Source organism: Balaenoptera borealis (genome assembly GCF_965194805.1).
Source record: "Balaenoptera borealis genome assembly, chromosome: 1".
In the NCBI taxonomy this organism is placed as follows: Eukaryota; Metazoa; Chordata; class Mammalia; order Artiodactyla; family Balaenopteridae; genus Balaenoptera; species Balaenoptera borealis.
Window position 1 is genome coordinate 78,751,482 of NC_138860.1, and position 72,089 is coordinate 78,823,570.

At 37.5% G+C, this 72,089-nt stretch overlaps 1 protein-coding gene and 1 pseudogene across 2 annotated transcripts; one reads left to right on the plus strand and one right to left on the minus strand.

Annotated features, from left to right (window-relative positions):
* The first annotated feature begins 25,178 nt into the window (after nucleotides 1-25,178).
* Nucleotides 25,179-26,683, plus strand: LOC309634209 (olfactory receptor 10J1-like; annotated as a pseudogene). Its single transcript has one exon. The product of its transcript is annotated as an olfactory receptor 10J1-like (transcript).
* Nucleotides 26,684-26,753: 70 nt separating this feature from the next.
* Nucleotides 26,754-34,812, minus strand: LOC309634217 (mucosal pentraxin-like). Its single transcript, XM_082404161.1, has 2 exons — nucleotides 31,826-34,812; nucleotides 26,754-29,277 (listed from the first exon to the last, which is right to left on the minus strand). The coding sequence occupies exons 1-2, from the start codon at nucleotides 31,887-31,889 to the stop codon at nucleotides 28,688-28,690; spliced, it is 654 nt and encodes a 217-aa protein (XP_082260287.1). The 5' UTR covers nucleotides 31,890-34,812; the 3' UTR covers nucleotides 26,754-28,687.
* Between the last annotated feature and the right edge of the window lie 37,277 nt (nucleotides 34,813-72,089).

The window sequence follows — 72,089 nt, forward strand, 5'->3', positions numbered from 1 at the left end:
CACTGTAGCTACATGTGATAAATATTTTTTGAGTGGCTATTGGGAGATGGTTAGGAGACAGTAAAATGCAATGATAGATTAGCCTAGAGAAGGAGCAGTGGAAATAAAGACAAGTTGATTGGTTTGAGATGTATATTGGAGATAGTATTATCAGGACTTGCTGATAGATTAGAGGGTGAGGAAAACATGAAATATGATTCCTAAGTTTCTGGCTCTAATCACTGGGTAGGTGGTTATACCATTTATTACATGGGAAGGTCTGAGGAAGTTCCAGATTTAGGAAGGAAAATCAAGTCTTTAGTTTGGAGATGTTGTAGTTTGAAGTGTCTCTGTGATATTTAAGTGTTTATGCTAAATGGGCAGATACAAGAGTTGGGAGACCAGAATAAATGTCTGGACTAGAAACATAAATTTGTAAGTCATTGGCATATGTTTAAAACCATTGGAATAAGATGAGGTCAGCTAAAGAGAGAGGAAGAGCAGCTAGAAAACAGAGAAGGTCTCATGACAGAGCCATAAGGAATTCCAATATTTAGAGGATGGGTAGAAGGGGAAGATCTAGAAAAGAGACTAGAGGAAACAGCCAGTAATGTAGGAGGAATCTCAGGGAGTTGTGTCACTGAAGCTGAAAAGAGTACGGCTCTAGTGGAAATCATTGATTATATTGAATCTTATTGAGAGGTGAAGTAAGATAAGAGAATAAAATTATTCTTTGGACTTAGCAATATGGAAACTTTGGGGACCTTAGCAATGGCAGTTTCAGTGGATTAGTATGTGTGGAAGTCAGGTTGAAGTAGGTAGAAAAGTAAATAGGAAGTGAGAAAGTAGAGATAGCATGTGTAGACAGTTTTCTGAGTTTTGCGGTGGGATGGTAATATAGGAAGATGTGGGTCAAGAGAGGGTTTGTATTTTATAGAAGATGCTAGATCATATTTGTTAGCAGGTAGGAATAATGCAGTAAGCAGAGACAGAGAATGAGGGAAGACAAGGTTAAATAGTTAAAAGAGTTAAGTCCTTGAATAGGCAAAAAGGGAGAAATGATTTTCACTCATTCAACTCAACAGTTCTTGAACATAACACAGGTGTTTTTGCTACAACATCAGATGCATTGATTTTAAAAAGTCCTTGCATTCTGAAAAAACACACTAAAAATAACAAGTCTTTTGGGAAAAAAATATTGTGGCAGATCATGCAAAACCTATAACCAGAGCACTAACAAAAACATTAGCGTTTCTACTAAATAAATTAAATGGTTAAAAAGATAATGTTATACTCATGTAAGGTGTTACTAATAGGGGAAACTGGGTGTGTGGTGTATGAGAACTCTCTGTACTATGTTGTCAATTTTTCCATAAATCTAACACTGTTCCAAAAAATAAAGTCTATTTAAAAAAAGATATGTTAAATTTCTAATTAAATGAATAAAATCAATGATAGACATAGGGTTTGATCTTCTTCAGAGATAAAGGTAGGTTGATAGAAGAAGATCACAAGGAGAAAATGCACAAAAGCCAGAGAAAAGCATTTAAAAACACTCTCAAGACAGACATGCGGTAAAACTAAGCCAAGAAGAAAAGCTTAAAGTGAATGGTTATTGAGTAGGGTACCGTATTGCTTGCTGAGTTCCATTGTGCTAGTAAGATCAGTGTTCAGCTACTATTCCTTCATAATAAAAGAACATTAACATTCTCAGAAAAATCTTGTATGAACTCACTTCCACATTATATTAACATATATTGGTTTACCAATAGTATGTGGAATATTTGCATTTCGGAATCATCCATTGTATCACAGAAACTGTAGTGTATTTCTTGACTTGTTCAGCAGCTGCTACATGAATAGCAATATACTGAGTACTGTGTGGGGTACAAAGATGCATAAAAGGGAGATCCTGTAACCACATTTGACTTTATCAAAATCTTGATTTCCATAGGCAGAAATAATAAAGGAAAAATTGTAATGTACTTCTTTCAAAACAGTTGAAAGAAGAATTGTACTTCTTTCAAAACAGTTGTGTCAGGACTTCCCTGGTGGTCCAATAAAAATAATAAATGTGTAGCAGCAACAATAATAATTGTTAGCACTTACTCTATATCAGAGTGCTTTATGCCATTTAATACTCGCAAGTATTTAATACCTATGAAGTAGGTACCCTTAGCATTCTTGTTTTCCATGAAGTAGAGAGATCATACAACTAGTGAATGATAGAGCCAGGATTTGAAGCTTAGAGGTTTGAATAGCTAGGTTCTTAAAAATGGGAAAGGAAGGCATTCAGTGGGGTGCCCCAACACCTTTCCCACAACATTTGGGATTATCGAATCATTCCCTCCACCTCCAACAACTTGAGAATTCATGGCCATCTTTTGCTTAAGGTTTATGAAGCATTATTCTGGAAGAGTATCTAATGCTGCTAGAGCTTACAGGAAAAGTCCAGAAAGAAGTGATGGACCTGAGAGGTGGGGTGCTAGGAGTTACCTTGTATTTCGTCAGCATTCTGTGTGGCAAGGCTAAGCAAATGTCCCACGGGTTAGGTGAACAAAACAGAAAGTGGTAGGGGCATGCCATCTTTCCTATCTTCCCCCAAAGAGTCACTCTTTGGGTGATGGGCACTCCAATAAGAAGAGACTGTGGAGTGGGCTGCCTCCAATCAGAGCTGAAGTAAATGAGCCTTAGATGGATAGGCTGGAACTGTGCAAAAAATGGAACATAGGTGCCTCTGAAAAGCCTAGAGGTACTCCTACAAAAGCACCTAACTGACAAATGAGAAAGAACAATCAACAATGCTAAAGAAATCTTGGCAACTAACAAAAAGTGTAAATTACCACAACTGTACCTCCACTTATAAGGTGATATTCATTTCAGGAATAGCAGTGACAACAAAACAAGGAGTTGACAGCTAATACACAGTGGATATTGCTTTTTATTCTCCATTCTCTCTTCTCACCTCCCAGGAAGGAAGTGGCTGATGTTGGGAAGAGAAAGGGGTATGTGGTGACTACACTTCACCTCCCAACACATATCAAGCCACTGGAGCCATAAGCCTACTCTATGCTTGGGGGAAGGTAGAAGGATAGGGGGTGATGGAGACTGGAGAGAATTTCAAATAAAATATAAATTTTTGGAAATAACAGGATTGTGTTTAATAACTCTAACGAGACAGTTTTAATAACACAAAGTAATTAAAGTTTATGAGGTACTTCTCTGGCAGTCCAGTGGTTAATGCTACATGCTTCCACTACAGGGGGCACGGGTTTGATCCCTGGTTGGGGAACTAAGATCTCACATGCCGTGCGGTGTGGCCAAAAAAAAAAAAAAAAAGTTTATGAAATTGATTTAAGGGAGTCTGCTGCCCAACAGGAATGAGGCCACAGTAGGAGTTATAGAAAAAAAAAAAAAAAAAAAAAAAATTTCCTGTTTATACCGCACAAGTTGAGACTTCTTTCAAAACAGTTGTGTTGGGACTTCCCTGGTGGTCCAGCAGTTAAGACTCCATGCTCCCAATGCAGGGGACCCCGGGTTCGATCCCTGGTCAGGGAACTAGATCCCACATGCATGCTGCAACTAAAAGGTCTTATGAGCCACAACTAAGACCCAGGGTAGCCAAATAAATAAATAAATAAATAAATATATTTTTTAAAAGTTGTGTCTATGAAATGGAAAGATTGGACTACATTAATTCTAAGGTCTTCTGCAGGTCTAACATCTAAGCATTTTTTGGCAATTAGGATTGTAAGAGTTCAATAAGATAAGTTACTGGAATGGTGTGGCCCTGTGGTGGTTCACAGAGAGAAGTGACTCCTGCTGCCTGGTTGATGAGTCATTCATTCTCCTATCTGGTCTGCTAGGTTGATAGTTCAGGATATATAGTAAGTAACAGGAAGTGGTGGTAGATTTGAAAGTGGAAGTCAAAGAAAGAAAGGAATTGAAAGCAGAATACTGTAAAGATTGTGGGATTGATGATAACCATGGGACATTTGTTAGAAGTGACTTGGGGGAGAGAAGGTATTTTCAGTTTCCTATCAGTTTTTATCCTAAGTCCCAAAGTAGAGAAAAATCAAAATTTAAAATAGGGAAGGACTATGTAACAATTTAAACGGGAAAAATTTTTGAAAAAAAATAGATACATGTATAGGTATAACTGAATCACTTTGCTATACACCTGAAACTATCACAACATTGTTAATCAATTATACTCCAATATAAAATAAAAAGTTAAAAATAAAATAAAATAGGAAAGGACTTTAGAAATAATCCATTTAAATTCCTTTATTTTAAAGATTGAGAAACCTGAACACCAGAACATGGCTTGTGCAAGTTTTCTATCTGAGCTATTAATCAGTGAGTGGCAAATACAGAGCTAAATCATGGGGATTTGTTTGTTTGTCTGTTTGTTTGTTTTGACTGAAGGTTTAGGACTGAAGAAAGGATGAGAGACTAAGTGCTCTCAAGGACTAGTAATCCAATGGGCAGAGAAAGACAATAATGAAATGAATAAAGAAATGAACAAAAACATACCAGGTAGTAACAAGGCAGAGAGTTAAATCAGTGATGTGATTGAGTGAGTGGGTGGTTAATTTAGATATTTAGGTTAATCACATACTGAAATAACAGTACAGTAGAATCTCTCTTAACAATCTCAAGTTCACTGACTGACTAGATTAAATGGCATTCACCATCCCCTCTGTAAAACAGATTGACAAATGCATACCACATGCTAAATGACCACCCCTGGTAAGCTTCTCTGTAGTAGAAACACCAGGAGATAGTAGTGGTATCACAAAATCAAGGCTGGAGAAAATTTCGAGATGGAGAGTGATTAGCACTGTTGAATGCATCAGAGTTATCAAGCAGGAGAAGAACCAAGAGCAGCCCAGTGAATCTGGTAATGAGAAAAACGTTGGTGTAGCTCCCACCATCCAGTGTCTGTCTCAGCCATGCAAGCCCCAAATCTCAGTGGTCAACTCACTAAAGCTGACCAGTCTCTGAGACATTATTCAAACTCACAAGATAACTCAAAATGCTAATTCATTCATTTTTTGATGGTGAATATTCTAGACCAGTCACCTCCATGTGGCTTTTGCTTGTGGATATAAGTAATTTAGTATATTAAAATGCATGTCATGGGAATTCCCTGGTGGTCCAGTGGTTAGGACTCTAGGATTTCACTGTCGAGGACACAGGTTCAATCCCTGGTTGGGGAACTAAAATCCCACAAGCAGCACAGTGTGGCAAAAAAACAATTAAAATTTTAAAAAATAAAGTGCATGTCAGAAGGTTACTTATTGTGCCCATATTACTCCATTCTTATCAAAGCATGAATCACAGTATATAAGAATTTTATATTTTCTTGTCTTGCTCCTCATCACATACTATATGTGTTTGATTGATTGCTCTTTACCTGGTGCTTAGCATGATACAGAGCATGTTTAGATTTTCCATAAATACGTATTAGAGATATAAATGAGCAATTAACTCATTGATTATTTCTATTGTGATGTTGCAACCTGATAAATCTTCCTCTCCTTTCTTAGAGATAATTGCTTTAAAAAATCATCTCTTGAAGGGGAGATGATAAAGGGGACCTTTAAGGTCACGGAGGAGTAAGATGTGGAGATCACCTTCCTCCCCATAAATAAATCAAAAATACATCTACATGTAGAAGAACTCTTACAGAACACCTACTGAACGCTGGCAGAAGACCTCAGACTTCCCAAAAGGCAAGAAAATCCCCACTTCCCTGGGTAGGGCAAAAGAAAAAAGAAAACACAGAGACAAAAGAATAGGGATGGGACCCGTACCTCTGGGAGGGAGCTGTGAACAAGGAAAAGTTTCCACACACTAGGGAGCCCCTTCACTGGCGGAGACAGGGGCGAGGGGGGAAGCTTTGGAGCCACACAGGAGAGCGCAGCAACAGGGGTGCAGAGGGCAAAGCAGAGCAAATCCTGCACAAAGGATAGGTGCTGACCAGCACTCACCAGTCTGAGAGGCTTGTCTACTCAACCGCCCAGGTGGATCGGGGCTGAGAGCTGAGGCTCAGGCTTCGGAGGTCAGACCCCAGGGAAAGGACTGGTGTTGGCTGTATGAAGACAGCCTGAAGGGGGCAAGTACGCCACAGTTAGCCAGGACGGAGTCCGGGAAAAAGTCTGGACTTGCCAGAGAGGTAAGAGACCTTTGTTTCAGGGTGTGCAAGGGGAGGGGATTTCTTCCCAGTGTGCCCACAGAAGGCAGAGCACTGCCTAAGTGACCTTCAGAGACAGCAGTGAGCAGTGGCTATTAGCTCGGACCACAGAGAGGGGCATGAAACACTAAGGCTACTGCTGCTGCCACCAAGAATCCTGTGTGCAAGTGCAGGTCACTATCCACACACCCCCAGGAGCTTGTGCAGCACGCCACTGCTGGGGTCCCAAGATCCAGAGACAACTTTCCTGGGAGAACACCTGGCACACCTCAGGCTATAGCAATGCACGCCAGCCTCTGCCACCTCAGGCTCACCCCACATTCCAATTATGAATACCATACCCCTCCCCCTGGCCTGAGTGAGCAAGAGAGCCCTAATCAGCCACTGCTTTAACCCCCTCCTGTCTGGGCAGGGAACAGATGCCTGAGGGAGACCTACACGCAGAGGCAGGGCCAAAACCAAAGCTGAACCCCAGGAGCTGTGCGAACAAAGAAGAGAAAGGGAAATTTCTCCATGCAGCCTCAGGAGCAGCAGATTAAATCCCCACAATCAACCTGATAAACCCTGCATCAGAAGAATACCTGAATAGACAATGAATGTTCCCAAAATTGAGGCAGTGGACTTTGGGAGCAACTGTAGACTTAGGGTTTGCCTTCTGCACCTAATTTGTTTCTGGTTTTATGTTTATCTTAGTATAGTATTTAGTGCTTATTATCATTGGTGGATTTGTTTATTTGTTTGTTTGCTCTCTTCCTTTTATATATATTTCCTTTTTCTCTTTTTTGTGAGTGGGTATGTGTATGCTTCTTTGTGTGATTTTGTCTGTATAGCTTTGCTTTTACCATTTGTCCTAGGGTACTGTCTGTTCATTTTTTTGTTTTTGTTTTTGTTTTTCTTCTCTCTTCCTTTTCTTCTGAGCTGTGTGGTTGGCAGGGTCTTGGTGGTCCAGCCGGGTGTTGGGCCTGAGCCTCTGAGGTGGGAGTGCTGAGTCTAGGATACAGGACCACCAGAAACCTCCTGGCCCCAAGTAATATCAATCAGCGAGAGCTCTCCCAGAGATATTCGTCTCAACACTAAGACCCAGCTCCACCCAACAGCCAGCAAGCTCCAGTGCTGGACGCCCCATGACAAACAACAAGCAAGACAGGAACACAAACCCACCCATTAGCAGAGAGGCTGCCTAAAGTCATACTAAGTTCACAGACACTCCAAAACACACCACCGGACACGGCCCTGCCCACCAGAAGGACAGGTTACAGTGCCACCCACCAGAACACACACACCACTCCCCTCCACCAGGAAGCCTACACAAGCCACTGAACCAACCTCGCCCATTGGGGGAAGACACCAAAAATAAAGGAAACTACAAACCTGCAGCTTGCAAAAAGAAGACCCCAAACACAGTAAGTTAAATAAAATGAAAAAACAGAGAAATATGCATCAGATAAAGGAACAAGGTAAAAACCCACCAGACCAAACAAATGAAGAGGAAATAAGCAGTCAACCTGAAAAAGAATTCAGAGTAATGATAGTAAATATGATCCAAAATCTTGGAAATAAAATGGAGAAAATACAAGAAACATTTAACAAAGACCTAGAAGAACTAAAGAGCAAACAAAACATGATGAACCACACAATAAATGAAATTAAAAATACTCTAGAAGGAATCAATATCAGAATAATGGAGGCAGAAGAACAGATAAGTGACCTGGAAGATAAAATAGTGGAAATAACTGCTGCAGAGCAGAATAAAGAAAAAAGAATGAAAAGAATTGAGGACAGTCTTGGAGACCTCTGGGACATTAAGCGTACCAATATTCAAATTATAGGAGTCCCAGATGAAGAGAAAAAAAGTGTCTGAGAGAATATTTGAAGAGATTATAATTGAAAACTTCCCTCACATGGGAAAAGAAATAGTCAATCAAGTCGAGGAAGCAGAGAAAGTCCCATACATGATAAATCCAAGGAGAAACATGCCAAGACACATATTAATCAAATTATCAAAAATTAAATTCAAAGAAAAATATTAAAAGCAGCAAGGGAAAAGCAACAAATAACATACAAAGGAAACCCAATAAGGTTAACAGCTGATCTTTCAGCAGAAACTTTGCAAGCCAGAAGGGAGTGGCAGGACATATTTAAAGTGATGAAAGGGAAAAACCTACAACCAAGACTACACTACCCAGCAAGGATCTCATTCAGATTCGATGGAGAAATTAAAATCTTTACAGAAAAGCAAAAGCTAAGAGAATTCAGCATCACCAAACCAGCTTTACAACAAATGCTAAAGGAACTTCTCTAGGCAGGAAACACAAGAGAAGGAAAAGATCTACAATAACAAACCCAAAACAATTAAGAAAATGGTAATAGGAACATACATATCGATAACTACCTTAAATGTAAATGGATTAAATGCTCCAACCAAAAGACATAGACTGGCTAAATAGATACAAAAACAGGACCCGTATATATGCTGTCTACAAGAGACTGGCTTCAGACCTCAGGACACATAAAGACTGAAAGTGAGGGGATGGAAAAAGATATTCCAGGCAAAAGGAAATCAAAAGAAAGCTGGAGTAGCAATACTCATATCAGACAAAATAGACTTTAAAATAAAGACTATTACAAGAGACAAAGAAGGACACTACATAATGATCAAGGGATCAATCCAAGAAGAAGATATAACAATTATAAATATTTATTCACCCAACATAGGAGCACCTCAACACATAAGGTAAATGCTAACAGCCATAAAAGGGGAAATTGACAGTAGCACAATAATACTAGGGGACTTTAAAACCCCACTTTCTACAATGGACAGATTATCCAAAATTAAAATAAATAAGGAAACACAAGCTTTAAAAGACACATTAGACCAGATAGACTTAATTGATATTTATAGGACAGTCCACCCAAAAACAACAGAATATACTTTCTTCTCGAGTGCTCATGGAATGTTCTCCAGGTTACATCATATCTTGGGTCACAAATCAAGCCTCGGTAAATTTAAGAAAATTGACATCATATCAAGTATCTTTTATGAGCACAACGTTATGAGACTAGATATTAATTACAGGAAAAATCTGTAAAATATACAAACACATGGGGGCTAAACAATATGCTACTAAATAACCAAGAGATCACTGAAGAAATCACAGAGGAAATCAAAAAATACCTAGAAACAGATGGCAATGAAAACACAATGACCCAAAACCTATGGAATACAGCAAAAGCAGTTCTAAGAGGGAAGTTTATAGCAATAAAATCCTTCCTTAAGAAACAGGAAACATCTCAAATAAACAACCTAACCTTACACCTAAAGCAATCAGAGAAAGAAGAACAAAAAAACCCCAAAGTTAGCAGAAGGAAAGAAATCACAAAGATCAGATCAGAAATAAATGAAAAAGAAATGAAGGAAACAATAGCAAAGATCAATAAAACTAAAAGCTGTTTCTTTAAGATAAACAAAATGATAAAACTTTAGCCAGACTCATCAAGAAGAAAAGGGAGAAGACTCAAATAAACAGAATTAGAAATGAAAAAGAAGTAACAACTGACACAGCAGAAATACAAAGGATCATGAGAGACTACTACAAACAATTATATGCCAAAAAAATGGACAACCTGGAAGAAATAGACAAATTCTTAGAAAAGTACAAACTTCCAACACTGAACCAAGAAGAAATAAAAAATATGAACAGACCAATCACAACACTGAAATTGAAACTGTGATTAAAAATCTTTCAATAAACAAAAGCCCTGGACTATGTGGTTTCACAGGTGAATTCCATCAAACATTTAGAGAAGAGCTAACACCTATCCTTCTCAAATTCTTCCAAAATATAGCAGAAGGAGGAACACTCCCAAACTCATTCTACGAGGCCAACATCACCCTGATACCAAGGCCAGACAAAGATATTACAAAAAAAGAAAACTACAGACCAATATCACTGATGAACATAGATGCAAAAATCCTCAACAAAATACTAACAAACAGAATCCAACAGCACACTAAAAGGATCATACACCATGATCAAGTGGGGTTTATCCCAGGAATGCAAGGATTCTTCAATATACACAAATCAATCAATGTGATACACCATATTAACAAATTGAAGGAGAAAAACCATATGATCATCTCAATAGATGCAGAAAAACCTTTAGGCAAAACCCAACAACGATTTATTATAAAAATTCTCCATAAAGTGGGCATAGAGGGAACTTACTTCAACATAGTAAAGCCCATATATGACAAACCCACAGCCAACATTGTTCTCAATGGTGAAAAACTGAAACCATTTCCTCTAAGATCAGGAACAAGACAAGGTTGCCCACTCTCACCACTATTATTCAACATAGTTTTGGAAATTTTAGCCACAGAAATCAGAGAAAAAATAAATAAATAAAAGGAATCCGAATCAGAAAAGAAGAAGTAAAACTGTCACTATTTGCAGATGACATGATACTATACATAGAGAATCCTAAAGATGCTACCAGAAAACTACTAGAGCTAATCAATGAATTTGGTATAGTGGCAGGATACAAAATTAATGCACAAAAATCTCTTACATTCTTATACACTAATGATGAAAAATCTGAAAGAGAAATTAAGGAAACACTCCTGTTTACCATTGTAACAAAAATAATAAAATACCTAGGAATAAACCTTCCTAAGGAGACAAAACACCTGTATGCAGAAAACTGTAAGACACTGATGAAAGAATTTAAAGATGATACAAGCAGATGCAGAGATATACCATGCTCTTGGATTGGAAGAATCAACATTGTGAAAATGATTATACTACCCAAAGCAATCTACAGATTCAGTGCAATCCCTATCAAGCTACCAATGGGATTTTTCACAGAACTAGAACAAAAAATTTTACAATTTGTATGGAAACACAAAAAACGCCAAATAACCAAAGCAATCTGGAGAAAGAAAAACAGAGCTGGATGAATGAGGTTCCCTGGCTTCATTCAGACTGTACTACAAAGCTACAGTAATCAAGACAGTATGGTACTGACACAAAAACAGAAATATTGATCAATGGAACAGGATAGAAAGCCCAGAGATAAACTCATGCACATATGGTCACCTTATCTTTGACAAAGGAGGCAATAATACACAATGGAGAAAAGACAGCTTGTTCAATAAGTGGTGTGGGGAAACCTGGACATGTAAAAAAATGAAATTAGAACACCTCCTAACACCATACACAAAAATAAACTCAAAATGGATTAAAGACCTACATGTAAGACCAGACACTATAACATCTTAGAGGAAAACATAGGCAGAACACTCTTTGACATCAATCACAGCAAGATTCTTTGTGACCCACCTCCTAGAGAAATGGAAATAAAAGAAAAATAAACCAATGGGACTTAATGAAACTTAAAAGCTTTTGCACAGCAAAGGAAACCATAAACAAGACCAAAAGACAACCCTCAGAATGGGAGAAAATATTTGCAAATGAAGCAACTGACAAAGGATTAATCTCCAAAATATACCAGCAGCTCATGCAGCTCAGTATCAAAAAAACAAACAACCCAATCCAAAAATGGGCAGAAGACCTAAATAGACATTTCTCCAAAGAAGGTATGCAGATATCCAACAAACACATGAAAGGATGCTCAACATCACTAATCATTAGAGAAATGCAAATCAAAACCACAATGAGGTATCACTTCACACCAGTCAGAATGGCCATCATCAAAAAATCTACAAACAATAAATGCTAGAGAGGGTGTGGAGAAAAGGGAACCCTCTTGCACTGTTGGTGGGAATGTAAATTGATACAGCTACTCTGGAGAATAGTATGGAGGTTCCTTTAAAAACTAAAAATAGAACTACCATACAACCCAGCAATCCCAGTACTGGGCATATACCCTGAGAAACCATCATTCAAAAAAAGACATGTACCACAACGTTCACTACAGCACTATTTACAATAGCCAGGACATGGATGCAACCTAAGTGTCCATCGACAGATGAATGGATAAAGAAGATGTGGCACATATATACAATGGAATATGACTCGGCCATAAAAAGAAAGGAAATTTAGTTATTTGTAGTGAGGTGGATAGACGTAGAGTCTGTCATACAGAGTGAAGTAAGTCAGAAAGAGAAAAACAAATACCGTATGCTAAAACATATATAAGGAATCTAAAAAAAAAATGGTTCTGATGAACCTAGGGGCAGGACAGGAATAAAGACACAGAGGTAGAGAATGGACTTGAAGACACAGGGAGGGGGAAGGGTAAGCTGGGACAAAGTGAAAGAGTAACATTGACATATATACACTACCGAATATAAAATAGATAGCTAGTGGGAAGCAGCTGCCTAGCACAGGGAGATCAGCTCCGTGCTTTGTTACCACCTAGTGGGGTGGGATAGGGAGGGTGAGAAGGAGGCACAAGAGGGAGGGGATATGGGGATATATGTATACATATAACTGATTCACTTTGTTTTACAGCAGAAACTTGCACAACATTGTAAAGCAATTATACTCCAATAAAGATGATAAAAAAAAATGCATACTGAAGACATCCTTGATAACTCTTTATCTCCAATTGTTTATCTTTCATGGGAATCACCAATCTTTGCATGTCTTTTTCATACTCATCAATGAATTCCTATGGTAATTATATCACAGAATATTTTCATTTATAACTGATGTCCTACCAGCCCTATTGAGATATGTAAAATATGTGCAAGATAGGGTCTTCTAATACTCTTTCTGTATTCTAACCACAGGATATTTAACTATAAATTTAATTAACTTGAAATTCAGTATAATAAAGTCAATAAATGAAGAAGAAGATGAAATTCCTGGTTCTGCCTAATTCTGATCATGTCACATGTCACATAGCTGAAGAAAGGGGGTCTTCCTTTGACCTACCTTTACAGTCTGTTTGTGAACAAACAGACCTTTCAGGAACTACAAGCAATTTGACTCTCTATGGCACATCCATGGCTATGTACTTGGCTTTATGGATTATTTTGAAATGTGTTACTCAGAATGTGTTGCCAGAATGAAAGGAAAATGAAAAAATGGCACAGATTCTTTAATTGTGAGTCACTCTCTTTTCCTCTGGATGCCATCATTTACCCCTCATTTCTAGAACTTTATTTTTTCCTGCTTAGAGAATCATTTCTGAATGATTGCAGGCACCACTCCAACCCCCTCCTATATTTCTACCATCTTACATCTCTGCTAATTATAAGATATAGGCTTGCTGGAATATGACTATTTGTAGTCACATATCATCAACCAATCGAAAGTGAATAGTCTTTTTTCACTGGTTGGAATGGAATACACACTAGACTCAGAAATAGAGAACCCAGTTTGAATTCCAGTTATACTCAATTCTATTCAATATCTTTCACTCTTGCCCTAATTGATGAAATAAACTTTCATACCAAAAAAAAAAAAAAAAATCCATAGAAGAAATGACATGATTAGAAAAGCATTGCTTGCATCACCTAATAAAAAACTGATTCAGCCAAAAGTCGTTAAAAGATGAAATGATGAAAGGTTGATGGGATCAACTTGAATAGAGCATTAGGCTGTTTCTCCCTGAAACACTGATCAATTTAGCATTGCTGAGAGTAGTATAATCAAACAATATGTGCCTCCTGATGAGGGTTGACAGATAAAATATGGGATGCCTAGTAAAATTTGATTTTCAGATAAACAATAATTTTTAATATAAGTATGACCCATACAATATTTGGGATATCCTTATCCTTAAAATGTTATTTGTTAGTTATTTAGTATTCAAATTTAGATAGGTGTCTTGTATATGTATGTGTTAAACCTGATAATCCTACTTGATGTAATGCAAAAGTTTAATATATATATATAGTGTAGTTTAACATAGTTATATATATGGCTTATATATAACTTATATATATATATGGTTATATATAGCTTATAGCATATATATATATTTAGTATAGTTTAATAAATTGAACTTGCATCTAATTAAGCCTTTGGAACTGACTTCCAATCTGCAGGAAACACAGGATATAGACGAACAAATTTAATGGTACAATGAGTAAGTAGATATCCAGAAGATGAAACTTTGACCTGGTTTTTAAACATATCAATGAAATGAAAAAACAAAGACGGGTGGGTGGGGGTGGGGAGAACAGCAGAATGCTCTAGACCAAAGATGCTCAAATGAGGATGATTTTGCCCCTGGGGGATATTTGGCAATATTTAGGGACATTTTTGGTTTTCTCTAATGTAGTGGGGGGAGAGGAAATGATGCTACTAGCACCTAGTAGTTAGAGGTCAGGGGTGCTGCTAAACATCTTGTAACACACGCAACAATCTCCCTCCTCACTCCCCTCTCACCTTCCACACACACGACAAAGAATTGTTAGGCCCAAAATGTCAACAGTGCTGCTGTTGAGAAACTCTGATCTAGTCTAAAAAAACTTTAAAGATTTACCAACCACATGTAAAGCACAACGATCATGTGAATCTTGAAACCATACTATAATATGGAGCACTTCTATGATAGAAGGCAAGATAGCTATTTAAGAAGAATAATGTAGAAAAATTTTTTATTGATATGGGAAAGGTTCACAATACATTGCTAAGAGAAAAAACAGACTGGATATAAAGAAGTTTGTTTAACATACCCTCATGTTGCTAAAAAGGAGAAAGTGTTACAAAAATAAAAACCATCCCATTTTTGCCATAAACATAAGTGTGTGTGTGTAAACAGATATGAATGCATAGAAAAATGATCAGAAAACCAGTCATCAAAATGTTTATAGTGTTGATATTTCTAAGTTGGAGATCAGAAGTGATTGGTGTCTTATTTTTCCTTTCCTGTTTTTTCTATAATGAACATATATTACTTTTTTTAATCAGAGGGAAAATAGAATAATTTTAGAAAGAAAATTATTAGTCAAAGTTCAATATCCTTATGGCCATTCCCTTTTACATGGTAGAGCTAAAATGGTTTCTCAAACATCTCCCAAGGGTACAGAGACCATCTTGATGGAGAGGTCATGCTGAGCCAGAAACTCAACTTACTGGAGTGGAAAGGTACTGCTGTTTCATACTCTCTCCAGAATAAGCTGAGAATGAACCAAAGGGAGCACGAGGGATGGGTCTGAGAGTATCTTCTGTCCTTTCCAAACACAGGAGATGGACCTCTCTAAATGGGAGAATTAGGCTGAGATGTATGTCAGTGAGACATAAGGAAATAGGCTGTAGGTTGAAACTGGACAAGAGAAGCCCTGGCTCCTATAAACACTCTGCTTGCTCTGATCTTATTTGAATAACTTTCAGGAAGTTGGCTGCTCTCTAATCCTGAAAAAACAAAATTTAGGGTCTTCTCTTTGTAAACTTATCCAGTATATTTATGGTTGGCTAAAACTCAATGCAGTATTAGTTTGTGAAACCTCCAAAATCCCCCAAAGTGAGTAAGCAAATGAAAGCATCTCTCTCATCTACTACCCAAGTTCCTAACAAAGTCCTTGAGATAAGCTCTAGGGTTCTCTCATCCTTACCTTCTAAGTACCCTGGAGGGATTTTGAAACAGATGGTCCCAGGAGACTTGGGGTACAGGGATTTGCTCCTCTTGGGGAAAATAAATATCCAAAGCTCCTGAAATTTGGAGTTTAACAGACTGCATTTTTTTTCCTGGGCCACTTCCCAAGCCAAAGGAACAAATGCCCCCAGCCTAAGGAATATAGCGATAATTTGAGGTTCTCTTTGATACTAGAAGAGCTGAGTTTTTCTTGATTTGTGGGTTTTAGCTTTCCTTTTAAATGCCTCTTGAATACATGGTGTTTTCACCTGCTTCCTCTGAATAGAGTCAGCCTTCAATGTCTTTTAAAGATCACTATCTGGAAAGTGGCTCCTCCCTCTTATTGCTAAGGTCAGGCACAGCGAGCGGCTGTTGGCAGAACTAAATGAAAATGGAATGCTATGGTATTTTCCAAGACATTACTGTTTTCCCTCTATGGTTTGCAGTATTTTTTGGTTATATTGATTCTCTTGTTCATTAATATTACATTTTTTCATGCTCATCTTGCTGTGGTAATGGATTCAAGGACATGAAATTTAGCTGAGACATTATAATGATCTCGAAATATTTTAATTATTATCAGGTTGAAAAGGAAATAGAAGGTGGGATAATGTGGGGATATGGCAAGTTGCAGGGAGAGAGAAATTGAGTCAATAGGAAGTAACATTTTCTAAAAATTAGGGCCACTCAAAAATAGAATTGATGATCATATATGGATCTATGTAATGAGATAGTATGCACCATTAGAAATGAAAAGAGTGAGACAGATTTACAGTACCATTATGGAAAGTATTCAAGATATAATATTAACAGAAAAAAGCTAGTTGTAAATTGGTATGTGCAGTCTAATTCCATTTGTGTAAAGTTGAAATGATACAGAAATATACATAATTGTACAAAGAAATTTTCTAGACAGAAATAAACAAATTAAAACAAACAAACAAACATAAATCATGTTTACCTCTGGACCAGAGAATGCAAAGTACAGAAAGAGAAAACTAACTTTTCCGGTTATACCCTTCTATACAGATGGCTTTTTTTCCCCCCTGAAGCATTTTTATAATATGAAAAGCCTAGTTTTATTTTTTTAATTTATTTATTATTTATTTATTATTTTATTATTTTTGGCTGTGTTGGGTCTTCGTTTCTGTGCGTGGGCTTTCTCTGGTTGTGGAAAGCGGGGACCACTCTTCATCGCGGTGCGCGGGCCTCTCACTATCGCGGCCTCTCTTGTTGCGGAGCACAGGCTCCAGACGCGCAGGCTCAGTAGTTGTGGCTCACGGGCCCAGTTGCTCCGCGGCATGTGGGATCCTCCCAGACCAGGGCTCGAACCCGTGTCCCCTGCATTGGCAGGCAGACTCTCAACCACTGCGCCACCAGGGAAGCCCTAGTTTTATTTTTTTAAGTAAACTTAGTTTCTTTTAAAAAAAACAAGGGAATGCTAACTTGTAAGATAATGAAATTCCAATCATTGGAAGCACTGAAGCAGAGTTTAGGGGCTATTTTTGAGGAGTGCTGTGCTTTCAAAATTACCTCCTAAATCTAAGGTCCTATGATTCAGTTACATTTAAAGGACGTAAAGCTACCACAAACATGAATTTTTTCCACCTTGCTTCCAATTGGAAGCAAAGGCTTGGATAATGAAACGAATAAGATTAACCCCTTGCCTAGGACTGGTTGTCAGGTCTAAGCAGAAAATGATGCCGTGGGCTTCCCTGGTGGCGCAGTGGTTGAGAATCTGCCTGCTAATGCAGGGACACGGGTTCGAGCCCTGGTCTGGGAGGATCCCACATGCCGCGGAGCAACTAGGCCCGTGAGCCACAACTACTGAGCCTGCGCGTCTGGAGCCTGTGCTCCGCAACAAGAGAGGCTGCGATAGTGAGACCTGCGCACCGCGATGAAGAGTGGCCCCCGCTCGCCACAACTAGAGAAAGCCCTCGCACAGAAACGAAGACCCAACACAGCCAAAAATAAATTAATTAATTAATTAAAAAAAAAAAAAAAAAAAAAGAAAATGATGCCTCTAGAAGGAAACACTTTTACTTTTTTTAGCATGGAGAGAGATTTTTGGCTAAAGATCCAGAATCCAAGGAAACAGAAAGTGGTGTAAAGTGTTGCTTTTTTTCACTGACGTGAATTCCACACAAGGAGGCTGCCATTTTGTGTCAGTTATCATTTGTGTCAGTTATCATGCTCTTACCATCCTAGCGTTACCAGTTATCAGTTCTTTGCCATCTTAAGGAGTCCCCGTTTTCCTGAGGGAGTGAAGGGGGAGGAGATGGAATTGCAGGAATGCATAAGCTCCATTCAATCTTTTCTCTTCTATAGCCTAGCTTTTTTTTTTTTTTTTTTTCATTCCCCTTCATATAGGTAGGATTGATTTTTCCAGTTACATAAGCTTTGAATTTTGTCTTGTTCAGTAATACATGATGAATCTCAGTTAAACAGAAGCGGTTAAAGATTAGTCAATCACCACATCTCAGAGGAAGAGGAACACATATTTTGCTCTACATTTTCTCTATATTTTGAAAATATTTTATATTTTTCTGCTTTGCAACATCTGCCCTCATTCAGCTACTTGCATCCCAATATAGTAATAGTCAGAAATGGTTCTGTCTTTATTTAAAATTTTAATATTTTGTTCATCTTGGATTGTTGCATTCATTTTTTTTTTAATACTGCATTAAATCTAATTCATCTTGATTACTGAGTTTTTTTGTTTTTGTTTTTTTGGTTTTTTTTGGTTCTCCCTTAAATCCTGCACCCAAGGTGAGGCCTCACTAGCCACATTCTATTTCCAGCCACTCTTCAGAAAGTTTTTCTTTTTACCAACTAACATCTTTCTTTAAAAACTGAAGATAATTTCCTCTGAATCTGGCCCTTGGGTACTCAAATTTCTATAAAATGCCTGTTCAGAGACTTTAAGTTAGTTGCACATTATATTGTCAACTTTTTCTTCTCCAAGGTAAATTAACCCATTACTTTCACCTTTTCTCCTCAATCCTCTGCAGCCTCATTAGAAAGTTCCATTTTGGAAAAGAATTTAACAGTTTTGTTTTTGTGTTTAGAAGAGAATAATTAAGAAGAAAATCTTGAATATATAGAAAGCATAAAAAGAAAATTAATTTAAGATAATTCATTACCCAGAAAAAAATATTTTTAGCATTTTGGTATATTTACTTCCAGGCTTTTTCAAAGGCATGTGTGCCATTGAATGTGTTTCCTTTCTTTGTTAATTCCTTTTTTCCTTTTCTTTATTTTTACCAAATTATGATCTATTTATCTATCTATGTATTATCTATCTAATGTATTTATCTATATCAGCCCTTTTAGACATATAATGGCTGCATAGTTGCCAGCAGATGGATATAATTTGTTTAATCATTCCTGTATCCATTTACATTATTTTTGGTATTCATTATTATAAATAATATCATAAAAATTTCTTATATATATATCCTGATACATATCTCTGATTATTTCCTTAAAATAAATACTTGGAAGTAGAAATATCAAGCCAAGGAAAATGGACATGTATTGTCACTAATATGCTAATATTTCATATACTTATTTAGACAGGTCCAAATTTTTCCAGTTTTCACAATGTTTTTTAGTTTTTCCAAGTTTTTCCTAATATAATCTCATTCCCAGAATGAGGAAAATGCATTAATTCTTTTTAATAAAAGCAAAGCAAAACAAAAAATGTTTATTCTTCCTCATCAGCTTTGTAGTCATAATGCTTCTCAGGCAGTTGTGGTGCAGAACAAATTACACTGGCTTTAAAATTTAAAAAGTGGATCAAGGACTTAATAATTTTGGACAAATCACCTAATCCTAGGTGTCTTTAGGTTCCCCATCTGCAAAATGGAGATAATTCTTACCTAACATATGGGATAGTTATGCTGTTACATAATATAGATAAAAACTCTTTATAAACTAAAAAGTGCCATAAAGGGCTATTATTGTTGTTGTTGTTATTATTATTAAACTTTTTTTATTAATGAGAACTTTCTGATCTTCAGTAACTCCCCAGTAGGGAATAGAGGGGGATGTGCAAACTGGTTTCCCCAAAGATACCTGTTTATAATTCTGAAGGAATCAGAGAAGAGTGTTCAGAGTCTAGTAGTGAGTCAAACTACCTGTGAAAATCCAAATCTAAGCACAAGGTAGAAAACACACAGAAATACACACCGTCCATGAGAACAGTTATGGTGTGGAACTAAGCAATTGAACTACACTACAGAGAGCTTGGATTGATCGGTTGTATTTAGTCCTGAGATTTTCTGGGCAAGAGGAGACTTGAGGTAAGTACTGACAAAAAAATAGAGGAATGTGGCTTGTTAAAAAATAATGTGTATGTGTGTGGGAGACAGGGGCAGTCAAATTGGAAGCTATTCAATGATTTGTGAAAAGCATTCATGAATGGTGCAAACAAGTGGAACAGAGAGAAAGCAAAAACTTATGTCTTGTTGGATCAGAGAGCATTGTCTTCTTTGGCAATTTAGCAGGGAAGATGTCTGAGAAGATGATAAAACTGTGCCTTAAAGAAAAGTAGAAGAGTTGTGGGCATAGTTGGAAAATTTATTTTAGGTAAAAAATCTGAAACTGTAATCCATGAGAAAATTATTTCCAAATTTAACTATGGATTTCCTATTTCTTTAGCCTCAGTTTTCCCCAACACTAATGTCCTAAAACACCAGAAAACATTTTCCACACTTGACATAGCCTTCCTTCCTTCTATCTTATCCCATCCCTATTCATTCTTTTGTATAAATCCCCATACATGAAATTGTTTCCTGATTGTGTTTTTCTTTTTTTTTTTTTGAATTTTTGAATTTTATTATTTTATACAGCAGGTTCTTATTAGTTATCCATTTTATACATATTAGTGTATATATGTCAATCCCAATCTCCCAATTCATCACACCACCACCCCATAACACCACTTTCCACCATTTGGTGTCCATACATTTGTTCTGTACATCCGTGTCTCAATTTCTGCCCTGCAAACCAGTTCATCTGTACCATTTTTCTAGGTTCCACATATATGCGTTAATATACGATATTTGTTTTTCTCTTTCTGACTTACTTCACTCTGTATGACAGTCTCTAGATCCATCCATGTCTCTACAAATGACCCAATTTCATTCCTTTCTGTAGCTGAGTAATATTCCATTGTATATATGTACCACATCTTTATCCATTCGTCTGTCAATGGGCATTTAGGTTGCTTCCATGACCTGGCTATGGTAAATAGTGCTGCAATGAACATTGGGGTGCATGTGTCTTTTTGAATTATGGTTTTTTCTGGGTATATGCCCAGTAGTGGGATTGCTGGGTTATATGGTAGTTCTATTTTTAGTTTTTTAAGGAACCTCCATACTATTCTCCATAATAGCTGTATCAATTTACATTCCCACCAACAGTGCAAGAGGATTCACTGTTCTCCACACCCTCTCCAGCATTTGTTGTTTGTAGATTTTCTGATGATGCCCATTCAAACTGGTGTGAGTTGATACCCCATTGTGGTTTTGATTTGCATTTCTCTAATAATTAGTGATGTTGAGCAGCTTTTCATGTGCTTCTTGACAATCTGTATGTCTTCTTTGGAGAAATGTCTATTTAGGTCTTCTGCCCATTTTTGGATTGGGTTGTTTCTTTTTTTTAATATTGAGCTGCATGAGCTGTTTATATATTTTGGAGATTAATCCTTTGTCCGTTGATTCGTTTGCAAATATTTTCTCCCATTCTGAGGGTTGTCTTTTCATCTTGTTTGTAGTTTCCTTTGCTTGGCAAAACCTTTTTAAGTTTCATTAGGTCCCATATGTTTATTTTTGTTTTTATTTCCATTACTCTAGGAGGTGGATCAAAGAAGATCTTGCTGTGATTTATGTCAAAGAGTGTTCTTCCTATGTTTTCCTCTAAGAGTTTTATAGTGTCTCATCTTACATTTAGGTCTCGAATCCATTTTGAGTTTAATTTTGTGTATGGTGTTAGGGAGTGTTCTAATTTCATTCTTTTACATGTAGCTGTCCAGTTTTCCCAGCACCACTTATTGAAGAGGCTGTCTTTTCTCCATTGTATATTCTTGCCTCCTTTGTCATAGATTAGGTGACCATAGGTGCGTGAATTTATATCTGGGCTTTCTATCCTGTTTCATTGATCTATATTTCTGTTTTTGTGACAGTACCATACTGTCTTGATTACTGTAGCTTTGTAGTATTGTCTGAAGTCAGGGAGTATGATTTCCCCAGCTCCATTTTTTCCCTCAAGACTGCTTTGGCTATTCGGGGTCTTTTGTGTCTCCATACATATTTGAAGATTTTTTGATCTAGCTCTGTAAAAAATGCCATTAGAAATTTGATAGAGATTGCATTGAATCTGTAGATTGCTTTGGGTAGTATAGTCATTTTCACAATATTGATTCTTCCAATCCAAGAACATGGTATATCTCTCCATCTGTTGGTATCATCTTTAATTTCTTTCATCATTGTCTTAAAGTTTTCTGCATACAGGTCTTTTGTCTCCTTAGTTAGGTTTAATCCTAGGTATTTTATTCTTTTTGTTACAATGGTAAACAGGAGTGTTTCCTTAATTTCTCTTTCAGATATTTCATCATTAGTGTATAGGAATGTAAGAGATTTCTGTGCATTAATTTTGTATCCTGCAACTTTACCAAATTCATTGGTTAGCTCTAGTAGTTTTCTAGTGGCATCTTTAGGATTCTCTATGTATGGTATCATGTTATCTGCAAACAGTGACAGTTTTACTTCTTTTCCAATTTGTATTATTTTTATTTCTTTTCCTTCTCTGATGGCCGTGGCTAGGACTTCCAAAACTATGTTGAATAATAGTGGTGAGAGTGGACATCCTTGTCTTGTTCCTGATTTTAGAGGAAATGCTTTCAGTTTTTCACCATTGAAATGATGTTTGCTGTGGGTTTGTCATATATAGCCTTTATTATGTTGAGGTAGGTTCCCTCTATGCCCACTTTCTGGAGAGTTTTTATCATAAATTGATGTTGAATTTTGTTGAAAACTTTTTCTTCATCCATTGAAATGATCACATGGTTTTTATTCTTCAATTTGTTAATATGGTGTATCACATTGATTGATTTGCATATATTGAAGAATCCTTGCATCCCTGGGATATATCCCACTTGATCATGGTGTATGATCTTTTTAATGTGTTGTTGGATTCTGTTTGCTACTATTTTGTTGAGGATTTTTGCATCTATATTCATCAGTGATATGGGTCTGTAATTTTCTTTTTTGTAGTGTCTTTGTCTGGTCTTGGTATCAGGGTGATGTTGGCCTCATAGAATGAGTTTGGGAGTGTTCCTTCCTCTGCAATTTTTTGGAAGAGTTTGAGGAGGATGTGTGTTAGCTCTTCTCTAAATGTTTGATAGAATTCACCTGTGAAGCCATCTGGTCCTGGACTTTTGTTTGTTGGAAGATTTTAAATCACAGTTTCACTTTCATTACTTGTGATTGGTCTCTTCATGTTTTCTATTTCTTCCTGGTTCAGTCTTGGAAGGTTATACCTTTCTAAGAATTTGTTCATTTCTTCCAGGCTGTCCATTTTATTTGCATAGAGTTGCTTGTAGTAGTCTCTTAGGATGCTTTGTATTTCTGTGTTGTCTGTTGTAACTTCTCCTTTTTCATTTCTAATTTTATTGATTTCAGTCCTCTCCATCTTTTTCTTGATGAATCTGGCTAATGGTTTATCAATTTTCTTTATCTTCTCAAAGAACCAGCTTTTAGTTCTATTGATCTTTGCTATTGTTTTCTTTGTTTCTATTTCTGCTCTGATCTTTATGCTTCCTTTCCCTCTGCTAACTTTGGGTTTTGTTTGTTCTTCTTTCTCTAGTTCCTTTAGGTGTAAGGTTAGGTTATTTATTTGAGATTTTTTCTTCTTTCTTGAGGTAGGCTTGTATTGCTATAAACTTCCCTCTTAGAACTGCTTTTGCTGCATCCCATAGGTTTTGGATTGTCGTCTTTTTGTTGTCATTTGTCTCTAGGTATTTTTTGATTTCTCCAGCGATCTCTTGGTTATTTAGTAATGTATTGTTTAGCCTCCATGTGTTTGTGTTTTTTACTTTTTTTTCCTGTAATTGATTTCTAATCTCATAGTGTTGTGGTCAGAAAAGATGCTTGATATGATTTCAGTTTTCTTAAATTTACTGAGGCTTGATTTGTGACCCAAGATGTGATCTATCCTAAAGAATGTTCCATGAGCGCTTGAGAAGAAAGTGTAATCTGCTGTTTTTGGATGGAATGTCCTATCAATATCAATTAAATCTATCTGGTCTATTGTGTCATTTAAAGCTTCTGTTTCCTTATTAATTTTCTCTTTGGGTGATCTGTCCATTGCTGTAGGTTAGGTGTTAACCTCCCCCACTATTATTGTGTTACTATCGATTTCCTCTTTTACAGCTGTTAGCATTTGCGTTATGTATTGAGGTGCTCCTATGTTGGGTGCATATATATTTATAATTGTTATATCTTCTGCTTGGATTGATCCCTTGATCATTATGTAGTGTCCTTCCTTGTCTCTTGTAACATTCTTTATTTTAAAGTCTATTTTATCTGATATGAGTATTGCTACTCCAGCTTTCTTTTGATTTCCATTTGCATGGAATATCTTTTTCCATCCCCTCACTTTCAGTCTGTATATATCCCTAGGTCTGAAGTGGGTCTCTTGTAGACAGCATATATATGGGTCTTGTTTTTCTATCCTTTCAGCGAGCCTGTGTCTTTTGGTTGGAGCATTTAATCCATTCATGTTTAAGGTAATTATCGATATGTATGTTCCCATTACCATTTTCTTAATCGTTTTCGGTTTGTTTTTTAGGTCCTTTTCTTCTCTTGTGTTTCCCACTTAGAGAAGTTCCTTTAGCATTTGTTGTAAAGCTGGTTTGGTGGTGCTGAATTCTCTTAGCTTTTGTTTGTCTGTAAAGCTTTTGATTTCCCCATCGAATCTGAATGAGACCCTTGCTAGGTAGAGTAATCTTGGTTGTAGGTTCTTCCCTTTCATCACTTTAAATATGTCATGCCACTCCCTTCTGGCTTGTAGAATTTCTACTGAGAAATCAGCTGTTAACCTTATGGGAGTTCCCTTGTATGTTATTTGTCATTTTTCCTTTGTTGCTTTCAATAATTTTTGTTTGTCTTTAATTTTTGTCAGTTTGATTGCTGTGTGTCTCTGTGTGTTTCTCCTTGGGGTTATCCTGCCTGGGACTCTGTGTTTCCTGGATTTGTGTGGCTATTTCCTTTCCCATGTTAGGGAAGTTTTTGACTATAATCTCTTCAAATATTTTCTCGGGTCCTTTCTCTCTCTCTTCTCCTTCTGGGACCCCTATAATGAGAATGTTGTTGCATTTAATGTTGTCCCAGAGGTCTCTTAGGCTGTCTTCATTTCTTTTCATTCTTTTTTCTTTATTCTCTTCCACCATTCGGTCTTCCAACTCACTTATCTGTTCTTCTGCCTTGGTTATTCTGCTATTCTGCTATTGCTTCCTTGTAGTGTATTTTTCATTTCAGTTATTGTATTGTTCATCTCTGTTTGTTTGTTCTTTAATTCTTCTAGCTCTTTGTTAAACATTTCTTGCATCTTCTCGATCTTTGCCTCCATTCTTTTTCTGAGGTCCTGGATCATCTCCACTATCATTATTCTGAATTCTTTTTATGGAAGCTTGCCTATCTCCACTTCATTTAGTTGTTTTTCTGCAGTTTTGCCTTGTTCCTTCATCTGGTACATAGCCCTCTGCCTTTTCATCTTGTCTATCTTTCTGTGAATGTGGTTTTTGTTCCACAGCCTGCAGGATTGTATTTTTTCTTGCTTCTCTTGATTGTGTTTTTCTATCTTTTACTTATAGGTGAACAATAGTCCTCATTAACTGGACATCCATCTGGAGCAGATCCTTATTATTTCCTTCTCCTAGAATTCCCCTGCTCAAAGCACTGGACACTGATGTGTTCTGACTGCTTGGCCTAAGTCTCCAGCTTTTGGACATGGAATTTGTCAATGAAGACTGAGAACCATGCAGTGGTGGGTGAATTTATTTTATAGGGTTTTACCAGCTTTCATGAACACAGCTCATCCTATTTGTGGTATTTCTTACCTTATACCTTTTAACCTTGGCTGGCAATGTCATCATTGTGACAATTATCAGTATTGATCGCCACCTTCACACACCCATGTACTTTTTTTTTACTATGCTTTCCACTTCAGAGACCTCGTACACATTGGTCATTGTACTCAGATGTTCTCCAGCCTTGTAAGCCTGAGCCAACACATCTCCTTGGCTGGCTGTGCCACCCAGATGTTCTTTTTTATCACTTTGGCCATCAACAAGTGCTTTCTACTCACAGCAATGGGATATGACTGCTATGTGGCCATCTGCAACCCCTTGAGGTACACAGTCATCATGAACAAGAGGGCGTGTGCCCAGCTGGTATGGGGGCCCTGCAGCATTGGGCTACTTGTGGCCACAATTCAGACTTCCTCTGTGTTCAGGCTGCCCTTTTGTGACAGAGAGACGGCCCATTATTTTTGTTACATCCGCCCAGTTATGAAACTCTCCTATGCTGACACCACTATACGTGACATAATTAATTTCCTTGTCAGCTCACTCATTATTGTGGTGCCCATGGTTTTGGTCTTCATCTCCTATGTCCTCATCATCTCTACGATCCTCAAGATCACCTCTGCTGAGGGCCGGAAGAAGGCTTGTACCATTTGCACCTCCCACCTCACTGTGGTCATTCTCCACTACGGCTGTGCCTCCACTCCCTACCCCAAGCCCAAGTCAGAGATCATGAGGGATCAGGACCAGCTGATTTCAATGACTTACACCGTTTTTACTCCTCTCCTTAATCCTGTGGTGTATACTCTAAGGAACAAAGAGGTCAAGGATGCCCTTCACCGTGCTGTTGGCAAAAACCTCTTGCCTAGGATCTTTGGTAGCTTGATATATACCCTATCATACTGTGGGTATTTTTGTAATCACAAGAAAAATTGATCCTATCATTCTTCCTCTACTCAGAGAGAGTTGCACAATTTGGTGGTAAGCCTGCATTAAAGAACTGAGTTTCCCTGACTTGAATTCTGTTTTTACCATCATTCTCCCATACCCTCTATTCATTTGGGGGGTTACCACCAGGCACATGGTCAGATGCTCCTCACAAAGTGGAAAGTCGGTAGGGAATAATAAGCAAGAGGGTGACTGATTGTTTCCACTTTGTTAATGCCAGAAAAGTGGGCTGCATAACGCCTGTTTGAGGTGCTGGGTTGAAAGATCAACCTAAATGTCAGGTAGATATTGAGCTCTAAAACTTCAGAGATAGCATGGTCGGTGGGCAAGATTTGTGGAAAGCACAGTCAAAACCACCTTTCCGACTTATCACTTTCTCCTTTGGGCAATGACAAGAGTAACAGACTCTGACATTTCAGAAGAAATATTACCAGATTAAAACATTCTCACCTGCCTTGGAGACCCATGAAATTTTTTTTTTTCTCAATTTTGCTGAAGCTCACATTAGGACTGTTTCCTTGGTGAGTTTTGTATATTTACATGTTAGTAAGTAACTTGTCACACCCAGCAACTGAATTTCACTGCAGTTATACATGCTTTCTCTGGGAGTAATGCATATGCCATAATGTATTCACAAGTGTAGGGCTAGCTTTCCGAAGATCTATTTTGAAATTAAATTTATTAAGGAAATTTCCTGGTCCAGTGGTTAGGACTCCACAATTCCACTGCCGGTGGGCTGCGTTTGAACCCTGGTCAGGGAACCAAGATCCCACAAGCTGCATGACCCAGCCAAAAAAAAAAAAAAAGGAATTAAATTTATTAATACCACCTCCCAACTAACTCTGACTGTCTCAGATCTGGAAATTAGCCTGTGATTTTCATTCATCTCTATGCGGAGCCTGAGGTGATGCCTGTGTCTTGCCTTTGCCCTCTTCATTTCTATTTACATTGATGAACTCATTTTCTGTTAACCGTTGGGTACCTCAAACTCTGAGTTTAAACACTTGCCTAAACAAGAGTCTGGGAGTCTCCCAATTCTTACTGTTATTGCCTTCTGAAGGGGAAAATTGTATTGATTTGTGAGAAACGTTTAAGGCTTTAGGATGATTTGTCCTGGCATTCAAAAGAGGCAGAACTTGCCAAATGTCTTCTAGTCCATAAAGGGCTGACGTTAAAAGAAAAAAAGAAAGTAGTCCATGTCTCCCACCCACTATCCTTCTTCTGCTTGAGGACAGTCCAAGTGTCCCCACTGAGGATGCATTGAAATTGCCTGTCAAACAAAGGACTTGGGACTCCCTAATGGTACCAGGGTCAAGAAGGGAAATCTTCATGCTTATGGAGAATTACCTGCAGGAATATAAGCTTTGCCTCCCTAGAGGAGCTACCTCCAAGAGAGTGAATGTGAAGAAGAGCCTCCAAGGCAGTTAATCTTTGCCTTTATCTGGGTTCCCTGAGAACACTTCTGAATCCTTTCCGGGTTAGGTTCAAGGGTAACAGTCACAACCTTGCTTTCTGAGAAAGCCCCATTGGAGATTTTCTATTCGGGGGTCCTGCTCATGATAGTAGCCCATTCTTGAAAGGCCTCTCTCAGCAGTCACATCATTTTTATAGATTGATGAACTTTTTTGCACTCAGGACCCCCATGGGGCATCCCACAGCTATACAGGGCTCTAGAAGATTGACAGCCATACTGAAAGCAGTGTTTTCCCCTGAGTTCCTATAGTTTGATGCTGCAGAAAATTATGTAATGTGTGCAACAACAAAGAATGTATATTAAAGGTCTACCTAGTCCTTGTGTCTTTAATGTAGTTTACACCATCTTAACAGAGCCAGAAAAATGGAAATCAATGTATTTAATTTCAAAGAGAATGTGTGAGTGACTATTATTAAACACAAATCATGTCTGAAGGGAGTGAGGCTTACACCTACAACTTGGGCTTCACCACCACATAGCCCCTAGCTTTATAAGTCAGGGCCCGCCAATTCAAGATGTTGCCATTGTAACAGGAGGAGCACATATTCTTTAAGGGGACCACATGATCCCACAAGGACACATCCCAGATCTTCCCAACAAAGGATTGTTTTGCATAAAAACGTCCCCCAAAGGAATGCTGCTCGTGTCCCAGGATGATGCTTGCCTCTGCTCCCAAAGAGTACCCTTTCCTCAAACGCTTCCTCCCCACAGGCTTCCCATTCACCCGGAGTTCAGCAATCCCAGAAGCAGACTTCCAGCTGACACAGAGATGGATTGAGGCATAAGGGGACAGGGAGACCTTGAAAGTGACCCCGGTGTTCCCAATGTAGAGCTTGTACTCTCCTACTTTGTTGACAAAGAGAAGCAGCTCATTGTCTGTAGACCTAGTGCTGTAGGAGAAGAGGCTGTAAGAGCGGGTGAGGTCTGTGGAGGCTTTCAGGCACAGAGTGAAACTTTTCAGCGGCTTCTTCACCCTGGGGATCAGGGACACATGGGCTTTGTTTGATTCTTTAGGGAAAATAAACACCTTCCCTCTCAAATCTGTAGAGAGAAAAAAAAAAAAAAAAACAATGTGGCAAAAATTCTATCAATTCTTTTGTTTGATTTGCTCTCACTATGGATCATGGGCAGCTTCCTGATAGAGTATATACAGTGTTTACAAGATGCTTGTAAGTGCATTATCTCAGTGATAGTATAAGCAAAATGTTAGTGTTAAAAGGCAGGTTTTGCTACAGTTGTCCTGATAGAAAGAGGAATTAAAGATGTCCTATATCAACTCCCACTCTCATCTTCTTTGTAGGTTTCATCTGGGTAGAGCAGCAAACACCAGTGTAGAAAATGAAACACAGGGTACTTCCCTGGTGGTCCAGTGGTTAAGACTCTGCGCTTCCAGTGTAGGGGGCATGGGTTCCATCCGCAGTTGGGAAACTAAGATCCCACATGCTGCGTGGTGCAGCCAAAGAGAAAAAAATGAAAAAAAAAAAAAAAAAAAAGAAGAAAATGAAACACAGATGACTCATGGAGTATAATGGTTAAAGTATGTAGCATCCCATATTCTCCCATTGCTGATCATATTCTGAGATGTCAGTGATCTAAATATCACCGTATGTGTGGTTTGTGACCTTGTCAGTATACAAACCTGAAGCAAAATAGCGTGGTTAGCCAGAGAGTGGTGTTTTGAATAACTTATAACTGATAGTGATATGACAGAAAAGTGGGTGTCTCAAACTTGAGAAGCTGGGGTTGGGCTTATTAGGTACAATAGAAAGGGAGAAAAAAAGAGTGCCAGGACATTAAAGCTTTTTTACTGCTAATAAAACCTAACTTCTTTGTAGCACTTATGCATCACAAAGTAAATTTTTCCCTTTAGTGTGATGTCATCCTTATACCCATTTCATAGACAAAGAAACTGAGGGTCAGAGTTCAGCAACTTCACAAAGGCAATTCAGTTAGTTTGGGAGAAACTGGTTCTCTACTTAAAGTTCAAGATTCTTCTAAAATTTCATATTTCCTCTCACGTGACCCAGACTAAAGGATTGAGAAGGATCAGAGAATGAACACCCTAATAACTGTAATAACCTCTTTTTCTAATAAAAGTTGCACATCCCTTCTTGTTCTCTCAGGTGAGAGGTAATGGTGTTCCCAAGTAGTAAACAAAGCCAGCTGTCCTTTCTCTAGCCCTGGGGCTTCCTTCTGCCAGGCATGTCCTTACTCATCAGCATCTGTAGTGGTTTTAAGAATATGTCTGAAATAATTCTCCTCTCCTTGATTGTAGGCTAACTTGCTGTTAATGAATAGAATACAGCAGAACTGAGGTAAGTGACAGAAGATGAGATTTTGAAAAGACTGTGCTTTTTTTTTTTTTTTTAGTTGCTTCCAAGTTTTATTTCTTTTTTAAAAAATTTTTAATTTAGTTTTTATTTTATATTGGAGTATAGTTGATTTACAATGTTGTGTTGGTTTCAGGTGTACAGCTAAGTGATTCAGTTATACATATACATATATCCATTCTTTTTCAGATTCTTTTCCCATATAGGTTATAACACAGTATTGAATAGATTTCCCTGTGCTATGCAGTAGGTCCTTGTTGGTTATCCATTTTATATATAGTAGTGTGTACATGTTAATCCCAAACTCCTAATTTATCCCTCCCACCAGTGTTTCCCCTTTAGTAGCTGTAAGGTTTTTTTTCTATGTCTGTGAGTCTGCTTCTGTTTTGTGAATAAGTTCATTTGTATCCATTTTTTTTAGTTTCCACATATAAATGTTATCATATATTTGTCTTTGTCTGAGAAAGGTCCATCCATGTTGCTGCAAATGGTATTATTTCATTATTTTTAATGGTTGAGTAATATTCCATTGTATATACATACCACATCATCTTTATCCATTCATCTGTCAATGGACATTTAGGCTGCTTCCATGTCTTGGTTATTGTAAACAGTGCTACAATGAACACTGGGGTACATGTATCTTTTCGAATTATAGTTTTCTCTGGATATATCCAGGAATGGGATTGCTAGATCATATGGTCGTTCTATTTTTAGTTTTTTAAGAAAGACTGTGCTTTTGGGCTGGGCCCTTTCTCTCTGTTAGATCACTCACTGTTGGAGAAGCCAGCTGCCATGTCATAGGCTGCTTGATAGAAAGGTCCATATGGCAAGGAACTAAGGGAAGCCTCCAGCCAACAGCCTGTGAAGAACAGAGGCCCTCAACCCAACAGCCTGTAAGAGCTGAATCCTGATGATAACCATGCGAATGAGCTTGGAAGCAGATCCTCCCCAAGTCGAGCCTTCAGATGAGAGGACAGCTCTGGTTGACTGACTGCAAACTTATGAGAGACCTTGAGTCAGAATCATCCTGCCGAGCTGTTCCCTGATTCCTGACCCACAGAAAGTATGAGATAATAAATGTTTGTTGTTTTAAGCTGCTAAATTTTAAGGTGATTTGTAATACTGCAATAGATAACTTATAACATCCTTCATTCACATCTTCCTCAAACAGCAACCCCAGTAGTAACAAAATGTGCTGTACTCCAGTTCCCCTGGGACTTGGAGAAAACTTTATCCCAGCAAGGCTCAGGACCTACCTTTCTGTGTCATACCCTCTGAGAGAAAAGTGAGAAGCAGGACACCCAGAAGAAGCTTCTCCATCCTGTGCTCCTTGGATCTTCAGGAGTAGTGGGAGGAACAGCAGTGGTCCTACCAATGGAGAGATGCTCACTGTCTGACTTCTTATATTGTGCTTTTAGAGGCACAGCCTTTGTTCCAGCAACAGAAGGCAAAGCTATAAATGGTAAATATTAACTGAAGCAGGAAAGGATTTGGAAACAGATTTGTTTACTTTCTGGTCTATTGCTTCAGTTGTAGGGTCTTTCCTTTCTTTTTTAAGTGTTCTATTTCCTGCTGAACTGTCCTGGTCATGTCTCCCCACAAGAAAAAGAGACTCTATGTCCTCCTAAAGGGACATTTAATTACCTAATATATGTAAGGAAATTGTGGCAGTCTGTTGTTAGTTCTGTCAGATGGGCATCCTCGTGGAGCTGCTGGAGGAACCATTTCCCCCCTGTGTTTAGGGGCTGGGGTATCACAGTGGAGAAACTGACATTTACTGATTCAGGTGGCTGTGAACTTCAAGATAGTGGAGATCTAGCTCTTGTGGTCTTGATGATGAAGTTGCCAGGTTTTCTGTAATGAAGCTTCTAGATGCTGGGTGTTAAGATGATGCCCTTCACTTGGAATCTGGACATCAGCTAGGAAATAAGCTCAAAGAAGGTGTCTGTGAAGGTGGATAGACTGAACCCATTTTGAGAGGGCACAGAATAGTGCTTAGATACTGGGAACAAGCCAGATATGTTATGACCTAAATCTGTGATTTACAAACCTGACTACATCTAAACATTTTATCCTGGTGTTTCTCTGTCTCTAATAAATTTTTTTTGTAAGTTGCTGTATCAATTTCTCCTTTATTATTCATTACACATTATAAGATTTTAAAATTTGAGAACATATGGGTCATGTATGTTTTCTCCCACAGTTTAATCTCCAGCACTTATCACTGTGATTCATTTATAAAAGCCCTAATACTACTTATGGAATGAACTAATCTGGGTGTTTCCGGGTTGATGAGAAGAACTAAAGGAAATTATCAAAGGCTCTCGGTTGCAAACAACAAAAGCCACTGTATTAGTTGTGGCAGTTTATTTCTACTTGATGAAGCTGTGCAACAAACCACCTCAAAACTCAGTTTTTAAAACAAAAAACATTTATTTAGTTCATGAGTCTGTGGGTTGATGATTTGGGCTTAGTGATTCTTTCAGTCTTAGCTGGGTGATTAACAGCAAGTCAGCTAGTTGGACAGTAATATTATATGAGTCAGAAATGGTACAATGAGAATTAAAGCATTTTAAAATTTTTGTCTTATTTGTGTAATTTTAGGTTGGTTTAAATCAATCTTGATTTCTCCCTCTCTCCTTTAATTCTAAACTATATGCACATTAACATATCAAGAATTCCCTAAGGAATTTTTAAAATTATTTTTCATGGTATATGTTTATACAACATAAAATAAATTATTTTCCATAAAATATGTCACTTTAGGTCAATATATTACAATTAAAGGTTACATTGTAAGTTAATTTTATTAAAGCCTTTAATAATATTCATGATACATATCTAAAAAGACAAATTTGACCTATCCACATTTAATGTGCTTCATATTATTGAATTAACTTTATGAAAGCAAGAACACAATTTATGGACAGATTCAAATTGACATTTTGTCAATCCCACATTTCATTTGAGGATAAAACTAAATGCATTAAAATGAAGTTTGAAAAAAAATGAAGTTTGAAATTTAACTACATTTTGCTACATCAGAAATATACAAAAATTTCTTTGATGATTTTGATTTGTGTTTCTGATGTTTAGAGCCTAAACACACACACACACACACAATTTAAAAATATAAAACTATTATGGGACTTCCCTGGTTGTCCAGTGGTTAAGAATCCACCTTCCAATACAGGGGACGTGGGTTCTGGTTGGGGAACTAAGATCCCACATGTTGTGCGGCACAGCCAAAAAAAATAAATAAAAATATTAATGCTAGATTCCAAGTACAGTACTCCCTCAGCATCTATGGGGGATTCCCCCCCCCAAATTAGAATTCATGAATGCTTGATTTCCTTATATAAAATGGTACAGTATTTGCATATTATTGACACACAACCTCCTGTATACTTTAAATCATCTCTAGATTACCTATAATACTTAATGCAATGTAAATTCTATGTAAATAGTTGTTGGTGCATGGCAAATTCAAGGTTTGCTTTTTGGAACTTCCTGGAATTATTTTCTAAATATTTCTGAACAGCAGTTGGTTAAACCTGTGGATATAGAACCCATAGATATGAAAGGCCAACTGTGTTTACCTTACAAGGACTTAATTAAGTGCTAAAGACATCTTGATGTGCTATAGATTATAAGATTAGGATCTTTTTGTCAATGAATACGGATAAATTTTGAAATACATGTGTAAATTTAAAATAATACCATATGTTTATAATTACATATGTATAAACATGCAAAGGAAACATACACACATTCTCAGTGTGGTTACCTCTGAGGGAGGAGGAAGTAAGGAAGTGGAAAGAATGTAGGGACTTTCTGATTGTATCCATAAATATTACCTTAAAAAAAAAGACAGGAAACAATTATGACAAATATGGTGTGGCAAAAATATGGTATATATGGTATTTGATATACAATTTTGTAACTTTACTCTGTTATAAATTTAAATTTTCACAACTGTTATTTTTTTTTTTATTTTTAAAGATAAATATCAGGTATTTCATAAACAAGACGAAAAGACAACCCTCAGAATGGGAGAAAATATTTGCAAATGAAGCCACTGACAAAGGATTAATCTCCAAAATATACCAGCAGCTCATGCAGCTCAATATCAAAAAAACAAACAACCCAATCCAAAAATGGGCAGAAGACCTAAATAGACATTTCTACAAAGAAGGTATACAGATTGCCAACAAACACATGAAAAGATGCTTAACATCATTAATCATTAGAGAAATGCAAATCAAAACTACAGTGAGGTATCACCTTACACCGGTCAGAATGGTCATCATCAAAAAATCTACAAACAATAAATGCTAGAGAGGGTGTGGAGAAAAGGGATCCCTCTTGCACTGTTGGTGAGAATGTAAATTGATAGAGCCACTATGGGGAACAGTATGGAGGTTCCTTAAAAAACTAAAAATAGAACTACCATATGACCCAGCAATCTCACTACTGGACATATACCCTGAAGAAACCATAATTCAAAAACAGTCATTAACCACAATGTTCATCGCAGCACTATTTACAGTAGACAGGATATGGAAGCAACCTAAATGTCCATCAGCAGATGAATGGCTAAAGAAAATGTGGCACATATATACAATGGAATATTACTCAGCCATAAAAAGAAACAAAATTGAGTTATTTGTAATGAGGTGGATGGACCTAGAGTCTGTCATACAGAGTGAAGTTAAGTCAGAAAGAGAAAAACAAATACTGTATGCTAACACTATATATGGAATCAAAAAAAAAATGATTCTGATGAACTTAGGGGCAGGACAGGAATAAAGACACAGAGGTAGAGAATGGACTTGAAGACACAGGGAGGGGGAAGGGTAAGCTGGGAAGCAGTGAGAGAGTAGCATTGACTTATATACACTACCAAATGTAAAATAGATAGCTAGTGGGAAGAAGCTGCATAGCACAGGGAGATCAGTTTGGTGCTCTGTGACCACCTAGAGGGGTGGAATAAGGAGGGTGGGAGGGAGATGCAAGAGGGAGGGGATATTGGGATATATGTATACATATAGCTGATTCACCTTGTTATATAGCAGAAACTAACACAACACTGTAAAGCAATTATACTCCAATAAAGATGTTAAAAAAAAAAAAAGGAAGATGTGGTACATATACACAATGGAATATTACTCAGCCATCAAAAAGAACAAAATAATGCCACTTGCAGCAACATGGATAGACTCAGAGACCATCATACTGAGTGAAGTAAGCCAGACACAGAAAGACAAGTATCACTTGATATCGCTTATATGTGGAATCTAAAAAAAAAAAGAGTACAAATGAACTTATTTACAAAACAGAAATAGAGCCACAAATGTAGAAAGCAAACTCATGGTTACCAGGAGATAAGGGAGGAGGGATAAATTGGGAGATTGGGATTGACATATACACACTGCTATATATAAAATAGATAACCAATAAGAACCTGCTGTACAGCACAAGGAACTCTGCTCAACACTCTGCAATGGCCCACATGAGAAAAGAATCTAAAAAAAAAAAAAAGAGTGGACACATGCATATGCATATGTAAAACTGATTCACTCCGCGGTACACCTGAAACCAACACAACATTGTAAATCAACTATACTTCAATAAAAATTAAAAAAAGAGAAAAGTAATAGTACCCAGCAATCACCAGGGCTGGGAACAGAGCCTGATCCCACCAGCCAGAATGGAAAACCTTAGAATTTAACACCGTATTTATTTATCATCAGCCACATTCAACTCTATGTGGAAAATTCTCTGACTTTGAGGGTGTACTGTCCAGGCACCAGGTATGAGAGATAAAGGGATATATAGAGTTCTACCACCTTTGTTCATTACCCTCAATAAATCGTCCTTTTAAAAAATTTCCCTGGAATTGAGTTGGTGGAACCAAACAAGTAAGTTAGGGGAAAAAATACCTCATAAGATCTTTAATTCCTCTATCACATATAAATAAAATACATATATTTGTAAGTCTTCTGTAAACTCCAAAATACAATAAGCTCTATATGGAGATAGAACATATGGGAAACGTGAGTCATGAAGTTGGTAGGGTAATTTTCATCTTCTCTCTTGTTGACATTGTTTCTTGTCCTGATTCTAGAGAAATCCTACACACCAAGTTCACCTGTCACTAAAGCCTCTGTTGCTCTGCAGCACCCAGACCAAGACAATGCTCTCTTCCTATATCCAGATAAAACTGAGGAGTACGGCTTACCAATTGGGCATAGAGAGGGCATTGTCAAGCCACTCAAAGACCCTCTCACCTCAGTCCATTTGTGCCAACTGAAATCAATCTCTGCCACCGTAGAACTCCTGGGTAGAAGAGGAACAAGTGAGAAAGAGATGCTCAACTGGACAGAAGGAAAAGATCACCCTGGGGCAGGAGCAGGATTCTTTTAGGGGAAAATTTGAAAATCTTTTAGGGGCAGTTCTTTAATGGCGACATTTGAGATTAGTCCTATAGGATTACATGCTCTTCTCAAAGGAGATAATATACCATCTATTGTGATGACATCGTCACAAACTGGCAGGTTCTGAGGTTGTCTTTTTATTCATATAACTTTTTATTTTAACACAATTTCAGACTTACAAAAAGTTGCAGGAATAGTAAAAAAGTTTCCATATACTTAAACAATTTATTGTGGTAAAATATGCATAATATAAAATTTACCATTTTATCCACTTTTAAGTATATACTGGTAATATTAAATGCATTCACAATGTTGTGTAATTGTCACCACTGTGCACTTCCAGAACTTTTTCATGATTCCAAACAGAAACCCTGTACCCATCAAACAATAACTCTCAATTTCTCCCTCCCCCAGTCCCTGGTAGCCTCTATCTACTTTCTATCTCTATAAAATTTACCTATCCTAGGTACCTCACATAAGTGGAATCATATAATATTTGTCCTTTTGTATCAGACTTATTTCACTTAGCACAATGTTTATGTTGTATCCATATTGCAGCATGTATCAGAATTTCATTTCTTTTTACAGAAGAATAATATTCCTTTGTATGCACATACAACATTTTGATTATCCATTTATTGTTGATGGACATTTGGGTTGTTTCCACCTTTTGGCTGTTGTGAATATGCTGTGAACATTGATGTACAAGTACCTGAGTCCCTGTTTTCATTTTTCTAGGTATATACCTAGGAGTGGAATTTCTGGATTATACAATAATTCTATGTTTAATTTTTTTGAGGAGCCACCAGACTGTTTTCCACAGTTGCTTCACCATTTTACACTTCCACCAACAATAAACAAGTGTTCCAATTTCTCCACATCCTCATCAACACTTGTTATTTTTCATTGTTTAAAAAAATACATATTAGCCATCCTAATGGATATGAAATGGTACTTCATTGTGGGTTTACTTTACATTTTTCTAATGGCTAGCTAGTGATGTTGATTATCTTTTCAGGTGTTTATATTGGCTATTTGTTTATCTTCTTTGGAGAACTGTCTATTCAAATCCTTTGCCCATTTTCAAAAAATATATATATATACATACATATATACATACATACATACATAAACACACATATACACATTCTGGATAACAATACCCGATCAGATATATGCTATGCAAATATTTTCTCTCATTATGTGGGTTGTCTTTTCACTCTTGATATTTTCCTTTGATACACAAAAGTTTTAAATTTTGATCAAGTCCAATTTGTCTATTTTCTCTTTTGTTGTCTGTGCTTCTCTCATGCATATCTAAGAAGTCATTGCCAAATCCAATGTGACAAAGATTTTTCCTATGTCTTCTAAGAGTTTTATAGTTTTAGCTCTTACACTTAGGTCCTTGATTTATTTTGATTTACATTTTGCATATGGTATAAAGTAAGGATCTAACGTCATTCTTCTGCATGTGGATATACAGTTTTCCCAACATCATTTGCTGAAGACTGTCCTTTCCTCATTGAATCATCTTGTCACCCTTATTGAAAATCAATTAAACATATATGCAAAGGTTTATTTCTGAGATCTCTATGCTATTCTATTGGTCTATATATTGGTCCTTATGCCCCATATACTTTTCACTTGGATTTCCTAAATGTTAATATTTTACCATGTTTGACTTTATAGCCCCCACTTCATTCTCTCTCTCTCTCTCTCTCCCCCCTCCCCCTTTCTCTTTCTCATACATACACACACATACACAAACATGTGTGTGCACACATATATATGTTTATATAATTTTTATCTACATCTCTTTTTAAACTGCTGAGAATCATTTGCAGACATGATGCTCCTTTATCCATGAATACTTTAGTGTGTATTTTCTAAAAGCAGGGATATTCTCTTATATTATGCATTCTCAATAGGGGTGATATCACCCTCAAGGGGGCAAACATTGATTCTATGGGCCAAAAAAACCCCCCAAAAAACAGATACTACATATGACCTGTAGCTTTCCAAAGCTCAGCCCTATTCAACAAAATCTTATTTCTTAGTATTTAATTTCTCTTATTAGGGAGAAATTAATTTAATTTAAATATCACTTAATCTAATTTTTCTCCTGGGGGGAGTACAACAATGAAAAAATAAGGTTGAGAAACATTATACTGTATAATCACACACATCGAAATCAGGAAATTAAAATTGATACAATACTCTATTGATTTGATTTGTTTTGTTTTTACATTTCACTAGTTATTCTACTAATATCTCACAAGGCAAAAGAAAATCCCAGATCACCCATCATATGTCATTGCCATGTCTCTTTAGTCTCTTTCATTCAGAACAATTCTTCAGTCTTTCCTTGTATTTAGTGACTTTGACATTTTGAAGAGGATAGGTCAGTTGTTTCGTAGAATGCCCCTTATCTTAGATTTATCTGGTGTGTCCCTATGATCAGATTCAGGTTGTGCCCTTTTGTCAGGAACACCACACAAGTGATGTTGTGCTCTTCACAGTGCCCTTTTCAGTCCTTTCCCTCTCTGAGTGAAGCACTATTCCAAGCACTGGAAATACAGCAGAGAACAAGGTAAGGTTTCTGCCCTCGTGGTGCTGATGTCCTAGGGAGGAGTTTGCAAAGCACTGAGAAAGGTTGTCCACAGGAAAAAAGACTTAGGGGTAACACTAAGGACTAGCCTTGTTCTTTACAGCCCCATTTGATTGGACAAAGTCTATTAGAAAACAGATTTAATCCCAATGTAAAAATCTCTCTCTGTCTCTGTCTCTTTGTCTCTGCCTCTGTCTCTCTCTCTCTCTGAGTACTGCAGATGAAGTGGGTTTCTCAGGAAGGTGCTGAGTTTCTTGTTACTCAAAGGACATTATTATGTAATGGTTAGCATTTGACCTCTGCCATGAAAAATCCCTTTTTTGGGGAATTGACCTGCTTTCTGTGCTCTTGGAAAAATAAAAACTCTCTCAGCCTTAATATTCTTATCTGTAAATTGGAGAATAAAAATAGTACATACCTCAAAGAGTTATTGTAAAGATTAAACGCAGTAATGCATGAAAAGCTTTTAGCTCAATGCCTAGCATTTACTAAGAGCTTAATAATTATTGATTATCATTACAATTTTTAAGAAAAAGACTATTTGCTTAAGTTATTATTTTTCAAGAAGATTGTTTACCAAACAATTCTTTTAAAAGCAAGGCCAGCATGGGAGGAAGCTTACACTAATATTATTAAGTTGTATCTCAACTATGCTAATATTTAATTTTTATTTTTAATTAATAAGCATCAAGGTTGCATACATAGTAGTTTTCTATAAGTACAATAGGGCATCTGGGTGCCCTGGGTCAGGCCGGTTTGGGGGATGGTTTCTTTCCATTACAGTTAAGTTTATACCTGGCTGAGTTCTAGATGAACTGGGAAGAACTTATAGCATTAAGGTTCTGTTTAGGCTCAGAGGTGGATTTACTAAGAAGTTAATGAAACTTAAGCTCCTCCTTCATTTGCACAGACCTCTTATAAGAAACCGTCTTTTCTCATTCAAATAAACATTCATTTTCATGTACTCAGAACCTGAACCGCGCCCCTCCTGCCCACCCCCCACCTCGTTAGATGCCTGTACAGAGAACTGAGGTCAAGTTCTGGCCATCTGTTTTATTCAACTGGAAAAAAAATCCTGGTTTTAGGATCTCATCTCAGACTCTTCTCAGAATTTCATTGTGTGGCATACAGCAAACAAAACACAATGGGCATTAAAAAACGTCATTTAAGGCTATTTCTTTCTTCAGAGGCTTGTCCCTTCTCTCTGGAGCAGAGGGTCTTTTCCATAGAAAAATGCCCTTTTTAGGCCACTTTGTGTCACAATGTTGAGCTCCCATTTTCTCTTCCTTCCTGGACACCCCAGGTCATTGTTTGGAGAAGTACAAGTAATCAGAGATTTGAAGCTGCTGTACATAGAAACGACTTGATTTTTGGTGGCCTCTGTAAACAAAGAATAGGGGAAAAGGTGTAGAGAGAGGCTCAGAAATGTGGCATACATGATGACTGTAGAGAAATACGGTACAATGAGAGATTGTAATGAGTGAAGACTGTCGAAGAATTTTAAGAAGACTTATCAGATATTAACACTGAAACAGTTTGCAGTGTGATGCTACAATGGAAACTTTCTCCATCCCCTCCTGCTATTAGTTCTGCTACACAAACAAGTATCTATCTGGCTGACTGCTACTTTGTGGCAAGTTAGAGAAATGGGCTGGATTCCTCTCCTGTGTTGGTATGGGATCAAGAGAAGACAATAGCCACAGGAAGTAAGGGCAAGAGAGAGCAAATGGAATCAAGAAACCAGAATTTGAAACAAGCCTAAAAATAAAAATCCTGGTGAATTTGCAGAAATTATAAGGGCGTTTTGGATCTCCCATCAGACTGAATGGAAGGTGTGAATCCATTTCAAGCAAGTATTTGTGTATGTCAAAGGACAGGGTGACCCTGACTGACATCTGGGATGACTATGTGAACCAGCAACATTTGACAAGAGGGATATGTTTAGTGAATATTGAGATTACCTTCCCTGGGGTGATGAGGGGAACCAGTGACCATTACGGGGAGGGGAAGTTTGTGATCCTTAATCCATGTGTGCCTACGATTGGTTTTCCTGTTGGGAAAGAGAGAATTAGGCCTACAGTATGGAGAAACAGCATGAGCCATGGAAAGAATACCATACAAAAAGCTGAGGTGACTTTGGGCCAAGTGCCAGCTCTTCATCTAATTCTGTAAGACTCTGAGCAAGCAGTTTACTTTTTAATTTCTTTACACACCAATTATTCAAATCACTCTCTCTCAAATGCTAGGCAGCCTCTTAGGACTGACCTCTTCCATTTTTCTTTCTTATAGGACACCCTTTTTTTTTTTTGCTTTGGGCAGGTGGCCTATCATCTCAGGCATCAACAGATGCTTTAGATTATAGCTATGGCTTACTGACTATACTTAATGCCCTAGTTTTCATTGTCATTCCCAAAGTATTGGTTTTTTTCTTCCCCCTAAATAACTCTCCTTGATTAAACTCAATATGTGTGTCTCCTCTGTCCAGACAGAGTACTCATTCTTTAGGGTCTTCCTGATTCTTCATCCTAATTATGTCCTAATCAGTGATGCCTATTGCCACCAATTCCCACTGGCAGAGAAGCAAGTCAGACTATAGAGATAACTACTTCTCTCAAATATTCAGAAACTCCTACCCAATTTTTTTGTTTCAAATGAGTTCTTTGGCTTTGGCAGACAGGAGTGGGGGGTGCAGTTGGTAAGGATCAGGAACTATTCAAAATCAAATTGGTGTAGGTTGGCAAACATACTGTTGTTGGCTTCCCATCTGTTAGAACAAAATTTATAGGAATTGCTGATTAAACAAACATTTTCACATTCAGGTTTGCAGTTAAAAGATGAAGCGGCTCCAATTGCGTCAGGCAGCTGGTTTTATTTTAGTGGGAGTTTCCTTCTGTTTGTTTATACTGATAACAAGACTTAGATGTTAAGTGTTGGTGGTATAATAAATATAGCATGCTTAATGGAAGAGCTATCAGAAGGGTATAATACAAATAGCATGCTTATAAGAATGATATAATAGAGGGAGCCTGAACCAAGATGGTGGAGTTGAAGGACGTCCTCTCACTGCCTCTTGTGAGAACACCAGAATCACAACCAGCTGCTGGACAATCATCGACAGGAAGACACTGGAACTCACCAAAAAAGATACCCCACATCCAAAGACAAAGGAGAAACCACAATGAGATGGTAGGAGGGGCACAATCACAGCAAAATCAAATCCCATAACTGCTGGGTGGGTGACTCACAGACTGGAGAACACTTATACCACAGAAGTCCACCCACTGGAGTGAAGGTTCTGAGCCCCACGTCAGGCTTCCCAAACTGGGGGTCTGGCAATAGGAGGAGGAACTCCTAGAGAGTCAGACTTTGAAGGCTAGTGGGATTTGATTGCAGGACTTCGACAGGACTGGGGGAAACAGAGACTCCACTCTTGGAGGGCACATACAAAGTAGTGTGCACATTGGGACGCAGGGGAAGGAGCAGTGAACCCAGGGGAGACTGAACCAGACCTACGTGCTAGCGTTGGAGGGTCTCCTGCAGAAGTGGGGGGGTGGCTGTGGCTCACCATGGGGACAAGGACACTGGCAGCAGAAGTTCTGGGAAGTACTCCTTGGCATGAGCCCTCCCAAGAGTATGCCATTAGCCCCACCAAAGAGCCCAGGCAGGCTCCAGTGTTGGGTTACCTCAGGCCAAACAACCAACAGGGAGGGAACCCAGCCCCACCCATGATCAATCAAGCTCAGTTTTACTGAGCTTTGCCCACCAGAGCAACACCCAGCTCTCCCAACACCAGTCCCTCCCATCAGAAAACCTTCACATGCCTCTTAGATAGCCTCATCCACCAGAGGGCAGACAGCAGAAGCAAGAAGAACTACAATCCTGTAGCCTGTGGAACAAAAACCACATTCACAGAAAGATAGACAAGATGAAAAAGCAGAGGGCTATGTACCAGATGAAGGAACAAGGCAAAACTGCAGTAAAACAACTAAATGAAGTGGAGACAGGCAAGCTTCCAGAAAAAGAATTCAGAATAATGATAGTGAAGATGATCCAGGACCTAAGAAAAAGAATGGAGGCAAAGATCAAGAAGATGCAAGAAATGTTTCACAAAGACCTGAAGAATTAAACAACAAACAAACAGAGATGAACAATACAATAACTGAAATGAAAACTACACTAGAAGGAATCAATGGCAGAATAAACGAGGCAGAAGAACGGATAAGTTCTTCTGGAAGACCAAATGGTGGAATTCACTGCTGTGGAAGAGAATAAAGGAAAAGGAATGAAGACAGCCTAAGAGACCTCTGGGACAACATTAAACGCAACAACATTCGCATTATAGGGGTCCCAGGAGGAGAAGAGAGAGAGAAAGGACCCGAGAAAATATTTGAAGAGATTATAGTCAAAAAATTCCCTAACATGGGAAAGGAAATAATCACCCAAGTCCAGGAAGCACAGTGAGTCCCATACAGGATAAACCCAAGGAGAAACACACAGAGACACATAGTAATCAAATTGGCAAAAATTAAAGACAAAGAAAAATTATTGAAAGCAGCAAGGGAAAAATGACAAATAACATAAAAGGGAACTCCCATAAGGTTAGCAGCTGATTTCTCACTAGAAACTCTACAAGCCAGAAGGGAGTGGCATGATATACTTAAAGTGATGAAAGGGAAGAACCTACAGCCAAGATTACTCTACTCGGCAAGGATCTCATTCAGATTCGATGGAGAAATCAAAAGCTTTACAGACAAGCAAAAGCTAAGAGAATTCAGCACCACCAAACCAGCTCTACAACAAATGCTAAAGGAACTTCTCTAAGTGGGAAACACAAGAGAAGAAAAGGACCTACAAAAAAAAAAAAACCCAAAACAAATAAGAAAATGGTCATAGGAACATACATATCAATAATTACCTTATACGTGAATGGATTAAATGCTCCAACCAAAAGACACAGGCTTGCTAAATGGATGCAAAAACGAGACCCATATATATGCTGTTTACAAGAGACCACTTCAGACGTAGGGACACATACAGACTGAAAGTGAGGGGATGGAAAAAGATATTCCATGCACATGGAAATCAAAATAAAGCTGGAGTAACAATACTCATATCAGATAAAATAGATTTTAAAATAAAGAATGTTACAAGAGACAAAGAAGGACACTACATAATGATCAAGGGATCAATCCAAGAAGAAAGTATCACAATGTTAAATATATATGCACCCAACAGAGGAGCATGTCAATACATAAGGCAACTGTTAACAGCTATAAAAGAGGAAATCGACAGTAACAGAATAATAGTGGGGGACTTTAACACCTCACTTACACCAATGGACAGATCATCCAAACAGAAAATAAATAAGGAAACAGAAGCTTTAAATGACACAATAAACCAGATAGATTTAATTGATATTGATAGGACATTCCATCCAAAAACAGCAGATTACACTTTCTTCTCAAGTGTGCACGGAACATTATCCAGGATAGATCATGTGTTGGGTCACAAATCAAGCCTCAGTAAATTTAAGAAAATTGAAATCATATCAAGCATCTTTTCTGACCACAATGTTATGAGATTAGAAATGAATTACAGGGGAAAAAATGTAAAAAACACAAACACATGGAGGCTAAACACTACGTTACTAAATAACCAAGATATCACTGAAGAAATCAAAGAGGAAATCAAAAAATACCTAGAGACAAATGACAATGAGAACACGACAATGCAAAACCTATGGGATGCAGCAAAAGCAGTTCTAAGAGGGAAGATTATAGCTATACAAGCCTATATCAAGAAAGAAGAAAAAATCTCAAATAAATAATCTAAGCTTACACCTAAAAGAACTAGAGAAAGAAGAACAAACAAAACCCAAAGTTAGCAAAAGGAAAGAAATCATGAAAATCAGAGCAGAAATAAATGAAATAGAAACAAAGAAAACAATAGCAAAGATCAGTAAAACTAAAAGCTGGTTCTTTGAGAAGATAAAGAAAATTGATAAACCATTAGCCAGACTCATCAAGAAAAAGAGGGAGAGGAGAAAAATCAATAAAATTAGAAATGAAAAAGGAGAAGTTACAACAGACACTGCAGAAATACAAAGCAACCTAAGAGACTACTACAAGCAACTCTATGCCAATAAAATGGACAACCTGGAAGAAATGGACAAATTCTTAGAAATGTATACCCTTCCAAGATTGAACCAGGAAGAAATAGAAAATATGAACAGACCAATCACAAGTAATGAAATTGAAATTGTGATTAAAAATCTTCCAACAAACAAAAGTCCAGGACCAGATGGCTTCACAGGTGAATTCTATCAAACATTTAGAGAAGAGCTAACACCCATTCTTCTCAAACACTTCCAAAAAATTGCAGAGGAAGGAACACTCCCAAACTCATTGTATGAGGCCACCATCACCCTGATACCAAAACCAGACAAAGATACTACAAAAAAGAAAATTACACACCAATATCACTTATGAATATGGATGCAAAAGTCCTCAACAAAAGACGAGCAGACAGAATGCAAAAACACATTAAAAGGCTCATACACCATGATCAAGTGGGATTTGTCCCAGGGATGCAAGGATTCTTCAATATACGCAAATCAATCAATGTGATACACCATATTAACAAATTGAAGAATAAAAACCATATGATCATCTCAATAGATGCAGAAAAAGCTTTTGACAAAAGTCAACAGCCATTTATGATAAAAACTCTCCAGAAAGTGAGCAGAGAGGGAACCTACCTCAACATAATAAAGGCCATATATGACAAACCCACAGCAAACATCATTTTCAATGGTGAAAAGCTGAAAGCATTTCCTCTAAGATCAGGAACGAGACAAGGATGTCCACTCTCACCACTACTATTCAACATAGTTCTGGAATTCCTAGCCACGGCAATCAGAGAAGAAAAAGAAATAAAAGGAATACACATTGGAAAAGAAGGAGTAAAACTGTCACTGTTTGCAGATGACATGATACTATACATAGAGAATCCTAAAGATGCTACCAGAAAACTACTAGAACTAATGAATGAATTTGGTAAAGTTGCAGGATACAAAATTAATGCACAGAAATCTCTTGCTTTCCTATACACTAATGATGAAAAGTCTGAAAGATAAATTAAGGAAACACTCCCATTTACCATTGCAACAAAAAGAATAAAATACCTAGGAATAAACCTACCTAGGGAGACAAAAGACCTGTATGCAGAAAACTATAAGACACTGATGAAGGAAATTAAAGATGATACCAACAGATGGAGAAATATACCATGTTCTTGGATTGGAAGAATCAATATTGGGAAAATGACTATACCACCCAAAGCAATCTACAGATTCAATGCAATCCCTATCAAACTACCAATGGCGTTTTTTATGGAACTAGAACAAAAAATCTTAAAAGTTGTATGGAGACACAAAAGACCCCGAATAGCCAAATCAGTCTTGAGGGAAAAAAACGGAGCTGGAGGAATCAGGCTCCCTGACTTCAGACTATACTACAAAGCTACAGTAATCAAGACAATATGGTACTGGCACAAAAACAGAACATAGATCAATGGAACAAGATGGAGCAAGAAAGCCCAGAGGTAAACCCACGCACCATTGGTCAACTAATCTATGACAAAGGAGGCAAGGATATACAATGGAGAAAAGACAGTCTCTTCAATAAGTGGTGCTGGGAAAACTGGACAGTTACGTGTAAAAGAATGAAATTAGAACACTCCCTAACACCATACACAAAAATAAACTCAAAATGGATTCGAGACCTAAATGTATGATGACACTATAAAACTCTGAGAAGAAAACATAGGCAGAACACTCTTTGACATAAATTGCAGCAAGATCTTTGATCCACCTCCTAGAGTAATGGAAATAAAAACAAAAATAAACAAATGGGACCTAATGAAACTTAAAAGCTTTTGCACAACAAAGGAAACTTTAAACAAGATGAAAAGACAACCCTCAGCATGGGAGAAAATATTTGCCAATGAATCAATGGACAAAGGATTAATCTCCAAAATATATAAACAGCTCATGCAGCTCAATATTAAAAAAACAAACAACCCAATTGAAATATGGGCAGAAGACCTAAATAGACATTTCTCCAAAGAAGACATACAGATGGCCAAGAGGCACATGAAAAGCTGCTCAACATCACTGATTATTAGAGAAATGCAAATCAAAACTACAAGGAGGTATCACCTCACACCTGTTAGAATGGGCATCATCAGAAAATCTACAAACAACAAATGCTGGAGAGGGTGTGGAGAAAAGGGAACCCTCTTGCACTGTTGGTGGGAATGTAAATTGATACAGCCACTATGGAGAACAGTATGGAGTTTCCTTAAAAAAATAGAATTAAAAATAGAATTACCATATGACCCAGCAATCCCAGTACTGGGCACATACCCACACTAGGCATAAAAACCACAATTCAAAAAGACACATGCACCCGAATGTTCATTGCAGCACTATTTACAATAGCCAGGTCGTGGAACCAACCTAAATGCCCATCAACAGACGAATGGATAAAGAAGTTGTGGTACATATATACAATGGAATATTACTCAGCCATGAAAAGGAACGAAATTGGGTCATTTGTTGAGACTTGGATGGATCTAGAGACTGTCATACAGAGTGAAGTAAGTCAGAAAGAGAAAAACAAATATCGTATATTAACGCATATATGTGGAACCTAGAAAAATGGTACAGATGAACCAGTTTGCAGGGCAGAAATAGAGACACAGATGTGGAGAACAAACCTATGGACACCAAGGGAGGAAAGCAGCAGAGGGGATGGGGGGGTGATGAATTGGGCGAATGGGATTGACATGTATAATGTATACACTGATGTGTATAAAATTGATGACTAATAAGAACCTGCTGTATAAAAAAAAAACGAATGATATATTAATTAATTCTTATCAGAAGAGAATAATATAGATAGCATACTTATAAAAAGAGTTAGACATTAAGTACTGGTAGTATAATATAGATAATATGCTCATCGGATTAGGTTCTTAAATGTATTACCTTTAGAAAGGGCCCTTCTTATTTTTTCCTCCTGGAATTGCATATATTTAAAGGTTTTCAGGTTTTTGCCAAATGAACTGTGCTTCTTAAGTAACTCACATTCTCATATTAAAAAAAAAAAAAAATCAAAAGTTTCCCAATTGTTACCAAACTTAATTGAAGTAATTCTAAGCAAAATCAATGAAAGTTGACATGTGGTTTAACAATACTACCTTAGAGAAAGTAACAATACAATTTCTTTCAGGATATTTGAGATAAGAAATAATATATGGGTCTTTACCAGGCAAAACCTTTGGATACTAGGTCAGAGCAGAACTTAACAGTGATTACGGTAGTGAGTTGAATGGTGCTCACCCAAAAGATATGTCCACCAAGAACCTCAGAACATGCCTTATTTGGAATAAGGTTTCTTCAGGTGTAATTAAGGTAAGGATCTTGATGTGAGATTTATCCTTCGTTGAGGTGGGTTCTAAATCTCATGGCAAGTGTCCTTGCAAGAGACAGGAAAGAAGACATAGTTACACACAGGAGAAGGCCATTTGAAGCAAAAAGTAGAGGCTAGAGTTATGCTGACACAAATCAGGGAATACTGGGAGCCACCAGAAGCAGAGGTAAAGGAAGGAGTCTCCTCCAGAGCCTTCTGTGGGAGCATGGCATTGCAGGTACTTTGATTTCAGACTTCTAGCCCCCATAACTGTAAGAGAATACAATTCTGTTTTTTTAAGACACCAAGAGTGTGATGATTTGTTACAACAGATTTTTAAAACTAATATAATTGTCTTGCTGGAATATTCTAACAAGAGCTTTATAGGGTAGGAAGTAGAAAAAAATATGACTAAAGGATCCAGAATTTCATTGATGAGTTGAGATTGTCTGGGGGTGATTCCAAACCTAAAGAGTCAGAGAAAGTTTCTTCTTGGATATGGAATGTACATGGGGCTGGGCAAGGTTGGCTGACACAATTATTTTCTGGTCATGACCCTTCCCATACATTTCACACCACAATTTAGAGACAGCAGCCAAATTTAAGGGGTTCTATGCAGAGATTTCTGAGAAAATCAAGGCCATGGTATTAAAAATTATGAGATTTTTGATAAGTTAGGTATTTCCAGAGAAACTTGCCCAGGATGAGCCTCAAATAAGTTGATCTTATCTCTAGATTCAGCTGTTTAAACTCTTGTTCTCACTTCCCAATAAGAATGCCAGACCCTGCATCCTGGTAGTGATAGAAATTTCCCAGTGATAGGCACACTGTAAAGTTAATCTTATTAAGACAAATATCATATGATATCACTTATAAGTGGAATCTAAAAAAAAATGATACAAATGAATTTATTTACAAAACAGAAACAGACTCACAGACATAGAAAACAAACTTATGGTTAACAAAGGGGAAAGAGTTGGAGGAGGGATAAATTAGTAGTTTGGGATTAACAGATACACACTGCTATATAAAAAAGATGAACAACAAGGTCCTACTTCATATCACAGGGAACTATATTCAATATCCTGTAATAACCTATAAAGGAAAATAATCTGAAAAAGAATATATGTATATAAACTGAATCACTTTGCTATATTCCCAAAAATAACAAAACATTGTAAATCAACTCTACTTCAATTTTTAAAAATCCATTCTCCTATGGAATTAATATTACAGTGAATTTCACTGAACTTTGGTGTCCTGATATCAAAGACATGCTGGGTCTCTTTGTTTCCACTAATTTAATAATTTTAGAAAAGTTTTACATTTATAGAAAAATTGGAAAGATAGTACAAATGGTTTCCATATACCCTGCACTTTTTCTTATTATTAACATCTTACATTGGTATGGTACATTTGTCACAACTAATGAACCAATATTGATACATTATTATTAACAAAGGCCATACTTCATTAAGATTTCCTTAGTTTTTACCTGCAGTCCTTTTTCTTTTCCAGGATCCCATATAAGACACCTCATCATATTTATTCATCACGTCTCCTTAGACTCCTATTGGCTATAACATTTTCTCAGACTCTTGTTTTTGATGACCTTGACAGTTGTAAGTATTGGTCTGGTATTTTGCAAACTGTCTCTCAATTTGGATTTGTCTGATGTTTTTCTCATGTTTAGACTGTGGTTATGAGTTTAGGAGAGGAAGACTACAGAGGAAAAGTGCCATTCTCATCACTTTATATGATGATGCTATAGGGTACACACTATTACTGCTGATGTTGACCTGATTGCATGGTTGAGGTAGTGTTTGTTAGGTATCTCCACTGTAAAGTTCCCTATTGTTACATACTCTAGTCTTAGGAGGTGAAACCAAGCAGGACCCTGTGGGGCTCCCAGGCACGGAAGCCTTTCTATTCTCCATTTCTTTTTTGTAGGGAATAGACTCCAGCCTCCATGACCTTCCCTGTGTTCCAAAGGGCAGATTTGAACAGTTGCTAATCAGGGAAGGGAGGGGATGCAGAGACAAGGGAGGAGCAGACAAGAAACAATAAGTGCAGTCTTGGGGCAGGGTCCTGGTTCTGCCTCAAGGGATACACATAACAGTATCTTTGAGCTCTTTATAGAACTAAAACCCAACAAATGGAAGATGTCAGTATTCCTTATTCCAGAGAAGACCACCTGAGGCCAGATTAAAGGAACCAGAGAAACTCATCAAGAGATTACCTGAGACCAGATGAAAGGAGTGCAGGCCCCATACCTACCCCAATCCTATCAGTAACTCTGTCCTAGGACCATTGCTATAAAACTCCTCACCAAATCCTCCCACGTGGGGACACACAATTTTTGAGGGCAGGAGTCCGCTCTGTCCCCGTTTGCCTGGCAAAGCAATAAAGCTATTCTTTTCTACTTCACCCAAAACTCTGTCTCTGAGATTAAATTCGGCACCAGAGCACAGAGGCCGAGTTTTCAGCATCAGAAGGAAGTCACCATACATAGCCCATACTTAACTAGTGGGGAGTTATGTTCCACCTCCTTTGGTGAAGGATACATTCAGATATTTTTTTTTTCCATTTTATAATTGGGTTGTTCGTTTTGTTATTGTTGAGTTTTAAGGATCCTTTCTGTATTTTGCATACAATGCCCTTATCAGATATGTGAATCACAAACATTTTCTTCCAGTGTGTGGCTTTTTTTTCCACATTCTCTTAATAGTGTCTTTCAAATAGCAGTTTTTAATTTAAATAAAGTCTAATTTATCAGTTTTCTTTTAATAATCATGTTTTTGGTGTTGTACATGTAAATTCATCACCAGTCCAAAGGTTCTATCAATTTTCTTCCATGCTTCCTTCTAGAAGTTTTATAGGTTTGCATTTTACATTTAGGCCATGATCCACTTTGAAAGAAGTAAGGTCTTGGTTTAGGTTCATTTTTTCATTATGGACATCTAATATTTCCAACACCATTTGTTGAAAACACTATCCTTTTTTCTTTGAATTGCCTTTGCTCCTTTGTCAAAGACAGTTTGCCAAAAAATAACTTGCTAGAATTTTTGTTGAGATTGAGAGGAATCTGTAGAGCAAGGTGTATTTAGAGCATTCACAACTGAAGTAATTATTGATAAATTTGGGTTTATATCTACCATGTTTGTATTTATTTGTTTTCTACTTGTTGCATTTGTTTTATTTCTATTTTTTCCCTATATTTCTAGATTTCCTGGTCTTAACTGAGCATTTTCTGATTCTATTTTATCTCTTTTAGCATATCAATTATGTTTATTTAAAAAATATTTTAGTGTTTGCCAGTAGAGTTTTCAATATGCATTTTTACCTGATCTAAGTCCAACAGCAATAACACTATACTGTTTCATGTATGGTACAGTACTTTATAACTGAGTATTATCAATTTCTCTTTTCCATCTCTTATGACTTTGAATCATTTATTTCAGTTTTCCATATACTATAATCACCAAATACATTGTTATTATTATTACTTTAAACAGTTATCTTTTAGATAATTTCAAAATAAGAAAAATAAAATATTTTATTTTACCTGTATTTATTTCTTCTCTGACTCTCTTCCTTTCTTTATATAGATCCCAATTCCTGATCCATACCATTTTCTTTATGCCTGAAAAGTTTCTTTTAGAATTATTTGTAAGGCCAATATCTTGGCAATGAATTCCTTCAGTTTTTATTTGTTTGAAAAAATCTTTATTTCTCTTTCGTCTTTGAAGTACGTTTTTGCTGGATGTACAATTCTAGGCATGTGGCTTTTTTTCTTTCAAAGCATTAAACATTTCATTTCACTCTGTTCTTGCTTGCATGGTTTCTGATGAGAAGTCTACCTTAATTCTTGTCTGTGTCCCTCTATAGATAATAGATAAGGTGGGGATTTTTTTTTAGCTTTTTTTTTTTTTTTTTTTAAGATTTTGTCTTTCTCTTTGGTTTTCTGGAGTTTGACTGACATGTCTGATTGTAGATTTTTGGGTATTTGTTGTGTTTTGTGTTCATGGAGCTTAATAAATCTGTGGTTTGTTGTCTGTCATAAATTTTGGAAAATTCTCTCCATTCTTATTTCAAATATCTCTTCTGCTCTCTTTCTTCTTCTTCTGGTATTCTAATTACACAAATATTACACTTTTTGATTTTGTCCCACATCTCTTGTCTTAGATGTTCTGTTCTTTGTTTATTTGTTTTTTCATTCTTTTTTCTCTTTGCACTTTAGTTTGGGAAGTTACTGTTGACCTATCTGCAAGCTCACTGATTCTTTCCTTACTCATGTCAAGTCTGATGAAACTATCAAAGGCATTTTCTAATCTCAGTTACAGTGTTTTTGATTTCTAGGATTTCCTGTTGATTGTTTCAAAGTGTTCCCATCTCTGCTTACATTACTCATCTGTCTTGTAAGTTGTCTACTTTTTCCATTAGAACTCTTAATGTATTAATCATAACTATTTTAAATCTTCTGTCTGATAATTCCAAAAACTGTGTCATATGTGAATCTCCTCCTGATTCTTGCTTTGCCTTTTCAGAATGTGCTTTTTTTCTTACCTTTTAGCATACTTTGTAATTTTTTGTTGAAAGCTGGACATGATGTATTAGCATGGAAACTGAGGGAAATAGGCATTTAAAGTGAGGTTTTATGTTTATCTGGCTAGGAGTTGGACTGTGTTTTAATATCTACTGTATCTGTAGTACTAGAGACTTCAAATTCCTCTAGCATCCGTGCTTTGGGCTCCTCTATTGATTTTGGGATGAAACCAAGCAGGACCTTTTGGGACCCTCCTGGATACAAAAGCCTTTTCATGCTCCCCATTTCCTGTTTGTAGGAAAAATGTTTCAGCCTCCTAGACCTTCCCTGAGTTCCAAAGGGCAGATTCAGTTACTAATTAGAGGAGTGAGGAAATACAGAAACAAAGGAAATGCCATCAAGAAACAATAGTGCAGCAATTGGGCAGGGTCCTGGTTCCTCCTCGAGGGATATACATAACAATATACCTCTGAATTCTTCTACAGTAACTAAGGCCCTCACCCAGGTGGAGGATGGTAACTTCAGGCTGAGCACAAGCAAGTAAACCCCAGACTGGCTGGAACCAGAAGGCTGATGATTGAGATTCCTGGAATATGACCCTGTTATCTCTCTACCAACCAATCAGAGGAGGGTCACACACCCTGAGCCCTCCCCCCATATTTTGCCTATAAATACTCTTCCCCCAAAACCATTGGGGAGTTTGGGCTTTTTGAGCATGAGGTGCCCCATTCTCCTTACTTGACCCTTGCAATAAACCTTTCTCTGCTCCAGACTCTAACGTTTCTGTTTGTTTGGCTTCACTGTGCATCGAGCATATGAACTTGGGTTTGACAATATCAGGTCTATGTAAGTAATTCAATTACTTCAGAGTTTCTTTCAATATCACCTCTTCCTTGGAGCATTCTTTGAAGCCTCATCTCACACTGAGCTCATCTTCATTTGAGTCTAAATCCTTTTTTTTTTTTTTGTCTTTTTCTCTTAATTTGCACTTAATTGAATACCAGTTAGTAATACTTGATTTTGGATGAACTGCCTCTTCAACTAGAAGCTCTTTTATGAGAGGGACAGTCTTTTATGCAACCATTATATCCCAGGTTGTGCTATCATTAAGTGTATATGAGACATGTAGGAAATATTGAATTAAATGTTTGGGGTAGTCCAGGGGTTACTTTTCTTTGACTTTGGTATTAGTGAGGCTTCATCAGACTTTCAGAATAGAAATATGTCCAGGTCACCACAGTTAATAGAGGCTTATTGTAAGGATAGATGAGTTGGTAAGGAGAAGGTAAAGCAGTTAAACCACCAGACCCTGCATGTGGCTGGCACATCATTCATTACTTGTTCAAATGCATTCATTTCAAAGTAGGTGTAATGAACCAATAGCAATTCTGCAAGTATTCCATGTGGATGATAACTCCTGCATCTCTCCTCCCCTCTCTACCTACTTTCTGCTTGACTACCCTTCCTCTTACTCTTGCCATATGTTTCATTGATTGAATGATTGGTTTTAATAAAGATTTACTGAGCACTCTCTGTGTGCTAGGCACTCTGCAAGGCTTTGGAGAGGTAAAGGAGAAGAAAGATACTGTTCCCGTGCACAGAATTTACAGCCCAGAAAGAAAGGCAAGTAAATTGGCAATTATAGCATCATGTGATGAGTGCTATGATGGGGGAACCTGAGAGTATAATGGGAGCACATAGAAGGAGGATTTAATCCAGTCTAGGGGGTCAAGAAAATCTTCCTGTAGAAAGTAACATCCAAAATGAGAAGTAAATGAAGAGGAGGAATATATCAGCAGGGTGATTGTGATAAGTCTTTGTTACAGGCAAAGGGAAGAGTAAGCATGAAGACCTAAAGAGACCACATAGTGTTTGGGAAAGAGAAAGTAGTTTAGTATGGCTAGAGTATGGAGTATAGGATGGTAAGCAGAGGGGGGAGGTGGTAGAAAGATAAAGAGATAATGCCTTAAAAATAAGCAGGGTCCAGATTATTAAGACATTTTAATCATGTCAAAAAGTATAAACTTTATCTTGAATGAGGTGGAACTGTGTGGGGTAACTGGAAAGATCTCCAATATGTGTTAAGAATGATAGACAAGAATACAGTGAAATAAAGAAGAATACATATGTTTATGCTCTGTATGTCTAAGTTTTCTGAATCTTTGCACTAGACACTTTAATAGTGGTTTCCTGTGAGAAGGAGGAGAAGCAACTTGGACTTAAATATGTTTATGTTCTTTAGAAAGTATTCTATCATGCACATTCATTACTTTTACTTAAAACTGTTTAAAAGTGTCTTGCTTTAAAGAGTGATTTGTGTTATTGTGTTTTCCTCTCTGGAACCAGAACAGGCCAAAAGGAAAAAAATGTGAGCAGGGGAAATAGACAGTGAGTACCTGAGAAGTAAATAAAGATATTTTACTGGTAATAATAATAATAAAAAAAAAAGTGTAAACTTTGTCCTAAATGCCCCTGAAGAGAAAACACTGGAGACTTTCAAGGATGAAAATGACATGATCCAATTGATATTTTGGAGGTACCTTCCTGTTAACAGTTGGAAGAATCAGAGCAAGTCTTGACACAAGAGACTAGTTATTGAGTTTTTTCCAACAATCCAAGTAAGAGATGATGGGTGTGGTGAGAAAGAAATGAACAAAATGGAGGGAGAAATACTTAAGAAGTAGAATGGCTAGACTCAGGACTTCTTGTATATGCAGTTTGAGAGGTGACTGGCCAGCCTCTTGGTGCTGCATTTGCTTCAGCAACCCCTCCTCCCTGGGCTAGTCAGGGAGTGCTCAGGGCAGTAGAGTCATGCAGCTCAAAACATAGTGTCATTCTGAGCTCTTGCATGTACTGCTGAATAGTCTGACTTCTGATTCCTGGGGGTGGGAAGGAAAAAGGAGATTCTAGGGGGAAAAAATCTGCAGAAGCTTCTCTACACCAAGAACGAGGGAGGATTTTAATAAGGGCAAGTAAGAGGCTCGTTGAGGATAGAAGGGGTAGCAGGAAGCCCAAGTAGCTCACCCTCGCCTTTTCCAAAGGTGGTGTGCATGAGTGGGGAGGACACAATGTTCCCCAAGATGCTCTTGTCCACCATAGGCAGGTGTTTCTTTATGGAGAGTCGCGTGGTAAATCGAGGCAGTTAACTTCTCCTTCATCCAAATCTTAATGTGTAGCAGTTCCCTAGGAGGAAATGAGAGTCACACTGCTCTCTCCAGACCAGGGCATCCTAGCACTTGAGTAAGCAGTCCTTTTCCTGGTGGCTAGTCCCCATTTGGACTGGCCCATGAAAGCTGTTTTTCAGATCCACAGTAATACCTCCATTTTAAATTTATTCATTCTTCTGTGCAAGGAGGTTTCACTCAAAATAAAGCTATGCTATCAGTCTAATTATTGTGTAATTCTGAATGAAGATGAGTCCCACCACCAGCAGCCAAACTGTAATGCTTATGTCTTGATGGGTTACAGGCCTATATTCTTGTGCTCTTATGAAACTATTTTTGGTGAAACTGAAGAAGGAGAAGGAGAGGGAGAGGGAGGGGAAGACAAGGAGGAGGGAGAAGGGGAGGAGGAGAAGAGGAAGAAAGAATACTGCTATTTAAAACAACAGCTGCCTTCTGAGGGAAAGGGGGATGGATCTCGTTAAAAATAATCTGAGGGACCCTGCTAGACTTTTGTGCCACCAGTGTAATAGTCAGCCTCTGTGCCAAGCACTGTAATGGGTTTTGGTACCGCCAGTGTGGACGGGGAACTGAGTTTTAGAAGAAAGACTAGAGAGGGTTTGTTCTGCATCATAGTATGAAAAGAAGTCAGAGTTCTTTTCAGGGCAGGGGTTGGGAGGTGGTGTGGATATGGGAGAGAAATAGGTGATGAAAAGATGGGAAGAAAGATGGGAGGGAAAAAGAACCAACAAGATGGTGAGAAGCCTGTTAAGTCACATAGGTGCCATGAACTTCAGCACTCTTCATAGGACTGTGGCTAATATAATTTTTAGGACAGGGGTGACCAACATTCATTTGTAGTTGTGCATTTCTGCAGTCTTCTATACCCTACTGCTCTCCCCATCATCTTGAACTTTTAGGAAAGTCTGATACATACCATATATGAGAAGTTTTAAGCAGAATAAAAGGGAGAATTCCCTGGCGGTCCAGTGGTTAAGACTCTGTACTTTCACTGCCGAGGGCCCAGGTTCAATCCCTGGTCAGGGAACTAAGATCCTGCAAGCCTCTCTGGGTGGCCCAAAACAAAACAAAACAACAACAAACAAGCAAGCAAACAAACAAAAACAGCATAAAAGGGAATTCTCTTTTCCAGGGGAATCCATGAGTTGGGCAGTATGTTTTAGACATGAAGCCATCTATAAACTGAACTATTGTAATAGGAACCAGAGGTAAATATGAGAATATAAACCTCTGAGAATTCAAAGAAATCATGGGGAAGGCATTGGACTTTTCATAAATTATAAAATGGGGGTTGAGAAAACTTTCTTATTTTATTTTTAAAAATTATTTATTTATTTTTACTTATTTGGCTGTGTCAGGTCATAGTTGCAGCATGCGGGATCTTCACTGCTGTGCACAGGCTTCTCTCTAGATGTGGTGCACGGGGGTTAGTTATCCCCTGCATGTGAGATCTTAGTTCCCCGACCAGGGATCGAACCCGTGTACCTCTGAATTGGAAGACAGATTCTTAACCACTGGACCACCAGGGAAATACCAGAGAAAACTCTTTGTTTTTTTTTAAATAAATTTATTTATTTGTTTATTTATTATATTTTTGGCTGTGGTGGGTCTTCGTTGCTGTGCATGTGCTTTTCTCTAGTTGCGGCGAGTGGGGGCTACTCTTCGTTGTGGTGCATGGGCTTCTTATTGCGGTGGCTTCTCTTGTTGCGGAGCATGGGCTCTAGGTGCTTGGGCTTCAGTAGTTGTGGCACGTGCGCTTCAGTAGTTGTGGCTCACGGGTTCTAGAGTGCAGGCTCAGTAGTTGTGGCACACAGGCTTAGTTGCTCTGCGGCATGTGGGATCTTCCCGGACCAGGGATCGAACCCGTGTCCCCTGCATTGGCAGGCAGATTCTTAACCACTGTGCCACAAGGGAAGTCCGAGAGAAAACTCTTTTAAAGCAAGGGTTACCCCAGCTAAAAACTTAGTTATAGTAGCCATAACTGCCTCTAATATGTGTGAGTTGTGGAAAAGTACAAAAGGATGCCCAAATATATTTAAGTATATAAAAATTATAAATCAAGTGGAAAAATTGGTAATTAAAATGTTCTAAAATCTTATCTAGACAAATATATCTTCATACTATCAAAACTAAAAAAAAATGTATAAAGTTATGGTTTTGATGTGACTGGAAGCTGGCAAAACATCAACGATGACTGAAATTATCTATTGTTGCATATGTCTGGGTGTTCAGTTTAGGGACTAGTTATGTTTGGATAAGAAATGAGATAAATGCAGAATTCATAAAGTATATGTTTATTTCAAGAAATTATTTTTTCTTTCCTTCATTTCAGAAAAAAACACTAATTATGTTCTTTTATCAATATTTTCATATAATATTGTCTTATTGAAAGCAATGCCAAGTTAGATCATTTTCCTTGAGTTACTGTGGTTCTTAGGTAGTTTTTATTAATTTCAATTTGCAGAAAACTTGCTTTTCTGAGTCACTACCAACTGGCACTGACAAGAAAATGTTTAGGGCAATATTTAACTGAAAATGAGCTATAAATTTTACCTATTATGTTTGAGCATAATGAGTCAAATATAATAAATTATTTCTATCACAGAGTATGTTACAAAATATTTAAATTTCACCATATAAATTACTAACACTTTTATCAAAATTTTTTGCTGGCTCTTAAAATAATATCTTGATGCATACAGTATTACTTAAGTCCTTCTTTCAAAAATTTCAATGCTGGAATATTATAAAGAAAACCAAAAATGGCAGTATGTAGTCATCTCTCTTTAACTGAGACTATACCATTATCTCTGATGGACTTAAAATAGTTTGTGTAGAGATTAATACCAGAATTTTTAATATATGAATATTTTCCTTCAGAGTTATGGAAATGTCTTTATTTCATTTTTATAATTTCTTTTATGTTGCTGGAATATCACTTTCGTTGCATATTTCACATGTAGTTTCTTCTGACAGAAAAAACAATTTCTTTAAAAATTTGAGAAATACTTCTTTACCCTTTCAGAATATTACTTGTTTGCTATTGATGGTGTTGTTCATAAGCTTTTGCTAGCATAATTAATACAAACAACATTTCTTATAAAATAACTATGGATAACGCAAGTTGAACTTTATTTTCTGCTGAAGACCATGAATTGCTATTTTTTTAATTTAATTTTATTTATTTTCTTATACAGTAGGTTCTTATTAGTTATCTATTTTATACATATTAGTGTATACATGTCAATCCCAATCTCCTAATTCATCCCACCACCAACACCCCACCTACCACTTTCCCCCCTTGGTGTCCATACGTTTGTTCTCTACATCTGTGTCTCTATTTCTGCCCTGCAAACCGGTTCATCTGTACCATTTTTCTAGGTTCCACATATATGCATTAATATACGATATTTGTTTTTCTCTTTCTGACTTACTTCACTCTGTATGACAGTCTCTAGATCCATCCACATCTCTACAAATGACCCAATTTTGTTCCTTTTTATGGCTAATATTCCATTGTATATATATGTACCACATCTTCTTTATCCATTCATCTGTCGATGGACATTTGGGTTGCTTCCATGACCTGTCTATTGTAAATAGTGCTGCAATGAACATTGAGGTGCGTGTCTTTTTGAATTATGGTTTTCTCTGGGTATATGCCCAGTAGTGGGATTGCTGGGTCATATGGTAATTCTATTTTTAGTTTTTTAAGGAACCTCCATACTGTTCTTCACATGACTCACTATTTAAGGCTGTTCTTTTGTTTCATTTAACTCTTCTAATATTTTACCTTGTTTAACCTAAATTTAATTGTTTTACCAATGATTAGTAATGTTTCCATCATGTGTTCAACCGTGGTTGTAAGGTCAATTTGATAGGCATTTCAAAAAAAAGGGATCTTTAGTAGATTCAGAAAATATTGTATATAAATTTGAATTGTTCCAATGAATGTCATTTCTATTGGCACAGTTGAGGACATATCTTCTAGTGACAAATTTAAACTATGCAATGTATATGGCACCAAAAAAATCTTCTGAATTTTTGGCTAAAAATCTGGCATAGATGTATTAATTTGGATTGAATTCCATTTTGCTCAAAATATTTATATGATGTCAAAAGGATGTGATGGCCATTTTCCAAGGTCTTCATCTAATAAAGCTCAAGAGGTTTAGTCTTCCTCAGCCATGAAATTTGCCAATTTCATGAATGTAATTTTCTTCATCTTCCAATGGCAAGGTCAAAATTACATTTGGTATTTCCAAATTGTAAGTTTGATCTGAGTAATTCTCTTTTTCATTCTCATTGTTTGTATTAGTAATTAGTTTTCTTTTAGTAAGAGATATGAAGAGAAATGAAAGCATTTTGTTTCACCTGTTCAAGTTGCAGACTTGATGAGAGTAGTTTTCTTGTTCACGTGTATTGTTTTCATAAATTATTAAATCCTTAATAAAAATTGTAGTATCATAATTACAAATTTTATGTGGGTCACATGTGGATGTGTTCATTTTCATTGTTTGCAGTTCTAAATATTTCATCCTCTTTTTCTTTTTCTCTTTCCAGCTCTTTTTCTTTTGTGAGCTCACATTTTTTCCTGCTGCCCTCCTCCCCCGCTGCTTTATTGAGATATAATCAATATATAACATTGTGTAAGTTTAAGGTGTATAACACATTAATTTGATACATTTATATATCGCAAAATGATACCACCATAGCATTGGCTAACACCTCCATCTTGTCACATAATTACAATTTCTTTTTTGTGGTGAGAACATTTAAGATCTAATCTCTTAGCAACTTTCAAGTATATAATACAGCATTATTAACTATAATCACCACGTTATACATTAGATTCCCTAGAACTTATTCATCTTATAAATGCAAGTTTGTACCCTTTAACCAATACCTCCCCATTTCCCCCACCCCCTGGCAACCACTAATCTGTTCTCTATTTCTATGAGTTTGGTTTTTTTTAGATTCCATGTAAAAGTGATATACAGTATTTGTCTCTCTGCTGTCTGGCTTATTTCACTTAGAATAATGCCCTCAAGTTTCATCCAAGTTGTCAAAAATGGTAGAATTTCCTTATTTCTCGTGTCTAAGTAATATTCCATTGTGTGTGTGTGTGTGTGTATCTCACATCTTCTCTTTATCCAGCCAACTGTTGATGGACATTTTCAAATTTCTTAATTCTTATTTATCACATTTTGATTTGTACTCGTTCTCATTGACCTAAAAAAATTTTAAATGTCTTCCTTCAAACTGTAAAAGATTTGAAGATATTTTCACCAAAAATGCAGATTAAAGTAAATGTAGAAGATTTTCCAAACAGAATAACTTTCATGTTTTCAAGAAAGTCATTTTCTTCTACAGTATTTAAATATGTTAAAGTTAAAAAGCAAATATGAATGATAATTGATAAATATAGAATTTTTCTGCAGCAGCCTGGGTGGGAGGGGAGTTTGGGGGAGAATGAATACATGAATATGTATGGCTGAGTCGCTTTGTAGTGCACCTGAAACTATCACAACATTGTTAATCGGCTATACTCCAATATAAAATAAAAAGTTTTAAAAAAATGAAAAAAAAACTACCTTTCTAAAAGTTCTGTCCAGTCTTTCGGTCTATAATTCTGCTCCATATCTGGCAAAAATAAGAATTCCTGCTTGCGATAAGACTTAGATGGTTAATCCTCTATAAAAATATTTCCCAAAGGAAAAGAAATATAAGATTTTTCATTAAAATTATTTTAAGCTGAAAGTTTATCTAATAGAAAAATCTTTATTTAAATCATATTGAATACCTTTATAAAAATAAAACTATTTACAATTCTAGAGTTCAGTGTCTATTTATCTGCCAATGTAAAGAATCAGTGCCTTGCTTTTTAAATATTATGCATATTATGCTAGCTACAAATGTCTAAACTTAAGAGTAATGTAAATTGTTTAACATGCAAAGCGTTTTTCATCTGCCATGTGCAACCTGGGCTAGTCTGTGCGTCTCTGTGTAACTACAAATTGGTATGCAAAGAGAAGCAACAAAATAGACAGTTGGGCACTACTGGGAAATGATAATTTTTTATACAAGAACTTCCTGCATTCATGTTTTCAGAGAGGACAAGTTTGACAAGTTAATTCATTTGTTTTTCTCTGTCTGAAGAGCTCCTGCCATTCAAACCTCTTCTCATGAGGTATCCACCTCATAGTGCCACAGCCCACCAACTTAACAGTATTTGGACACAACTGCTTTTTGTTTTGAGGGCAAAGGGCAAGAGGTGTGGATCAGCATTTCTCTGGGGGAGTAAAACATGTCAGTTACAAGGGTTCTATGTCCTTAGGCTATCACTGGACACTAGATCTTCAGGGTAGAGGCACCACTGTGTTTTTTAATAAGTCCATTTTGGGCTATGTTTATGATATGAGTCCCTCTAAAATATGAGGTTTAGGGCAGGATCCCTTTGCCAGAATCAGAGTGTTACTGACACTAGCAGTTGTCTTAAATATTGTTAGCTTATTAACATTGGTGATGAGCAGCCATACTCTTTTTGGCTTTACCTCAACTGTCAGCTATAACATCAACAGCCTTATTATATATCCTGAATTTCAAACTCTTTTCCAGTTATGCCATTGTTTTTTCTCTCTTTTTTTTTTTCCTTATCTTTTTCTCCTCCATTTGGTAATAAAATTCTGCTTTTCTAGAAACTGTAGCTTCCTAACCCTGGGCTAGGTTCAGAGGATGGAATTTTCTGATGGACCAACCTGGATTATTCACCAAAGACAGCCTTGGAAGAGATGGGGTCGCACAACCCTGCTTGGCCATCAGAGTTGTCTTCCCCACTCCACACATGATGATTAGTTCAGAGATGGGCACATGGTCCCAGCAGGGACAGTTTTTTTTTTCAGAGATTGATACAATCTTTGAGATTTCTCTGCTTCAAACTTATAAGCACTGAGGGCCATGTAAGCCTAAAGATGCCACCAGCTATTTTTTTCTACGAACTAAATAATGGTTACCTGAGAGAAAACCCACACAGAAGAATAAAGAGATAAGAGATTAAGAGGACAACTGATGACATCATTTGAGCCCCTGGATCCATCCTCACCTATTGTGGGTTTTTGAGTTGTATGAACAATTAAATTCTTTTATACTTGTCTTTTTAAAAAAAATTATCTAATTCAGGTTAAATTTCCATCATTTATCGCCAAAATGTTCCAAATAATACAGTCTTCCTCCCATCTGGTTTCTGGTTTTGTTCTTTTATGTTCTTCATTTTAGCATTTTCAACATGACTTCCCCATTCAAGTCTCTGTGACATTGAATAAAAGAGTGAATGAAGCTAACAATGACTTACTGTTTTTTTCCCACATATGGAAACATTTATCACATCCTCCATGTTTAATTAATGTCTTTGAGATGTGAATTATTATTCTCATGATTACAAGTGAGGAAATATCTGCTCACAAAGTTTTAGTATCTTGCCCAAGATAGTGGGAAAACTGAAGCAGGATTTGGAGCCTGGAAGGACTGACTCCAAAGACTAAACTGTCCATCCTCATACTGAATCACCATTTAAAAAAACAAAACAAAATAAACAAATAAATAAACCCTCCAAAACAACGTTTGTTTGTTTTAGATGCCCTAGATGCAGTTGTTTCTTGCCTTTCTCTTCATAGTTCCATGATTCTCTTTGCCACCATTTCTTCCCATTTACTTATCTTCCTATTGTCTGAAAACCACTTAGTTTAATATTTCATAGTTTTCAGGTTTGCCTTTTATACTTAGGATTTTTAGGATTTTCCTTTAATATCCCCAGAACCAAGCATAGTCCCTGGCACATGGTAGGTTCTCTAGGCTACTGGTCTATGGACATATGTTGGGGAATTACTTGGACCATTGATTACTTGCTTCCCTATAAGATAACTCCTTCAGCCTGTAAAAATAACTACTGTGTTCTCCTTGAGTCTCCTCTCTTTCCAGAGTAAACTTTCTTAGTCCTTTCAGTTCTTTCTGAAACAGGTTCCAGTTGAGGAGGGTTTAGGCTTACTGTAGTTTTATAAGTATAAAGATCCAATTCCAAAAAAAACAAAAAAACAAAAAACAAACAAACAAACAAACAAAAAAGGTCCAATTCCCTAGGAAGATTAATTTTGTTTTCATTTACAAGTTGGCTAAAAGGGGAAAGAGGCAGGAAGCAAAAGGTCCAGTGATGTTCTATCACAGGAACAATTATGCATGTATCATGGCCCTTATCATCACATATAATATTCATTTGTTTTTCTCCACAAACTGTAAACTTCTTGTGAATGGAAATCCTGTCTTATTCTTTCTTATTTTTTGAATGCCCAGCACAAAGCACATGACCTCATACCTGATATTAAGCACGTACATGGGCTTTGAAGCCAGACTACTGAGGTTCCAATCTTGGATCAACCACATATAGGCTCTAAGCAGTGGCAAGCCACCTAATTTCCAAAACTCTTTATTTCCTTATCTTTAAATGGGGATAATAATCATTCCTATCTCATATAGTCATTGTGAAGATCAAACTAGATAATCCATAGAAAGTGTTTAGCATAATGACTGGCACAGATGAAGCGCTCAGAAATGCCTGTTGCTGCTGTTGTTGTTATTAATACAGAGGTCCTTATAAGTATTTTGAAATGAATTAGTTATGTGGCTCCAGGCCCTCGCTTTTCCTGTCTCTAACCTCTCCATACTTAACCATTTCGTAATGCTCCCCACATTTAACCAACATATCAGACAAGATGCAACCAATGAAAGGTCATGAACACTGGTCACCTCCCTTTTGCATGGTTATCTTTCTCATCTAATCAGGAGTTAACACATAGTGTGTTTGCCAGACCCCTGGGCTTTCTCAAACATGTGCCATTTATCAACTTGTCCTGCGAAATCTAGGGGTAGAAATGATGGATTCACCAGCCTAAAATCTAGCTCTTAGGATGATAGCATTGGCTTCGAAATGAGGTGTGGACCTGAGGGCAAGATAGAAAGGACATTGGTTCCTCAGTGACCCAGGAAAGCAAGGAAAATAACTCTAGACCTGGGGCTGGGCGGGGGGAGAACAAAAGTTAAAACTAGAAAGCAGGGTAAAGACAACAGTAAGGACTTGCTTTATGTGTCAGCAAATGCCAAGCTGAAGTAATAAAACTATGCTTATAAGGATTCACCCAGATGTAGTTTATACCCTGAGAGCTCTGCATGTATCCCCATAAAGCATCTTTGTACTCTGAAACAGCTGTGAGGGAGGAGCAGAGCAGAGGTGAAGGGGAAAGGATGTGGGTTCTGGGGCATGATCTTCGGAGGAGCCACTCACTCTTGCCTTCTGTGGTGGCAGTGGAAATGTACTCAGCAGCAAAAGTGGCCACAGAGCCTGCTGTTTGGGAGCTGCTCTGGGAACCCGCATTATCACATGTTCACAGATCATGTGCTTTCACCAGTCCAGATGGACACCACCTGTTTCTGTGCCAACATCCTGAACTTGTGGTCACTGAGCAGTGGTCAAAATGTTATGCCCCGACCTAATCGTAGCTGTGGGCCTGAGCCCTGCCACTGAACTAAAAGTGTTTCTCCATGCCCTTGTTACTGCTCTCTCTGTGTGGAGAGGGGCCCATGGCTCAGGCACTAGTGGGCAAACACCAATACCTCCCTGCTCTGAGGTGTATGTGGGACTGAGCCAGGAGAGCCTCTCGTTCAGATAGGGAGCTCGGTCCTCTTTTGAATAAATCTTTCTCCAGGTTTCAGATTTTAAAAATGCATAATAAATATTTATTTATGGGGTTGATTCATTGATTAATGAATTAAAATGTTGCTTCTAAACTTAATTTTTGGCTTCTGTAAGAAACATTTAAGCCTCTGTTTCCTCTGATCCGCCCAAAGATAAAAGTCCCCTTTCTCTCAAACTCAAAACTCCTTGAGAAAATGCCTTATGGGACCCAGTCCCAGATTGGTCCTTTTGGGACCAGTTTTTTCTCCTGGGTTGCATATAAAGACACTTTAAAAACAGAAAATAATAAGTCAGAAAGAAAATTGTCTGATCTCTATTTGATTCTCTCAAAGAACATTTAAGGAAATCCCATTCAGAATCCACATTTCTGGCACAGATCAAGCATTCCATACACAGCGGTTTTGCTTATGCTTTTATTATGTTTTCATTTATTGTTGTTCTGTTTTACAACCCACCCCCCAGAGTTCCACCTCTACTGGGGCTCTGTCCTGGAACCCTAAATTCCTTTTGTGAAAGCTCTTGTTGAAACACACATCTTATATGAATCACACAGAAAGTCATTATCAGCCAGAACCATAGCTTACATTTTATCAGATTGGCTTCAACCACTTGCCAGAGACCAAAGTAGCAGAACCATGGAACCTGGTGAGTAAAAAAGAAGTGTCCTTGCCCCCAAATTGAAGAGCATTCAAAGTGGCACTGGTAAGAGGCTCAAATTTGCTAGTCTAAACAAAAACCAAATCCTTTGAATGACTATGACAGAAAAACAATAATCCACCCATAGTGGATGGAATTGCTTCTCATACACTTGGAGAAAGTAGCCACCTCTAAATGCTGTGAATGTGAAAGAAGATGAATTTGCAGACTTTCTATGTCATAAGACAAGTGATATAATACAAATGGAGCAGTAAGGTTCTACTTTGTTACCTTCTACAAGAAGCACTGAAACGACGAAGAGTGTATGTCTCTAGCATTGACTTAAAGATGCAGTTCGATTATTCAATTATTGAAAAATATACCTTAACAAGAGAAGGTCAATTTACCAATCAACAGAAACTTTTAAAGTGTTAGCTTTTTTTTTTAAACATCTTTATTGGAGTATAATTGCTTTACAATGTCATGTTAGTTTATGCTGTATAACAAAGTGAATCAGCTATATGTATACATATATCCCCATATCCCCTCCCTCTTGTGTCTCCCTCCCACCCTCCCTACCCTACCCCTCTAAGTGGTCACAAAAAACAACAACAACAAAACAAACAAACAAACAAACAAACAAATCTTGGGTATATCCATACAATGGAATATTACTTGGCCATAAAGAAGAAGGAAGTAATAATTCATGCTACAATGGGGAGGAATCTTAAAAGCATGCTGGTGAAAGAAACCAGTCAAAAATGCTACCTATTGTAAGATTCTATTTATATGTAATGCATGGAATGGACAAATATATAGGGACAAAAAGTAGATTCATGATTGTTTAAGACTAGGGGCACAGGCGGTGCTGGGAGATGAAAGCTGAAGGGTATGGAGCTTCTTTCTGAAGTGGTGAAAGTGTTTTAAAATTGATTGTGGTGATTGTTTCACAACTCTGTGAGTATACCAAAACCCACTGAATTATAGACTTTAAATGGGTGAACTGTATGGTATGTGAATTCTATTTTAATAAAGTGGTTGTTTAAAAAAAATTTTTTTTTAAGTTAGCTTTTAAGAACATTCCACTGCTTAAATTCTGAATTCTACAATTGCTAAATAGCTTTATGTTCTCTGCTTTGCCAACTGTGTGACCTTAGTCAAGGCACTTAAATTTCTGGGCATATCTTTAAACATTCAATGAAAAGGCTGGGCTACATAATCACTGCGTGACTTTCAAGGGCTAAGAGATTGTGTAAATTATAATCATTTATAATTTTATCTGCTGAGTAGAGCAACCTACCACAAATCTAGTATAAGAGCGCTAGTCCCACTACTTTTTTCTAAATAAGTTTATTTATTTATTTATTTTTGGCTCCGTTGGGTCTTCATTGCTGTGTGTGGGCTTTTCTCTAGTTGCAGCGAGTGGGGGCTACTCTTCATTGGGGTGTGCGGGCTTCTCATTGCGGTGGCTTCTCTAGTTGTGGAGCACGGGCTCTAGGTGCGTGAGCTTCAGTAGTTGTGGCTCGTGGGTTCTAGAGCGCAGGCTCAGTAGTTGTGGCGCACAGGCTTAGTTGCTCTGCAGCATGTGGGATCTTCCCGGACCAGGGATCGAACCCGTGTCCCCTGCATTGGCAGGTGGATTCTTAACCACTGTGCCACCAGAGAAGTCCTAGTTCCACTTCTTAATATTTATATGCAAACCTCATTTTATGGTGTTTTGCTTTATTGTGCTTCTCAAATACTGCATTTTTTACAAACCAAAGCTTTGTGGCAACCCTGCGTCGAGCAAGTCTATTGGCCCCATTTTTCCAACAGTATTTGCTTACTCTGTGTCTCTGTATCACATTTTGGTAATTCTTGCAATATTTCAAACTTTTTCATTATTTTTTTTAACATCTTTATTGGAGTATAATTGCTTTACAATGGTGTGTTGGTTTCTGCTTTATAACAAAGTGAATCAGCTATATATATACATATATCCCCATATCTCCTCCCTCTTGTGTCTCCCTTCCACCCTCCCTATCCCACCCCTCTAGGTGGTCACAAAACACCAAGCTGATTTCCCTGTGCTATGCGGCTGTTTCCCACTAGCTATCTATTTTATATTTGGTAGTGTATATATGTCCATTCCATTATTCTTTTATTTGTTATGGTGATCTGTAATCAGTGAACTCTGATATTACTATTGCAAAAAGATTATGACTCTGAAGGCTCAGATGATGGTTAACATTTTTTAGCAATAAAGTATTTTTAAATTAAGGTATATACATTTTTAAAAGACATAATGTTATTGCACATTTAATAGACTACAATATGGGATAAAAATAACTTTTATATGCACTGGGAAACCAAAAAATTGTGACTCTCTTTATTGCGGTATTTGCTTTATTGCGGTGGTCTGGAACCTACAATATCTCTGAGATATGCATGTATGTAATGTGCATCTTTTTCTGTTTATGTTGCTACCTCTATTTATCTTTAGGCTGGACTGATTAGCCTACTTCTTGTGAACAATATTATTGTTCACACTGAATATCATATTATAGTTTACAAAGTGCTGTCAGGCTACAAGACAGGCAATAGGGCCTAATCATAAAAGAGTGGTGGCTCAGGAGCCACGTTGCCTGGTCTTGATACCTTCTCTACTACTTCCTAGTTGCATGACCTTGGAACAGTTCCTGGTGCCTCAGTGATGTCAGCTATACAAAAGGAATACAAAAATACTTACATTGTAGGGTTACTGTGAAGATTAAATAAATTAATACTTTAAAGTGCTTCAGACAGTTGCACAGCCCATAGCAAACACTCAGTGACCATTAGCTACAATGTTAATTATTATTATCATGTCCCTTGTTCTTCACAAGGCTGAAGAGGCGTTTCCAGGGACACTTCAGAAGAAGCAGCTGTAGGTTAAGACAAGCTGGACTGATTGCCAAAGGTCACCAAATGCAGAAGTGTCTAGTGATGAGAGCGGACCTGAAGCACTCTAGTTTCCAATCCAGTGATCTCTCTATACACTGCTTCACTGTGAAACTAAGGGCTGGAGTTTGGCCATTCACTGGTCTGATGAGCTTCACTCCAGCAGAATCTGCCTGGTAGGTCAGACATTACCCCACAGTGCTCCACCAGCCATCTCAAAGTTCTCAGCTTGAGAACCTTCAAACAAGGCTAATAACTATAAAGCTTTCTGTGTGAGGCACAAACCTGTACATATAGAACCTCCCAAAGACTGCTGCCTTTACTTCCTTTTCACTGGAAGTAATTCATCTCTTCTTTTAATAGCCACATCACTTTATCTGCACCTCTTCCATTTGGCATCATTCACTTCCCAGCACACGTTATGGCATCCTGCACACATGTCTTATCTGCTCTGCTACACTGCTCACTCGTTGAGTAAACTGTTGCTGCCTTATTCTTTTTATACCTGATTGTGTACTTTATCAGTATCTGTTGATTGAATGGATGGATGAATGAATGAATGAATGAAGGTATCCTTGAGGGATTGAAGTATTTGGGATCAGAATCAAACCCCTGCAGAAAGACACAATTTAATTCAGCTCTAGTCAATTTTGAGTGGTGAAAATATCCCTGGCACTTTACCAGATGTTATAGGGGATCCAAAACATATGTCATAGTCTCTTAAAATTTTTTGGATGGGCAAAGACTTGTCTTCATGGAGAAATTACACCTGAGGGAGAAAAAAGGAAATGATATAAGAGAGTCCTGGCAGTGCTTAAATTAGAAGCCTTCTCCAAAGTTTCATTTTTTGTTAGTTGTTGGAAATTTGGAGTACATTTATGTATGAAAACATTGTCATAAATTGTGGTCTGTTTTCAATATTGGTCCACAATATTTTGCCAGAAAAGTCAAAGACGGAAAGGACTTCAGAATTTATCTGGTGAAAACCTTTCATTTTATAGAAAATACAGTGTGACTTTCTCAGGATCACACAGTGAGTGAACTGAGACTAGAATCTGAATCTCTTGACTTCCTATTGTGTTCATTTTAGTAACACTCAGTACTAATGACAGAAAAAACCATCATCATGACAGTGTACTGTATTTATATAAATATTTATCAAACACCCATTATGTGACAGACACTGCAAATATTTTTTCACCCAAACTACTGCAGACTCAGGCATCATCCTTGACTGCTCCATCTCCTTCCTCTACCTTCTCTCCTACCTTGTCCTGCTGATTTTACTGCCTAGATATTCCTCAGATCCATCCCCTTCTCCCCATCCCTACCATCACTTTCTTAGTTCAGGCCATCTTAACTCTTATCTGGCCAATTACAGCAGCTTTCTATACAATCTCCAAAGTGATTTGTCTCTGATATCTTAAAAACAAACCATATCATCTCATTTCTCTGCTCAAAATCTTTTCATGAGTCCACACTGTCAATAGGATAAAATGTACGCTCCCTAACTTGTTCTGCGAAGTTCCCCATAGTCTAGCCCTCCCTACCTCCCTGTCACTCCCTGCCTCCCACTGGGTGCTACAGTAACACACACCTGCTTGCCATTCTCTGCTCAGACCATGATGTCGTTCCTCCCTGTGTCAGCTCAGTCCTCCCTTCTGCCTGAATCCGCACCTCCCCACTCCTCTCACCTAGCTAGTCTTTATCTGCCCTTAGGTACCAGAGGTATCCATTTCACTCTCTCCAGGTTGCTTCCAACCATCTACTGGGTACAGGTTCTTGAACTCCTTACCCAACGGACTGTGATAGAGGAAAATTCAAAGCAATTCTTTCACCCCCTTATTAAATGACCAGAGAGTTTCTAAAGATTTAAAGTGTCCAAGAGCTTTGCTTGGGTAAGAATCCTCAGTATTGCTGGATGCACTGCATTGACTGAAGAGCTGTGGATGGCCTCTCTGAGGCAGAGACAGA

Excerpts from the sequence above, each read along its gene's own strand:
- LOC309634217 (XM_082404161.1), bottom strand. The coding sequence starts at position 31,889 with ATGGAGAAGCTTCTTCTGGGTGTCCTGCTTCTCACTTTTCTCTCAGAG. Across the intron at positions 29,278-31,825 it reads AGAGGGTATGACACAGAAAG|ATTTGAGAGGGAAGGTGTTT; the intron begins GTAGGTCCTGAG and ends TTCTCTCTACAG.